Source organism: Vicia villosa, unplaced genomic scaffold (genome assembly GCF_029867415.1).
Source record: "Vicia villosa cultivar HV-30 ecotype Madison, WI unplaced genomic scaffold, Vvil1.0 ctg.000238F_1_1_3, whole genome shotgun sequence".
In the NCBI taxonomy this organism is placed as follows: Eukaryota; Viridiplantae; Streptophyta; class Magnoliopsida; order Fabales; family Fabaceae; genus Vicia; species Vicia villosa.
Window position 1 is genome coordinate 217,699 of NW_026705093.1, and position 72,089 is coordinate 289,787.

The 72,089-nt window shown below is 35.4% G+C and overlaps 1 protein-coding gene across 1 annotated transcript; it reads right to left on the reverse strand.

Annotated features, from left to right (window-relative positions):
• Window positions 1–12,964: 12,964 nt before the first annotated feature.
• On the reverse strand, window positions 12,965–13,559 carry LOC131625802 (non-specific lipid-transfer protein 1-like). Its single transcript, XM_058896634.1, has 2 exons — window positions 13,190–13,559; window positions 12,965–13,099 (listed from the first exon to the last, which is right to left on the reverse strand). The coding sequence occupies exons 1-2, from the start codon at window positions 13,546–13,548 to the stop codon at window positions 13,090–13,092; spliced, it is 369 nt and encodes a 122-aa protein (XP_058752617.1). The 5' UTR covers window positions 13,549–13,559; the 3' UTR covers window positions 12,965–13,089.
• Window positions 13,560–72,089: the final 58,530 nt, after the last annotated feature.

A 72,089-nucleotide genomic window follows, 5' to 3' on the forward strand; every position in this document is an offset into this window, starting at 1 on the left:
AAACAGTACGACAAATATTACGAACGGTACATTATTTGAAAGCGACAGATACGACAAACTTTAAGTATGACGATTAAAGATCCATGCTATAAACAAAAGTATATAGATGTACGAGAGTATAAACATCCCAGGTCCGCATTTTTCAGGACTATGCAGACAGAAAAAGGACATGATCACCACAAAAACAGTGATGACCACAAGAAGAAACGTATCCACCCACTTTGCCATTTTTTTTGCCGGGGAAGAAGAGAAAATTATTAGGAGATAGTATGATAGAAATTTGGGAGATGAGTGAAATTTGATGTGAGCAATTACGAAAAAAATGAGGAGTATCTATAGAGTGAAAAGAGAGAGAGATAGAGACGTTGGGGAATGGAGTGGTACCGTAAAAAGGGAAAATTTGAATAGTAGTAGGATTTGAAAAAAAGTATGGTAGGTTTTGAAAAGAAAGGGGTATAGAATAAAGCTAGGATTTGATTTGAAAGAAAGAGATTTGAAAAGAAAGGAAGATATTTGAAAAGAAAGGAAGATATTTGAAAAGAAAGAAAGAGATTTTGAAAAAATAATATAGTATAAAAATAAAAATTAGTGGGAAATAAAACCAATAATAATTTAGTTGTTACCAGTATAATCTGAAACCCGGACTCCGCGCCTGCAAATTTTAATTATGTACCAACTGCGTCAGCATTATTTATCTGAAAATAAATCTCAAATAAACAGTGTATGAAGTGATGAACAATATTTGGCGTTTATGTAAGAATAAATTTAACAGCGAACCAAAATACTGTATAAAAAATTCTAAAAATTGAGTATTCATAAAATCAGGATATTTATGAAATAAAAATCCAAGATTGTATAAAACTCCAAATTTTTAGACAGAAGTCTGTTGACTTCTCTTTGAAAAAAAAAGACGCGGGCAAATTTTGGGGTATAACAATAATGATCATAACACTTAGAAAATGATGGGATCTCAGAGGTCAAAAATTGGGGTGCAACAGATGCCCCTATTTAAGTTTCTTCTATCCGGAGATGTGAAGATTGGAAATCTTCGTTTCGACGTGATTGAAGAGACTTAAATATATATAAAAACACAATTTTTGAACCTAAGATGCCATGTAATGCTTATGATTATGAATGCATATGATTTCCACGAGACGGAAACAGGACACCACAGGGGAGAAGTAAACAGACTCCGTTGGGGAAAAGGTATGTGTCATCCAGGAATAGAATCGGACTTCACAAAAGAAAGAAACAGTCAACAGAAGCTTTCAAGAGTAAAACGTGAAAGGAACTTTGGACAGGAAATCAACAGAGACGTTTAGAAAGAAAAATCTCTGGAACCCACATCAGAAATGATTCAAGAGTAAAACATGAATGAATTTGGAAAGGAGTATAAATTGACAGAGGCATTCAAGAGTAAAACATGATTGAACATCATCACAGGCAATCAAGACTAAAACATGACTGAATAGTATCAAAAGCAATCAAGAGTAAACCATGATTGGATAACATCATAGGCAATCAAGACTAAAAAATGATTGAATAATATCAAAAGCAATCAAGAGTAAACCATGATTGGATAACATCATAGGCAATCAAGACTAATTCATGATTGAATAGTATCAAAAGCAATCAAGAGTAAACCATGATTGGATAACATCATAGGCAATCAAGACTAAAACATGATTGAACATCAAAAGAAATCAAGAGTAAACCATGATTGGATAACATCAAAGGCCATCAAGAGTAAAACATGATTGAGACACCAACCGAGAGTAAAACACGATCAAATAGCATCGAGAGTAAAACATGATCGGATATAAATAAAGATCAATCAAGAGTAAAGCGTAATTGAATAATATTAAAGGTTAATGCCAAGTGAGTTGGACTTTGATCTCAAGGTAAGATGTTGATAACAACAAGACTTGGAAAAATATAAATGAGCATGAATTTGTTTTTATGCATGATGTTAAATTTTTCTATGCATGATGAATGCTCAATGAAATGTAGTTATTTATGACAACTGAGATTGACTCTTTTGTGAGGCAAGATTGGAGCTTTGATTCCTCAACACGGGAACTCTAAAAAATCCGCTTGGAAAGAAGATGCTTGAACAAACTTCTTGTCACACTGATAAGAGTATCAAACAAATGATCCTTTGAGAAGGACTGATAAACTGTGCTTGGGGATTGCTGAAGAAGATTGCCCCTGATTGAATAATTGTTGCAAGTTAACTGATCATGGCTTCAGTTGAACTATGTTGGGGATGAACTGATCATGGATTCAACTCTTGAAATGAATGTTGGGAAGACTTGCCATAGTATACATCTTGAAGAGGATATTCTGATCAACAAATCTTGATTAAACATATGAACAACAGGATCTTGAAGTAACGTGCCCCTGATAGGATCACTGACCAAGTTTCTCGACTGTTTGAACTTCCTAGAAGATGAGTGCTTACTTGAAAATAAAATGTTCATTCAAGAATGGTAATTTTAATGCAATGCTCAAAACATATTTTTGAAATCAAAGTCACTTTGTAAAGAAAATGGAATCACTGGTCAAAACATAAAGGTTAAGACAATCAACGTGAAAGATAAATCAAAGATATGGTATCAACATAAATGATTGGTAAATCTCTTGGGAGTCAGCTTACGCAACCTTGTTGTAGTATGCTTTCAAAATAAACCTTGCTTCAATTAGGGCTTTTGGAGGTTGTAACGTGGTTAGGTTCATAGTTTAAAAAACAAAAGGTTTAAGGCTCAAAATTTTTGTAACCCACCCCATCTTCGTGATGATCTCCAGTCCTAAACTCAGTTAACTCAAACTATGCATTCAGGTTCCAAGAGACTTCTGGAATTTTACTTGTTGTAATGATGATAACTCACAAGCCAAAAGAACTCAGAGATGGCAGTCACTTTTTCCTTTTGATAGTCACAAAATTTTGTGGTTCAGGAATTTATTGACTTATCTCTCCTTTTTTTCTTCTGATATCCCTAACTTTTGCCTGAGCTATTTATTTTTGAACTCACAGTCCGCGGGATGCCTTAATTTTGCCTAAGCCATTTCTTGATTTTGACTTAGCAGGCTTTTCTTTGATTTTATTTTTTGATACTTTTTTTTGAAAGATAGTGACTATCCTGCTTAATGATTATAATGACCCATCATTGGCTTTTGATTGGCATCTCCGACACTTCTTTGATGTATGTGGAGGAAAGCTTGTGAATGAAACACTTGTAGAAAGGTGTATTGAATGATTCTCTTAAAATAGAATGCACAACCAAATTAACTGGGAACTACCCTGCCCCGGGTTAAAATGTGGGTTATTTCGTACAGAAAGAAACACTAACTTCTAGGCTCAAAGGGGTGAACGAGGGATTATCATCCTTATATCTCCAGTGTTTAGGAATTGAAGGAATGCCTGTACATCGTCAACAAAGTTTTATTTGAAAGCATACTAATGCGACTTGGATATTTCGTTTTCATCATCCTCCCTCCAATCTTTGCATAAAACACAAGTTTGATAGAGAAAGCAAAATAGAAAAAAAAGTTTTGTAAAAGAAGCATAAACATAGACATAGTAGATGAAAATGAATTCAAACATACGATGCTCATTTCATTAAAACTAACATTCAGGAATAAACAAAGTTTAAAACCAAACAATACAACTGAGGAAATGCAAACAGTAGGGAAACATGGCCTAGTGAATAATCAATGACGAGGATGAGTTGTCCTGTCTTGATACACTGGATTTAGGGAGATAATTGTCTCTGACCCGTTTTCAGCCATTCTGATTCGGCAAAGGATTAGTGACAACATTGGGACCAACATTCTTAAAAGATAACATCTTTGATCTAATCAAATCTTGAACTCCGGCCTTCAAAGGGAAACATCTTTCTAAATCATGGCCCGCTGCCCCTTGATGGAAAGGACAATGAAGATCAGACCTAAAACCTTCTGGAAGCGGATTCCGAGGAGGAGGCATAGATCTTGTTGTGATCAACCCTTTATGAACCAATGCAGGATACAATTCAGTATAAGTCATAGGGATGGGGTCAAAGTCAACCCTATTACGAATCTGGTTTTAGTTAGCAACCTCAGGTCGAGGAGCTTGAACTCGCACAGGAGCAACAACAGCCACATAAGGTTGATCACCATTATGAGGTCTATGACGAGATCTTCTGTCTTCCGACACAGCATTCGTCTCATTTTTCTTCTGGAAGTTTCCATAAGGCTTCCTCGCCCCACTAGAGGATTCAACAACATGCGTAACTTTCCCATTCTTGATTCCTTGTTCAAGTCTCTGACCAATGGTTACCAAGTCTGTGAAGTTGGAAGATACACAACCGATCATCTTCTCCCAGAAGAAAGGTGAGAGAGTATCCATAAACATGCCTGTTAGTTCCTTTTCAACTAAAGGTGGCTCTACTTGAGAAGCAAGCTCTCTCCATTGTTGAGCATAATCCTTGAAAGACTCTTTCTCTTTCTGGGACATGCTTTGTAGTTGTCGGCGATCAGGTGCCATGTCCAAATTATACTTATATTGCTTCATGAAAGCATCAATTAGGTCTTGAAAACAATGAATACGACTCCTCTCGAGTCCCATATACCATTTCAGCGAAACTCCACTCAAACTATCTTGAAAACAATGGATGAGCAGTTTGTCATTTTGAGTATAAGCAGCCATTTTGCGATAGTACGTGATCAAATGGCTTTTTGGACAGGTGTTTCCTTTGTATTTCTCAAATTTAGGAGTCTTGAATTTTGCAGGCATGACGACATCAGAAACCAAACACATATTCTTAGCAGCAACCCCAAAGTAATTATTGCCTTCCATGGCTCTCAATCGCTTTTCCAAAGTCTGATACTGTTCTTTAACATCTTCAATATCTCCAGCATCCCCTTGGCTTCCATTCTGGGAATTGGCAGCTTGGTATTCAAATAAAGGATTCTCATAAGCATGTTGAGCAACAGTATGCACAATGGGCTGAGATTCAATCATGATAGGAGCACGAATAACTGGGTTTGAAGTTTGACCAATCACAGGTCGTGATGATTGACCAATACCAGAAGTCTTCTCATAGGGAGGAGTAAAATCAGGTGGCAAACCAAACTCAGGCCATGTAGAAGGTGGTTGTTGAGTGGGTTGAGGGTCAACATCAGCACTTGGGACTTCAACAATGACAGTCTTCTGAGGCGGTTCCCCTCTAGCAATCAAAACTTGCAGCATTTCAGTGAGCTTGGTCATACTTGACTTCATATCCTCTATTTCCATTCTGACCTCTACGTTATGTTGCTCTTGATACTCCATTCTTAATCTGATGTTGGCTCTAGTTTCGTACTTGTGTGGAGGAATCAACTTGACGGTAGACAGACAACTCTGAGGATGGAGACAGACAAGGATAAGTTTCATGGGTAACTTGGATGTATGTATGCAAATGGATGTATGTATGCATGATGCATGAATGCCACATATACAGACATGGTAACACAAACATGGTGCATATAAGATAGGTTCAAAAGTTCAACGTCACGAGCATGAGGTCAAAGAACCAAACATGGGATAGTACTAGGGGTTAATCACCTGCACAACATGTTCTACTGATACGTCAGAGTCCACATTCTTCTTTCGGATATTACCGGCTTGCACAACTGAACTTGTGAGCCAATAATATTCTTAAGAAAAACTCGTCTGCGTGTGATTCTCCGCATGACAACTAATCCAAGTCTACACCTGAATAATTTCTGCATCACAACCTAATAAGGCCAAGATGGGATAATGCGTTCTACGGTCAACTCAGCTTCTACAGTTCAATGAAAGCAATAATGTTTTCGCAACTGAACTTGCTAAACATATACTACCAGCAAGGAACCTCCACTGAGCGGAAGGATTCTCATGACAGCTTGTTAAGGACTGAACTCCTTGTATGCCATACATGACTTTACCTCCACCTAATTCTTATGTGTACTTAATCCGGGTTAGGATTTGTCCATAATGTATCTCAAATGACGGAACGACACATATATCATGAAATAACAAATATGTACAAAATAAACAAGTATAAACAACTATTAAAGTGATCTAAAACTCTAAGGTAACCCCTCTTTTAAAAAGCTTTTTCAAGTCCCCAGTAGAGTTGCCAGTTCTGTAACTCGGTTTTTTTCGCGAACTGACTCCTTGCTCTTTTTTTTATTTTTTTTATTTTTTGCAAGAGTCGCCACCGACTTTTATTTTGTCCAATATTTAGGAAAGGCATAAAAGAATAGAAAAAAGACCTTTTGACAGATTTTGGGTTCGGGGGGTTGGTTATACAAAGGGAAGGTTTTAAGCACCCTTTGTATCCATGGTTATCCATGGACTCTTAATTGCTTAGCTCACTTTTGTTTAAATGCTTTATTGATTTGAAAATAGAAGAAGTGAAGATGGACAATAGGTCACATAGGTCTCTGAAGAGTTTCACCGGGAATAATGCCCTTCAAATACCAGATGAAAGTTTTTGGAAATAGATGAGAAGTTTTGAAAACACGTTGTTTGTAAATGAAAGGTGTTTGAGCAAGCAATTAGGAGTTACCTACTCTCAATTTATAAGATCTTTCCTATGCATTTAATACTTTTCTTAAATGATGGTATGATTAAAAAAAAAGTAATAAGAGGGAAACCATATAGGTGCAAGTGTGCAAAGTGCTTTTTTTTTTCTTAAGTTTTATCTTGATTATTAATGTTTTAGCTCAAAGGTAAAAATATGGTCCAAGTGGACAAAAGGAAGATGACGGAAACATAAACAATGCGTCCAAATGGACAAAGAAAAAATAGCGGAAGCATAAATAATATGTCCAAATGGACAAAGAGAAAATAGCGGAAACATAAATAATATGTCCAAATGGACAAAGAAAAATAGCGGAAACATAAATAATATGTCCAAATGGACAAAGAAAAAATAGCGGAAACATAAATAATATGTCCAAATGGACAAAGAGAAAATGACATAAACATAAATAATACGTCCAAATGGACAAAGAGAAAATAACAGAAACATAAATAATACGTCCAAATGGACAAAGAGAAAATAACAGAAACATAAATAATACGTCCAAATGGACAAAGAGAAAATAACATAAACATAAATAATACTAATGATAAAATAAAGCATAAAACAAGAAATATAAAGAACAATATAATAAAATGCGGAAAATAAAGTCAATTGTTAGTATGTTAGCACGCAAATCATCTTGAAGCTAGTCAAGTATATCCACGATGTTAGTGAAGATCGATGGTGAGTGAATGATGATCTCGGATTTAAAGTTAACTGCATACAATCTCGGATCATAGCGACTACACGATAAATTTCTAAAAATCTTAAATCAACTGCATACAATCTCTGCCATATTTGATCTTTTATTCCAATTCGGGACAAAGAGAAAGATAAGAAATAATATCAAATAATATACAAAAATAAACCTGAAATTGTGAAAAATTTACACAATAATAAGAGAGATATTTTGAAAGTATAATTAGGTTAAGAGAAAATAAAATGAGAAAATCTTAAATCTAAAACAAATTAAACCTAATTCGTTTTTTTTGTGATTTTTTTTTTGGAATTGATTTTAAGTTAATTAACAAGCTAATTAAACAAATAATTATACAAATAATTAAACTTAACAAGAAAAATAAATCTAGTTATGTATAAAATTAGTATATAATATATAAACCTAATTTAACAAAATAAAATATTTTTTTTTCGAATTTTTTGATAGGTTAGAAATAATTTTAAAAAGCAAATATATACATAATTACTAATTAATTAAGCAAAATAAATTAACTATGAATAAAAATAAAATATTTTTATGTCAAATATTAGATTATAAAAATATAAACCTAAATCTAAAAGGAAAATACTTTTGGAGTTTTTTGATTGGTTGAAAATAATTAAAAAGCAATATTTACATAATTACTAATTAATTAAGCAAAATAAATTAATTATGAAAAGAAATAAAATATTTTTATGTTAAAAATTAAATAAACATTTTATCAACTTAAAACTAAAATTCAAACATTATTTTTTGAGAAATTGAAAATATGCATAAATATGGAGTTTTTAATTCATGAACTCCTAACACTACTACATATTAAAAACTACATTGTACTTACTCTATGATGTCCCAAGAGTGGAATAGAGTGATTGAAATTGATTGAAGGTGGCTATTTGAATGAGCCTTGATTTTTTACAAGTTTCTTGAAACTTTTGAAAAATATAAAATGCTTAAACTATGGCTTTGGTGTTTGTTGTTGTTCTTTCCCTTTGGCTCCTCCTCTTGAATGAAAAAAATGAAGCTCTATTTATAGGCCAAGAATTCTAAATTTGAAGGCTTGCAAGTTGGAAATGCAATGATTGATTTTGTGGAAAAAATATGGAATATTCCCATTATGCTAGGTTAAAAGTTTAACCATGGTTTAAGCACTCAATTATTATTCTCTTCAATCTTGCAATTTTATCTTTAAGAATCTTGAATGGTCATTGCTTGCATCACATGAAGCTTCCTTGCATTATCCTTGAATTATCTTTGAATTATCTCTTTTTAATTGAATTTTAAATAAATAAAATTCAATAAAAAATGAAATAAAATGTCATGAATCATGGATATATTTTGAATTCCCTTAGCCATATTAATATCAAGATTGAATCACAGAAGAATTGGCCTTTTTGAAAAAAAATCAAGTTTTGGTCATTACTTGTTTCATGCATTTTTCCAAAAATGGTGAACTTCATCAAGGCATATCTCCCTCAATTTTGATCCTATGAAAGTGTTCTTGTACTTTTTGGAAAGCCCAAGATGTCCTCTACAAGCCACTTTGGAAGCTTTTTTGCATTTGGAGAAGTTATCTTGATGATATGGGCTTTGACAAAAAACTGCTTTTTGTTGACTTTCAAAATGACCTGTAATGTTTTGGCTTATATCTCTTATGCGGAAGCATTTATTGACCTTGGTCCCAACATCAAAGTTGTAGAGAATTTAATTTCCTTGAGAATGAGATTTGGTTGGAATTTTTCTGATAAATTATGAGAGAGTTATGGCTGGTCAAAGTTCAGTTTACTTTTAGGTAAAAAACTCTAATTTTGAAACTTAGAGTTTTGTCGATTTCTGAACTTTTCTTGATGAATTATGATCAACCATTGATCACATGATGAATCTTTTGCCAAAATATGGATGTTGACAAAAAAATTGCATTTTTGACTGTCTGTTGACTTTTTGGTCAAACTGGTCGTCTGTTGACTGTTTGAGCTGTTGACTGTGCGTTCGAGCGAATCAAAGTTTGAAAATTTGTCTGGTGGTACTTTGAGACATATGGAGATCCATGAAATCCATTTGAGGTCTCAAAAACTCGTTCTCCTGAAAAAAAAACAAAAACCCTAGTTAGGGACTGTTTGTGTAGGAGACAGTTAGGCGTACCTGATTTTTATGCAGTGTTGAGTCTCTGTTGATCACGTGATTATCAGAAGACTTCTAGAACAAAAATCTTGGAAATTTGAAGTGCGAAAGATTGATTTGACTGATGGTACAAACACGGAGAATTGCGTTGATAGCGGGTTTGACTGGTAACTGGCTGTCCGGGTATTAACATAACAGTTAAAGTGAAAACTTAACAGTTAAAGTTAATTTTTCTCCTTGTTTTTGTTCTGTTAATGGTGAAAAATTATTTACATGGTTTTTTAGAAAAACAAAAATATAAAAATATATACTGTACGCGAATGAAATTATCGATAATAACATTGAAAATTATTCGCCAATCTCAAACGATTTTTTTACAAGACCCGCTAGACCCTCCGCCACCAACACAAAAAGGAATGGAGATAGAGGATCGCCTTGTCTCAAACCCTTCTCCACCACAAATTCTTTCGTCGGGCTACCATTAACCAAAACGGACATGGAACTTCGAAAAATTAACATCTCCATCCATCTCCGCCAAACAACTCCAAACCCCATTCTTACCATCATGTACCTAAGGAAATCCCAAGAGACTCTATCATAATCCTTTTCAAAATAAACCTTAAATAACAAACAACCTCGACCTTCTTGCTTAGAAAAGTCTACCACTTCGTTGGCCACCAACACTCCATCTAAAAGTTGTCTTCCCGGCACGAAAGCACTTTGGCACGACGAGATAATCGAATGCAAAAAAAATTTCAATCTCCCTGCCAAAAGTTTTGAGATGGCCTTGTACATACTACCAACCAAACAAATGGGCCTATAATCATCCAACCCTACCGGATTAGGAGATTTAGGAACCAAAGTCAAAAAAGAAGAATTAAAAGCCTTTGATAAAGCTCCACCCCGATGGACGTGATTAAAGAACCGCACAAAATCCTCCTTTAGAAAGAACCAACATTTTTTTATGAACAAAAAAGAAAAACCATCGGGACCCGGACTCTTGTCACTCCCACAACTCCAAATAGCCTCCTTGATTTCATCGCCTTCAAAAGGCCTCTCAAGGGAAGAACGATCTTCGGCATTAATACTCTTGAAAGGAATACCGTCTAAATTCATTATATCCGATTCCAACTCAACAAACTTAGAAGCAAAATGATTCCGAACCTCCTCCTTAACCTCCTCAACCTTTTCAACCAACCCACCGGAACAAGCAATAGGACCTATATGATTATGTCTTCTTTTCTCTCTAACAACGTTATGAAAGAAACGAGAATTGGAATCCCCATCATTCAACCATTTAAGCCTAGATTTTGAACAAGCATGTTTTCCTTAACCCTAAGATTCAACCACAACCTCTTATTCGCATCGTTCCTATCTTTCAAAGTTTCAAGAAAAGCTTCTTCCACCACTTCCTCCAAAAAATCGTCTCCCTTATTAACCTCATTCACACATTCCTCCACTTCCAAATCGATCTTGCCAAAAACCGATACATTCCACCATCTAAGTCTCTCTTTTAACTTCTTTAATTTTTCTCTAAGAACAAAATCACCTCTACCTTCTACCACCATCTCCTTCCATTCCGATTCCACAAAAGGGATAAAAGACTCCAAAGAAAACCATTCGTTGCTGAACTTGAACGGTTTGGGACCCCAATTTGAATTATCCTTCACCAACCACACCGGGCAATGATCCGATATATCTCTACAACCAACAAATTGACCTACCAACCCCCACCTATTAACCACAACATTAGACACCAAAAATCGATCAATTTTACTCATAGCCCTTCCATCGCCACTAAACCAAGAAAACTTCTTTCCTTTGCAAGGAATATCCACCAAACCACTATCATCAATGAATTTACCGAATAACTCCGAACCATTAGAAGACCCACTCTCCCTCCTACCTTTTCTTTCATTGGTATTTTTAGTTGAGTTGAAATCCCCTCCGATAATCCACTCCCCATCGCTATATGAATCCTTCAAAAGCAAAATTTTAGCCCACAATTCTTTCTTCTTAACAAGAAAGCAAGATGAATACACATTTAAAATATAGTAGAAATAACCCTTCTTCTACTAGACATTTTTTAGCTCCTAAAGGCGACACCACAATACCGAAGAAACCTGCCTTCTCAATGCTCTTTTAAATGCCGTGACCGGAACCGAGAAATCGTAAAACCCCTATCCAGGCCTTTGAAAATCTTCCTCTAACCTCCTCAGAAGAGACATGAACCACCGATTTCATTTGAGCCACATGCCCTTCCCTTGAGTTTGCTTTATTCAAAACCTCTACGAACGATCTCCCGTCAACTTTTGCCCCCCCAAACTCTGTTGTGCGTAACGCTCCCAGCCCCACGAAGCTGAAAACCCTGATGGCTATTACCCTGGAAAGAAGACTTCGCTCCGCCACCTGCCTGCCTCTCAAACCTTGGGACATTCGCAAGTATTTTCTTCCACTCAAAAGCTACATTGTCCAGCTTTACCTCCAACCACCGAGCGTCCTCCACTTCCATAAATCTCGCAAAACCGAAACGCTTGCCTATCTTATTTCTCCTTGGTGCGATTGCAACCTCCACCGCGTTCCCAATGGAGCCGAACAGAACAAATAAATCTTCTGCCTTGCAGCTCTCAGTGAACTCCGAAATGTAGAAAGAAACAACTTCTCCGACGATCTTCTTCCTAGCCGGAAACACGTCCCAGTGGGAGACCCAGTTCCGAAAATGACTACGAGAAACTGTGTTCCATCCTCCCTCCCGGTGGACGCCTCCACCCTCCACCAGGGCCACCAGAAACCCTAACAGTTTAGAGAGAAGCGGGAGATTTCAAAAAACTAAGAGAGAGAAAGTATGTAGAAATAACTCACTTTTACGTGACTGTATTCCATAAATTGGTTATTTAGTATATTGATTCAGGCATCCCCATAGTTAACCTTGTCTGATAATGGATTAGGTTTTTTTTTTGCTCTTCTTGGTTTTTTGTATTGCTTGTGGGGATGATGATGTTTTGCACATTAGGAGAGAAGTTTGCCAATAGATTTATTATTTTGGTTTTTGAAATTAATTGACTTTGATTTTTGTTTTTAGTTGATGTAAGTGGTTGATTATGATTGCCGGATGAGGGGTTCAAAATAGGGATTGGTGTAAGTCTTATTGCGGTTTGGATGCTAGTACCAATATGTTCCATTGCATCAATGGGGGATATTCTTCATGGTTCTAGGAGTCAGATTTTGACACTATGTTTCTCCATCAGAAAGAGGTCAGATTTTGACCATTGCTATGATTCTCCATGAGTGAGAGAGAGAAAGTCAGGTTTTGACCATTGCTATGATTCTCCACGAGTGAGAGAGAGAGGGGTCAGGTTTTGACCGTTGCTGTGATTCTCCATGTGAGAGAGATACATATGGAGAGCTGACACTCCCCACCCAGTGTATATAAGTATGCGTTGGCAAGTATATCCCATAAGAAGAAGAAAAAATTATGAGAAAATGGAAGCAAAATATGAATGGCAAGTAAATTATTCCATTCTAATTTATTAAATTTCTTAAAACTTATCCAACATAGAAAAGTTATTACAATTTTTATATTTTCTTATCGCTAGATAAGAAGGTGTCTAGTTTAGTCTTAAAGATTTCTTTACAATCGACATTCCCCATGTTATAGAATCACTGGACCCTGCACAAAAATGAAAAAAGATATATGAATATGACAGAAACTGAACATATATGTGTTACTCGAGACTAAACAAGAAAACTCATTACTTACGAGTTGCAATCGACGCTAGGATCAAAAGGAACAGAAAGGTTAATGTTACAAAGTTGCGGCAGTTGTTTTGATCTATCAGCTTTAACTCCAAATCTTGAAGCAGCAGGTTTGAGACAATTGCAAACATCTTTTCGAATCTGAGGGGTGTTAGCCTTTTGGTTCAGATTACTTAAACCAGTACAACAGTTACCAGGTGGTGTAGGAGGACCAGTTCCTTGCAAAAATGGAAGACATGGCAACAATGACAAAAGAGCTTCAGGGCATGCTATGTCATCGATTTGGCGTGCAAGTAATGGTGTTAATAGCATACCTAAAACCATCAAAAATATTGAAACAGAAATACATTTCTTTCCTGCCATCTTAATTTTAAAATGTGTGTATATGTGATAAACTATGAATTTTAGAATGATTCTGTGTCACCAAGTATGCTTTAATTTATAGACAATATTTGTTAACCATTAATGGTAAATCATTAGTGTATTGCTTTTAATATTTTATTGGTAACGTTTTATAAGATTTATTATTTCATTTAAATTATCTTGTATAAAAGGAAAACCAATGCTAACCAGTGACTCATTAATTACATCATAAATCTATTAATACTCATTAAAAAAAAGTTTTATTAAAAGTGTTATTTAAGAACAAAAAAATTAAATTTTCAAAACCACATTATTACTTTCTATTTTCATTTACGGTTACTTATTCAAAAAACGCTACTTTTTCTTTTTATATTTTATTTACAAAATGATAAAATTACTTATTCAAAAAACACTACCTTTTCTTTTTATATTTTATTTACAAAATGATAAAATGGATAAAATATTTTCTTTCCTTATTTTTTATTTTTATTTTATCAAAACATTTGTATATTTAAATTGAATATGAATTTTAATTTGATTTATTTATTTATAATTTTATTTTTTTGTAATATTTTATTGTTAATTTTATGAGTTTTTACATTTTTTGTTTTATTTATTTTGTTTCTAGAAAATCAAGTTCTCAAATTAAAATAATAATAATATTAAAATGAGGGTACAATATCATGTACTTTCTCGTGTAATAATTATGTTGTGTATGAAAGAGAAAGTGAGTAAATAAGTTAATTTAAATCAATTTAATAATTAGACATAATTAGTTATCATTTTTAAAAGAATAAAAATATGATAAAGCTCATTTAATACTCCTTATCATTATCAAATATATACTAATTAAGAGGTAGTGATTGACGCTGGACTTGATAGGTCGAACCACGGTTCGATTTTCGCGATTATTATAAAGATGTAAAGGTAGTGAATTCAAACTATTAAATTTGAATAAGGAAAAATTTATTATATATAACGATCGGTTTACGATTTACTCAATGATACATATTTACTTTTTAGAGGGCAAATTATATATATATATATATATATATATATATATATATATATATATATATATATAGGGGCGTTTAATTATTATACAAATGCACTGCATGCAACATTATAAAAATTAGGGTATTCACAGTACAATTTATAAATTATTATTTTTATTAAAAAAAAAAGATTGCTAATAGTAATAAATTATTTATATATATATATATATATATATATATATATATATATATATATATATATATATATATATATATAGAGGAGAGATCAAATTACACCCGAAGAGTTACACCACGAGTTACACTTGTTCAATAACTACATCTCGAAATAATATTTTTTAAATTCAACCGTTGGATTGAAACATAATATCATATAGATCATACCTATCAAGTTTGAGCTTAATCTATAATGATTTACTATATCATCAAGATATCCAAAGATTAACGTCAAAATGAGCTTTCATATAACGTTAATTTTGATGTTATTCAATGACATAGTAAATCATTATAGATTAAGCTCAAATTTTATAGGAATGATCTATATGATATTATGTTTCAATCCAACGGTTGAATTTAAAAAATATTATTTCGAGATGTAGTTATTGAACGAGTGTAACTCGTGGTGTAACTCTTCGGGTGTAATTTGATCCCTCCTCATATATATATATATATATATATATATATATATATATATATATATATTAAAAATTAACATTATAAAATTAGAATAATCCATTACAGTTGAAACAAACAAAATAATTAAAGAAAATAGATTAAACTAAAATATTATTAAAAAGGTATGTTCAAATAATAAATTAACACAACATATCTGTTGATAAAAATTAAATACATATAATAACATATATGCATGTTTGAATCAGTTTTGTTTAAATCAGTTTTGAAAAATTAATTCAAAAAATAATCGGAATCGAATAACTTTTACAAAATGCATCTAAACACTTCCAAAATATTTTAATTTTTGTATTTATTGATTTTTTAGACTGATTTACAATTTTTATTTAGATCGGTTTTAATCTGAACATCCTACTAAAAACTATAATATATTGTTGTGTATATTTAATAGTTGCAGACTATGAAGTCCAAACTCTGACACGGACGCGGACACGAGAACACCAGTAATCTAAAAAGTATAGGGTACACACACAACTATATATATTTTATAAATGAATAAAATAATACATTTTATAAAGAGTCTAAAATGAGAACTAAAGTTTATGTTTATTTAAACTTACTACTTTTAATAAAAAAATACTTAAATTAAATACTTTTAATTAAGAAAAATTATATAAAATAAAATGATACAAATCAAATCATAGTCACTCCACATTGAGAAAGTCAGTCTCTAAGTGTGGCTCATCTAAAAGACAAGTGTTATATATATATATATATATATATATATATATATATATATATATATATATATATATATATATATATATATATATATATATATATATATATATATATATATATATATATATATATATATATATATATATATATATATATATATATATATATATAGGGATAGGATCAAATGACACCAAGGTGTCAAAGTTTAATTTAACACCAAATCTCAACCGTTAAAATAATTGATCAAACGGTGATAGAAAATGTAATAAAATAATAATAAATAAATATTTAGCATATTTTTCTCCTAAAAAATAGGCTATTTACTATCACCGTTTGATCAATTATTTTAACGGTTGAGATTTGGTGTCAAATTAAACTTTGACACCTTGGTGTCATTTGATCCTATCCCATATATATATATATATATATATATATATATATATATATATATATATATATATATATATATATATATATATATATATATATGAGGAGGAATTAAATTACACCCGAAGAGTTACACCACAAGTTACACTCGTTCAATAACTACATTTCGAATTAATATTTTTTAAATTCAACCGTTGGATTGAAACATAATATCATATAGATCATACCTATAAAGTTTGAGCTTAATCTATAATGATTTACTATACGATCAAGATATCCAAAGATTAACGTCAAAATGAGTTTTCATATAACGTTAATTTTGATGTAATTCAATGACATAGTAAATCATTATAGATTAAGCTCAAACTTTATAGGTATGATCTATATGATATTATGTTTCAATCCAACGGTTGAATTTAAAAAATATTAATTCAAAATGTAGTTATTGAATGAGTGTAATTCGTGGTGTAACTCTTCGGGTGTAATTTGATCCCTCCTCTATCTCTATATATATATATATATATATATATATATATATATATATATATATATATATATATATATATATATATATATATATATATATATATATATATATATATATATATATATATATATATATATATATATATATATATATATATATATATATAACATTTCTCTAATTACATGAAACATAAACAAATAAACAAAGCCAATTTACAAATAATAACATGAGTGAAGTGTCATTGCCGACATATGTAATTAACAAAATGAAACATAAACATAAATAATTAATAAAGATAGAAAATGAATGAGTATCAGAAGAGAAAGAGTGACTATGATATGAGTATCAGCAGGGGCAACGATGGAATACCGGTGTGCAGCGAAGCGGCGTGCAACGAAGATGAAAACAAACAAAGATGATGAAAACAAAAAGAAAAGATGAAAAAAATAAGGAATACGATATGTTTTATAGCGGGGAAGTGGAATTTGAAAGATAATTTTTTTTATTCTGAGAACTTGAGAGGTTGAAGGATGGCACGAGGTATGGGGAGTCATGCTACAAATAGAAGGACAGTGGTGCTGAAGATGATGATGGTGTAACCAGAAATAGTGTTCCTTCCAAGGTGATGTGGTACCTACCGATAATTCAAAGATTCAAGAGACGGTTGGATAATGTAAATGACACAAAGAATACTATATGGCATGCATATGAAAGAGTGTGATGAAAAAATTCGTCATGTAGCCGATTCATTGCAATGAAAGAAAAATGATTCGTTGTTTCCATATTTTACCCTTGAGTCAAGGAACCTTAGGCTTGAACTTGTCATCGACAAATGAACATGTTTAGTAATTTGAGTAATAACCATACTTCATATCGTGTTATTCTCATAATTTACAATTTATCTCAATGGTTGTGCATGAAGCACAAATATGATGTTATCAATGATGATTTTGGGTTCAAAACAACCAGAGAACAACATAGATGTTATTTTAACGCCGTTGATTGAAAATTTAAGAGTTTTGTGGGAGGAAGGTGTTGATGTTGATGATGTGTATATGGGTGATAACTTTAAGATGTGTGACATGATGTTTTTCATAATCAATTACTTTCTTGCATATAGTAATTTGTTTGGAAACAAAGCGCGTCTTATATGTGAAGACGATACATGCTCCCACTAATTACAAAATGGAAAAATAGATTGTTTACGTTGTACATACAAAATTCCTAAAAACCTAATGTTCTATACTGTAGATTGTAGAAGACTTTTAATGGAGAGCATGCGTTTGATATCGCTCCAAAAGTCCTTAACTAATAAGGAAGTTTATATAAAAGGGCCCAAAAAAATTGTTATCCATTAATGGTAAATCATTAGTGTCTTGATTGTTTTTAATATTTTGTTGATAACTTTTTATAAGATTTATTATTTCATTTAAATAAAAGCTTATTACAAAGACAACGAATTCAAGCTTTTTCTAATAATTCTCTTGTTCCAGTGCGTCTCTCTGTGTGTCTGAAATCTCGGTGGTTGAATTATATATATGTATTACTCAATATATGCATTTTATTGTATCTCATATTTTTTAGGAAGGAAATGTTTGTGCCGACAACCCCGCTACCATTGATTAATTCTTTAGGGTAGGTACCAAGCGATTAAGAAGTTTTCGTTTAGTCCCTGTATTTTCTTGACCTTCTGTCCTTTGTTTAAAAAAAAATCAAACTATTAAATTTTCTATCAATATATAACAATTAAATTTTTTTCCAAAAGTAATATAGGTTTATTTGAAACGAGTTGCCACATCATATGAACTCTAGGCAAAAAAAACTATATTATCTGTTTGCATTATAAATAGAAACAGACAAATAGGAATAGATAGTATTAATAATTATATTATTTTTTCAAGTTTAGTATTTACTCAAAGTTATATGGTCTTCATGGAATCATATAATTTGTAATGGTAAAAAGTGTTATTATCAGTTAAAAAAATATATGGTATAAATAATCAACTGATTTAATTTTCAAAGTTTCAAGAAAATAAATGTAAATTATCATTCATTCAAATATTTTTTTTAATGGTAAAATCTCTTATAACCATTACAAAATATATGGTGTAAATAATCAGGTTATTATATTACACAATAATTTTAGTATATAGTGAATAAAAAAATAATTTATTAATAATTAAATATGTTTTTAACTATCATAAAGATATCAGTGGTAAGATTTGATAATAATAATAATGTGTTATTTGAAAAGATACCAAGTTAAAGTTAAAAATAATGTGTTCTGATCCATCATTTTTCTGGATCTTTTTATATAAACGTGTTTTATGTGATAAATTTCTATTAATTATAATTATTGTCTTTCTTTTTTTGATAAATTTTTGTTATTAATAATAATTATTATTTTAGTTTTTGTGATAATTATCTTGTTAATAATAACAAATTAATAAATATATTTTATAATTTATTTTATTATTCTCAAAATATAACCACGCATTGATTGCAAACCAAAAATACTTATTGAGTTTTTTACGTGGCTATGTTGCGAAGAAAGTGAAAATAATGTAATTTAATTATAATTGACTTTTAAAATTTGTTTTGACATATGAAATAAAAAACTAATAAATTTGTATTAATAAAAATTATTTTCATTTAATGTGTTATTTTTATAAATGGAAATAAACGTTAAAGAAGACAAAGAAATAAAAATATGATTTTTAATATTCTAATATTTTTATTAACGAATTGCTGTAAGAAAATAAATTACGAAAAAAATTATTAATATGTAAATTCTTTTAAACATAGAATTACCCAATAAATTTTGAGTGCCAATTAATTATTTTAATTCAATTTTAATTTATTTTATAAAATTTGTATTAACAAAACATAATAAATATTTAAAGATAATTATTATAGTTAGTACACACAAAATTTTAACCGCGCTTGAAAATAAATTTAGTCACATTAAATAAAAATGTAAAAAATATTATATAATAATTATATATTTATCAATTTTATTTACTTGTGATGTTCTTTTAAAAATATATATATTTATTACATTATCAATAATAAATTTATATTAGTAAAAAATTATGTTAAAAGATGCAAAGTTACAAGTTTGAATTGCTAAATTATATAATTATGATAACATTTATTCTACATGAAATTATGCAAGTATTTGATTTTTATTAAAAAACACAAAATAGTTATGATAGGTGAATACACAAATTTGTTATTTAAAACACAAATATGTCATTCTTTTTAAGTTTGCAACCTAACCAAAAGAATGTTAATTAATGTTCAAATTTTAGTTTTTTAAAGTCGATTTTGCTACTAACTTCAATTAGTTATTTGTTCTAACTAAATAATCTTATATATGTTTTAGTTTTGAACAAAGTACAACATATTATATATGATCTAACATTTATATAATCCCAATGGGGGCATTGCTCCCTAAAGTCTAAAACATGCAAAAATTCATGCTCAACCCATTAATGTGTGCGTTCCTAAAAAGTGGTTGGACATACATAATTTCGGGTTGTGAGCCCAAAACATTTGTGGATAATGATACATAATAACTATTACTTAAATTTTTATTGGTTTTTTATTTTTAATTAAGAAATATATTTTTTTGTTGAGTTTAAATTGTTATAAAAAATAATAATTAATTACCTTTAATATTATTTCAACTGATTGACCTATCTAAATTTACTATAACCAAGACACAAGTTTCTTATTTGGTTTTTTTTATTATTTAATTTATTTTTTGATTATTTTAATTTTGTAACATAGAGTTTTAAGCCGACTAAGTGTAAAATAAAATAAAAGAAATTAATTTAATTTATACAATTCATTTGTATTGAATGATTCATTTATTTAATACAACATTAAATAGTTTTTATTTTTAATTTATATTATTCATTTGAATTGCATAAATTTTACTTAATATATTTTATTATAAATTAAATGTTTATGAGAAAGATGAATAAATTAATTGACTCACTCAAATAAAACTAAAAACGGGGTTTAAGTTATGTCAGCAAGAATCTATATATATTTTTTATAAAACAATTCTATTAAATTTATTAACCATCAAACATAGACCCTACGAAATATGCGAAGGTGGAGAAAAACACAAGAAAGGGGGGATTGAATTGTGTTCTTTATCAATTAAAATTCTCTTTCTTTTTAACGTCTTTTCTTTCTTTTGTTTTATCATCTACTGGATTATGCTTTTGGTGTTGCGGAAGCATGTGAAAGTAGAACTACATAAGCGATGAGATGTTCATTTTAACTTCTGTGTGTCATCAGAACTTTTGACTGGTCTCAGTACAGTTCTGAAGAACTTTTGCTTGAATGTTCTAAGTTAAAACGAATAGTACAGAAAGTAAAAGACACATTCATTTTTATCCTGGTTCACCTTCTGAATAAGACTACCTCCAGTCAACCTTCTTCAGGTGATTTGCCTCTCAACAGAGGTCTTAATCCACTATAACCAAATCATGATTACAACTGCACGATCCTCTGTCGTGACTAACAATCCTGCACAGCAAACTGTTGTGACTAACCCTGCACAAGCTACCCGCGAGTGACTAACCCCTAGACGACTGAACCGTTCAGTGATCCCATCTGGATATAACGTTCATCAATCTAGTAACCTGCACAACAACACGTTGCGACTTACTCCCTGCACAGCTACCTGCTGTGACTGATTGCAATGGACTGTTCAGTGATCTCCACGAGATATAACATCCATTGACTCCTGACCTTCACTTGGTCTCCAAGAGATTTCCACAATGACCGAAACCAATTGCCTTCTCAAGCTTCTGACCTTAACTGGTCGCTCAAGGCATCTTCTGGAGATTAAATGAGTGCTTCTTGTACAAGCAGATTTCTCCTATTATTAAGTACATTTGTTTATGACACACTGACTAGAAGTCACTTATGGCGCCTAAACATCCTATCAGAAGTTTCTAAGATATAACACACTATGAGCAACAACTCTATGTGTTTTACATTTAAATACAAGAGTCAAATATCTTTCAGTCTTCTTCAACATCAGGATGAGATCTTCTTCTTCTGTAAGCAGATTAAGAGTAACAGCTCTTGTATGATTGCTTCTTCTTGATGATCTTCTCTGGCTTGAAATCCCTTCTTGTAAGACCATCCTTTTCATAAGCAGATATGGAGCAGCAGCTCCCATGTTGATTGCTTCTTGCTTGTAGATCTTCATCTTTTTCTTGAATACTAATCATGAGGCTCGTTACAGTTGATAGCATATTGATTAACTTTAGTAAACATGAAACACTCTTCTAGCAAAAACTCAGTGTATTCAGTTTCTTTAGTCATCCAATATGAACAAAATTAGTCCCGATCAAGTATTGGTGGATTTCTTCTTACTCCAATGGAGGATACTGCTTAACAGCAGAGATTTCTTCTTCACTTGTTTTAAGCATGTGATTTGTGTATGACAACATATTGGGTTATCACATACTGAATATGTGTTGCCACTTGTGGAACTTCTGAAGCAGGTTTTTCATAGTTCTTTTATGCTGTCATGCTTCAGCTTCTCACTACAGATTTTCTCCTAAGATATTTCTTGTTCTTCACTATGTAGATGTATCCTGGATACATACTTTGATGCTCATTCTGGATGCATACTAAGATGCATACCCAGACGCATTCTTTGAAGTCTGAAATTTGATCTATTTATAGATCTTGGTATGTTACCGTTGGAATCTAGCCGTTGAGATTTGTTTGAATGTTGCTTTGAATGCTTCATCTAGATTGAGCCTTTTGTGACATAAGTTGTTCTTGGAAGAACCTTATCCTGATGTCAGTCAGAGGCGTGCTACTCTGGTTTTTCTTTTCCAATATGCTGCATGTAGCTTGCTTCTTCTTTTGACCTTGGGAGTTGTTCCTTTTAAATGTTGTAACTGTTTTGCATGTGATGATGTTGCTAACGGCTCTCCCTTTGATTTTAAGCTCTTTGTATTTTATTCAATTTGTATGCTGAGTTGTAGTCTATCTTCTAGTTCACAGGTGACTTTTGTTGTTGTTTGCATTTTGTATGTCACTGCGTTGTGGCTTCAGAACTTGTAACTTCAGAATTTTTGATCTTTCTACTTACGTGATCTTCTGATGTTGTAATGGATCTTCATGTATATTGATATTCCTTTGAAGCTTCTGATTGTACTTTCTGATTATGTGCTTGTTGTATGTAAACGTTGGTGTTTCTGTTTAACTCTTTGAAGATTTTCTTGTTGAATTCTAGCTCCTTGTGATACTGTTGTAGTTGCATGTTCTTCAGAGTGGACTTGTTTTATATTGTTTCTTCTTTACTTTTGATTTGCTGATCTTGGCTTGTTTGACATTTTCTTAATCAAAACATTTGATGAATGATGTTTTGGCTTTGTCAATCTTCTGGATGTTTGATTTTATATCTGAGCCAGTTTTCGATGTAGTCGTTGTACTCTTTTTCTGATGATTCCTGTATAAGGTTTGTATTATAATGTCTGCACACTAAATGACACCATTAGTAATAAAATTGTTTCTCACAAAATATATGCTTATTATCATCAAAACTAGATTCTGAACATAGATTCTCAATCTTGTTCCAACAATCTCCCCCTTTTTGATGATGACAAAAACGATGTATTTTGATGGAACAATTTTATGAGAGGATAATAATTAAGCAAGTAAACTTCATCTCATGTTCATGTTTAGTCAAACAGTTTATTTTTTAACAACCTTATTCATTAAAACCTATTTATTCTTTCTCCCCCTTTTTGTTATCATCAAAAAGCTTTTAAGAGGGTTGGATGGGATTCTCCCCCTGATTTGTATAGTCCTTTAGGGATAGGCTGGGATGATTTAAGTTAAGCATAGTCTCCCCCTGAATTAAGTATTCCTATTTGTTTCTTCAGAAGATTGATATATGTTTAACATTGTATGCGTACATGCATCTTCTTAGAAGTTCTTTCACCTAGTTCCCACTGAATTTTGTAGTCTTTGTATAATCAGTTGATTTAGTTCATATGTATCTGTAATATGAGGAACTGACTTTATTTGAAATTTTGCGGTAAGCAAGAGTCGCCACCGACTTTTATTTTATCCAAATTAATGAAAGGCTAAAAGAACAGAAAAAATCTTTTTTAAAAGAAAACTGAGTACGGGGGGTAATTTATACAAAGGGAAGGTGTAAGGCATCCTTTATATCCATGGTTATCCATGGGCTCTTAATTGCTTAGCTCACTTGTTTGTTTGTTTGAAAGGATTTTGAATAAGGACTTTAGCTTGTAAATAAGCGTAGCCTTTTTGAATTTGATTTTGAAGAAGAGGTGCGAAAAGTAATTTTGAATTTTAGAGCAAGCAATCAGTAGCAACTATCCTAAGTTTGAAAGATCGTTCTTTTAGCTTTTCGGGCGAAAGGGTCTATCCATACCATGAGAGGGTAGGAAGTCTTTCAATTGGATGTGAAGGGTCATCGAGAATAATCATTCGCCACAAGACTGTCCTTACCATAAAGAGGGCAGGTAGTCTAAGGGAAGGATATAATAATCATTAAAATTTTTTAGGCATCATGCAAGGATACCTTAGCAATAGGGGCAATCATTCTTTATAAGGCAACCTCGAGGGAGTTCCAATAACTTTAAAGGCAACATTGCTTTAGGTATTCTCGGAATCGAGGGACTTGACTATTTAGTATACTTAGAGGCAACAAGGCAACAGTAATAAGGCAACAAGGCAACCAGAGGGATTACCCTAAAGGTGTGTGGGTGCACAATCGTGTGGTTAACTTCGATGATATTTATCTTGTAAAAATTAGTGATTCTATATTAATTTGCAGGCTTGCACTCCCTAGGATTACTAACCACGCAGTTTAAAAATGCAGAAATTAAAGGCAGAAAAAATAAAAGTTCCTACGCTATTACAATAAACACCTGCGGGGGTGGGGGAATTAAAGCAGAAAATAAGAGAGATGAATAATTAATTTAATTATCTTTATCTTGAGCCTTGATCTTCCTCGAACCCTTGATCAGCTCTGGAAATTAAGAGAAAAATAAATAAGGGTGAGTGTAGGAGAGATTCATTGACAGTTGAAGCAAATCCTAATTTAAGTCATAAGGCAAAATAACAGTAAAATGATATTTAAATAAGAAAAGGATGAGAACTTAGCTTTTCGATTGGTATAGCGCGTGGCTGAAAGATCTTAATTAATCCTGAAAATTGGGCACAAAGAAAAGGCATGTTAGTGCATTAAAGACTCAACAATTATAACGTGACAGATCAAAAATCAAAATGGTAACAATTTAGGCAAACAAAAAAAGGGCATGGCAAAAGGCAAACCCTGAATGGGACAAAAGTTAACCAGGGTTAAGGGGCAACACCTACCAGTAACTATTAGGGTTTATAAATGAATCGAAGTTAACAAACCTAAAAAATAATTATTGGTTTTCAACCTAATTAACTAATTGATTAAAAAAAATCTTTATGGTTAGAAACAATTATTTTTAATGTTATGAGAAAAATCGAGCCCTCGATTAAATAAAATAGATGGTTATATTTTTATTAAATAAAATAAAAGGTTTAAATAAAATAGCTTAAATAAATAAATAAAACAAAAGAAAAAAACAAGAAAAGAAAGAAAAGAATAAATAATAAAACAAGACTTATGCAATAAAAAATAAAAGGAAACTCAGCTCTGATAAGGTGTGGACGTCTCCTGGAGGTGTATCATGGAGTGCGCCTCTAGCAGCCTTCAGATCTGGCGTCTTGTACATCTTACGGTCAGTTCGTGATGGTGTATCATGGTAACGCGCGAAGCTGATAGCATCAGATCTTGTAACAAGCTAATTCAAATAAGATGGTAAAAATAACCTAAGGTGCCAGGGATCAAGCCCCTGCTCCAAAGGTTGTGAGTCTCTCTGCTTTGCCAACTGCGCTATGCTTGCCCGCTATCATTGGGTTAGTCAACAATAGATAAATATGCAAACGGCCATTAAATGGAGAAATTCAAAGATAAGTCAAAGTGGGGTCTGTAACACCCCAAATCTACCCGATAAATTATACGGAAAATCAGAGTATAAATTCCAAACAAGTTCATTTGAGGTATCACATATTCGTCATTTCAAAAATAGTTACGGTTTATTTGCCTTCACATAGATACATAGCATAGAAATTTAAAATGATAATCAAATCATTACTAAAAATCACTTTGTTTAAATTCAATAATTAACTCGCAGCGAAATCAACAAACTTCATAAATATTCAATTCAAGTCGTAGCATCATTGCACGGTAACTTTAAGTTACAATTTAAACCAAAACCATATAAAAATTCAGCAAAAGAAATAATAATTAAAACAATCATTTTATTCCCCCGAGTGCTATGTATCAGAGCAAGACACCAACTCGACTAACAGCAACTAAAGACTTCATAAAATCACTTCAAAACTTCCACCGCTATCTTGAGTACCTGTCCGTTTCCCACGGTAAGGGAAACACCATTCAGAAGGGGTGAGATATCGAAAAATATAAACAAAAGTATGATAATTAATATGTTAGAATTAAATCATACAAAATTATTACTTTACAACTTTCAGACGGCAGCTATAACAACAATTTAAAACTGTACAGTTATAATAACAAAATCAACAACATAATAATAATAACAATAGTTATAACAACTATTTTTTTATCTTCCAGACGGTACCTGTCACAACAAGTCATTAGCATAACAACTTATAATTACGACTTCACATTATCACAATTCACTTCACATCGTCATATTCAACAACAACTCAAGTCACATCACGTCACAATTAAATCACACTCATGCCACATATAATGAGACTCTACAATTGCACATGCATGTGGTACCCAGGGCTTCAGCCCCCATCGCCAATTTCCAGTTAACAGAGGCATCAAGGCATAAGCCTTCGTCACTAATTTGCCAATCCAGGCTGTCGCCAAAAATGCATATGTATATGAATGCAACAAACACACACAACAAACAACATCATCATCACAAAGGCATACGCCTATATCGTTGCTATACCAATAAATAGAGGTATACATCGTCACTGAAACATCCTTCAACTTCGCATAAAACAACAACAATTATCACCACAACAACAACTAATTTCATCGAATCAACACGACAGAATCACAACAAATAATCTATGGAAAAATTCATACACCTTAATCCCACATACAATCATCATATTCCTGGTTATATAATTTGAACCCCACCCTTACCTTGGTAAATATGGACTCTTTCACCATAGCTCTAAGCTTTTCTCCAAAAGAAATCCTTTCTAACATCAACTAGAGACACACCTAAACACCAGTTCGGTAATCAGCTTATCAGATGAACTTAAAACCCTCAAAATCAAAATCTCTCCGGTCTGAACTTACCTCTATGAGTCAGTAACGTTGTGTCCGAGTACCATAACGATCCAACGGTTGGATTGAGAGATATGCCCGATTTGCCAAGGTGACTCTATGCAGAAACTTGCTGCGAAAATTAAGGCTTCCTCCATAATTTTCGTCTTCTCTCAAGTGCTCCTCCCTTCTTTCTCTTCTCTTTTCTATTTTTCCTTTCTCCCCTAAAATAAGTTATGAGACTCCAACTCTAAAACCCTAATTTTCTCCTCTTACTATCTCTTTTCTCTTAATGGGCTTAACCCATAATCCATCTATTACGTTTCTACTACTAAGGCCCAATTAACTATATCTCTCATACAACTTAATTAACCCAAATAACACAAACACACATACAATTAAATATTTCAAATAATTATTATATCACATAATAACTAAATAAATAAGTAATTATTAAAAATAACAAATAGTATAATTACTAATATAATTAATAAAAATATTAAGAAAATCGGGATGTTATAACTCTCCCCCACTTAGAATATTTTCGTCCTCGAAAATCTATACGACATCACTATACTTAACACATTCTTCACATCCAATCCTTCGATCAAACGACAACCCGGTCACGGTTTAAATCTAGTACTTATACCATCAATCTTCTAATACGATTGCAACATAATCCTTACTAACTTGCCAACCATTTTAGCAATATCTTGAAACATCTTACAACGTAGCAATAGCTACCACTTGCTTACATCTGGTTATACAATCTCACTTCATCATCCTCAGCAACCTACTTCACACCAAACGCATACGCAATTCTTATTTTCATATTCAGGTGTCCTCGCTACCGAAGCACCAACAACTTATAACCGAATCATAATCGAGAAGCACAGCTTCTCCCCCACTTAGTTCCAAACCAACTCCTGCAACAAGCAATAAAAAACAAAAAGTACCGACAGTGTTGTACACACTTGTCGCGTACTAAGAGATAAACAACAATTAGACGACTCTGGTCGGACGGACCGACCTGCTCTGATAGCACTAATGTAACACCCCAAATCTACCCGATAAATTATACGAAAAATCAGAGTATAAATTCCAAACTAGTTCATTTGAGGTATCACATATTCGTCATTTCAAAAATAGTTACGGCTTATTTGCCTTCACATAGATACATAGCATAGAAATTTAAAATGATAATCAAATCATTACTAAAAATCACTTTGTTTAAATTCAATAATTAACTCGCAGCGGAATCAACAAACTTCATAAATATTCAATTCAAGTCGTAGCATCATTGCACGGTAACTTTAAGTTACAATTTAAACCAAAACCATATAAAAATTCAGCAAAAGAAATAATAATTAAAACAATCATTTTATTCCCCCGAGTGCTACATATCAGAGCAAGACACCAACTCGACTAACAGCAACTAAAGACTTCATAAAATCACTTCAAAACTTCCACCGCTATCTTGAGTACCTGTCTGTTTCCCACGGTAAGGGAAACATCATTCAGAAGGGGTGAGATATCAAAAAATATAAACAAAAGTATGATAATTAATATGTTAGAATTAAATCATACAAAATTATCACTTTACAACTTTGAGACGACAGCTATAACAACAATTTAAAACTGTACAGTTATAATAACAAAATCAACAACATAATAATAATAATAGTTATAACAACTATTTTTTTATCTTCCAGACGGTACCTGTCACAACAAGTCATTAGCATAACAACTTATAATTACGACTTCACATTATCACAATTCACTTCACATCGTCATATTCAACAACAACTCAAGTCACATCACGTCACAATTAAATCACACTTATGCCACATATAATGAAACTCTACAATTGCACATGCATGTGGTACCTAGGGCTTCAGCCCCCATCGCCAATTGCCAGTTAACAGAGGCATCAAGGCATAAGCCTTCGTCACTAATTTGCCAATCCAGGCCGTCGCCAAAAATGCATATGTAAATGAATGCAACAGACACACACAACAAACAACATCATCATCACAAAGGGATACGCCTATATTGTCGCTATACCAATAAATAGAGGTATACATCGTCACTGAAACATCCCTCAACTCAGTGGCGGAGCCAGAAATTTTATGCAGCCTGGGCAAAAATTTTACACCATTGATTATTCATATGTTTTAATTTTCACACCTTATTTTTACTAATTTTGTCCCTAATTTTACCCCTGATTTGTCTAAAAATCGACTATTAAATTGGGGGGAGTACAAAGAAAATAGGGGTTGAGCCCGGGCGCCTGCCCGGGCTAGCTGGGCCTTGGCTCCGCCCCTGCTTCAACTTCGCATAAAACAACAACAATTATCACCACAACAACAACTAACTTCATCGAATCAACACGACAGAATCACAACAAATAATCTATAGAAAAATTCATACACCTTAATCCCACATACAATCATCATATTCCTGGTTATATAATTCGAACCCCACCCTTACCTTGGTAAATATGGACTCTTTCACCATAGCTCTAAGCTTTTCTCCAAAAGAAATCCTTTCTAACATCAACCAGAGACACACCTAAACACCAGTTCGGTAATCAGCTTATCAGATGAACTTAAAACCCTCAAAATCAAAATCGCTCCGGTCAGAACTTACCTCTATGAGTCAGGAACGTTGTGTCCGAGTACCATAACGATCCAACGGTTGGATTGAGAGATATGCCCGATTTGCCAAGGTGGCTCTATGCTGAAACTTGCTGCGAAAATTAAGGCTTCCTCCATAATTTTCGTCTTCTCTCAAGTGCTCCTCCCTTCTTTCTCTTCTCTTTTCTATTTTTCCTTTCTCCCCTAAAATAAGTTATGAGACTCCAACTCTAAAACCCTAATTTTCTCCTCTTACTATCTCTTTTCTCTTAATGGGCTTAACCCATAATCCAACTATTACGTTTCTACTACTAAGGCCCAATTAACTATATCTCTCATACAATTTAATTAACCCAAATAACACAAACACACATACAATTAAATATTTCAAATAATTATTATATCACATAATAACTAAATAAATAAATAATTATTAAAAATAACAAATAGTATAATTACTAATATAATTAATAAAAATATTAATAAAATCGGGATGTTACAACTCTCCCCCACTTAGAATATTTTCGTCCTCGAAAATCTATACGACATCACTATACTTAACACATTCTTCATGTAACACCCCAATTCTACCCAAGCATATAGGTACAAATATCAGAGTGTAAAAACTTAAATTCATAAAAACAATTAGGGCGTTACACTTAAGTAACCACATTGCCAAACATAACATACTCGTAAAAGATGCGTAACACAAATAATCAAAGAGGAAGGATTCTCATAAACACTTGACAGTATTTATATATATATATATATATATATATATATATATATATATATATATCGATAAACATAATATCCACCGTATTCCTCCAAAATACATCGTACGAGAAGGTATCCAAAATACATAATATGAATACATCCAAAGGATCAAATATACATCAAAAGGATCCTATAAGCATCATCTACAAAATAAGTGTTCGATCCCCCCTAGGTGTTACGTATCACGAGCTGACGACACCAAAACGGACGACTACTAAGAGATCACCTACACTTGCGGATCACCTGCACATTACCCACGAGTAGGTAACATTAAGGCAGAAGGGTGAGAATATAATTTATAATGAAAAGCATGATAAATATAGTAATGCCAACATGTATCATCAAGAATCATACAACAAAGTAATCCACTAAGTCAACCACAATCAATATATATAGTAATGCGACACATGAGTGATAACATGATTTATAAAGACAGACGATGATGAATGAGACTCGACTATGCATATGCATGTGGTACCAAATCCGGAGTAAACTCCTCCTTGTCATTATGACAAATACACCTTTCCGAGCATTATGCTGGGACTTTATTCCACTCAGGAAGCCCGCAGGCTGTCGTCACCGAGCATGTAGCTCCCACTGATGACCTCTTGCCACTCAGGCTAATATACCGTTACCGAGCATTAAGCTCCTACTGGTAACCAATGCCCGCAGGGCACCTGTTAATAGCATTCTGCCATTAACGTAATGAAATGTCATGCTGTGCATACAAACGACTCGATTACATAACAACAACAACAATAATATAACTCGGTCACATATCCACATCACACCGATTATATTAATCCACACGGATACATCACCAAAATTGCCACTCAGGCGTTCATATTCACACAGCACGCATATACCGTCAAAACATACTTGATTAGCAAATATCATTTCACAAAATACATTTGCGAAAAATCATTCAACCACCAACACACTCCTCTTTATCATAAAGCATACTCAAGGGTTCCCATAATACTTCAAACGGCGCGTAGAAACGACCTACGGTTCAAAAGATACAACGAAACGAAGTTTGGAAAATCTATATTTCGCACAGTCCGCTCGAGCTCCGCTCAGCGGACCCAGACAAAAAATTATTTAGACAAAAATGCAGCAACTCCGCTCAGCGGACCTTCACAGAGATTTTTGTAGATGTTGTTGATTGGCTGTAATTTTTGGTAAAACTAATTGTGGTTCTATCATGTCAAAAACAGTGTCATGACATGCTTTATGTGGTTGTGAAGTCCTTCAGTATGCAGGTTTTTACCTGATGTCAAGACCGATGTCATGACATCCGAAGCTGCTGTGTTTTATTTTGTTCTCGGTATGACTGTATGATCTAATAAGATCTTCTGTGCTATATTTGGTAATAATGGATTCTGATCTGTATCAAGGACGTCTTGGATGATTACTATTATGAGTTCCTTGTGTAATGGAGATTTGTTTTAATTAGGGCAAAAACTATTTTGTGGATCCAAGGCCCAGTTGCTGTATTGTCTGAAGGCTATTTAATCCTTGCAGGTGCTGCTGTTGCCGTCAGGGGTTTTTGATTGAGAAACTGTTAGAACTCTTTTTGATCTGGTTTTCTCGTTGTAGGTTTCTTGTAAGCCAAACAATCATCATGATGATTGTCTTGGTCTAGGTGTTTTTGTTTTGAGTTGTAAGAAGTACTCAAAGCTTTTAAGCAAGAGTACTATTGTACTTGATCAAAGCTTTTAAGCAAGATCAAGTTGTGTTTTTGAAGAGTGTCTTCTTTTTCTTTGGTTAGTTTATCATCACTGCTGTGATTGAGGGGGAGTGAGTAGGATCTCTGGTCTAAGTTGTTTAGATTGAAGTTGCATTGGGTAGATATTAAGTGAAAGGCGTAATATTGAGTTGTATTACCTTGAATTGATATTACTTATAGTGGACTTCCTCCCTGGCTTGGTAGCCCCCAGATGTAGGTGTGTTTGCACCGAACTGGGTTAACAATTTTCCTGTGTTGTTTTCTGTTTACACTTTGTTCATTTGTTTAAAAACATTCAGATAGTGATGTTGTGACATCCTGTAAGACATCGCGTGTCTGAGTCCAGAATTTCAATTGGCATCAGAGCAGGCACCCTGCCTGTTTTTACTGGGTGAGATCTAGGGAAAGTATTTTCTGGTTCGATGGACAAAGAAGGTGGTGGATTTATAATGAGACCACCCATTCTGGATGGCTCTAATTATGATTATTGGAAACCTCTCATGGTGGCTTTTCTTAAATCCGTGAACAGCAAAGCATGGAGAGCTGTGAACAAAGGATGGGAACATCCTGTTATTACTGATAAAGATGGCAACAAAACTCTTAAACCAGAGGAAGATTGGGACAAAGATGAAGAGGCATTGGCGCTTGGCAACTCTAAAGCTCTAAATGCTTTATTCAATGGAATTGACAAAAATATATTCAGACTGGTTCACCAGTGTGAACTAGCCAAAGATGTCTGGGATATCCTAAAGACTACTCATGAGGGCACCTCCAAAGTGAAGATGTCAAGACTTCAACTGCTAACTACAAAATTTGAAAATCTAAGGATGAGGGATGATGAAAGTATTAAGGATTTTCATATGAATTTACTCGATATTGCTAATACCTCAGGAGCTTTGGGAGAAAAAATGTCTGATGAAAAGTTGGTGAGGAAAATCCTTAGATCCCTACCTAAGAGATTTGATATGAAAGTTACAGCTATAGAAGAGGCACAGGACATCAGCAAAATGAAGGTAGAAGAGTTAATTGGATCTCTTCAAACCTTTGAGATGGGAATCAGTGAAAATTCTGAAAAGAAGAACAAGAGCATAACCTTTGTGTCCAACTCTCAAGAGGAAGTAGAGGAAAGTAGAGAAGAGAATCTATCTGAATCTATAGCTATGCTTGGCAAACAATTCAACAAAATTATAAGAAGAATGGATCAGAAGCCAAGACCTAATGTCAAGAACATCTCATCTGACATCAGTAGATCTTATGACTCTGGCAGAGGAGTTAAACTAGAAGAAAAGTACAACCACAACAAAGGGATCCAATGTCATGGATGTGAAGGGTATGGACATATTAGAGCTGAATGCCCTACTTATCTCAAGAAACAAAAGAAAGGATTGTCAGTCTCCTGGTCTGATGAAGATTCTGAGAGTGATTTTGAAGAAGAATCAGCCAAACATGTCACAGCCCTTACTGGAGTGTGCAATTCTGATGAAGATGCTAGTGAAGATGAGCTAACCTTTGAAGAACTGGCAATTTCATACAGAAAGCTGTGTATCAGAAGTGCTGAAGTATGTCAACAAGGTGAAAAGCAGAAGAAATACATAGCCCAGTTGGAAGCTGATAACAAAGAGCTTAATGAAACTATATCTGAACTGAATGGTGAAATTATCCTGTTACAATCCAAACTTGATCAGATGTCAAAATCAGTAAAAATGTTGAACAGTGGCACGGATATGTTGGAGGAGATCTTGCAGGTTGGAAAAAGTTCAAGAGATATGTCTGGTATAGGATTTGTTGGTGCAAAGAGATATGTCCAAGATAGTAGCAGAACTAAACCTGAGGCTGAGATGTCGAAGCCGATGTCAAAACATGTGACTCAACATCACGAGAGAGGTGAAATGAAGAGAAAGTTTCATAGATGGAGATGTCATTACTGTGGAAGATTTGGACACATTAAGCCTTTCTGCTTCAGACTATATGGATATCCAGATCAAGCTCCTTCTTACAAACCTAAGCAGGTCATGCCCATCCAGAAGCAACAATGGAAACCTAAAAGTATGGCTTTAATAGCCCATACATCTCCTAGAGTTCCAGCCAAAGAAGACTGGTATTTTGATAGTGGATGTTCCAGACACATGACTGGAATCAAAAATCTGCTTGTTGATATCAAGAGACATTCTACTAGTTATGTAACCTTTGGTGATGGAGCTAAAGGAGAAATCAAAGGAGTTGGAAAACTAGATTGTACAGGAGTGCCAAACTTAGAAGGTGTTTTGTTAGTCAAAGGCCTGACTGACAATCTCATAAGCATCAGTCAACTCTGTGACCAAGGATACCAAGTCAACTTCACTAAAGCTGAGTGTGTGGTTACTAATGAAGAAAAGGAAGTAGTAATGAGGGGTGTCAGATCCAAAAATAACTGCTACTTGTGGGTGCCTCATGAATCCAGCTATTCTACTATATGCTTTAAAGAAGAAGAAACAAAGCTATGGCACCAAAAACTTGGTCACCTTTATCTAAGAGACTGGGCAGGCAGTGCTGATGACAGAAAAAGTACTTCAGGAGGATGTTCCTTCTTGGGAAGTAGCTGTTCTCAACTTGTTTGGATGAAACAAATGTTAACAGAGTACAATGTCACACAAGATGCCATGACATTATATTGTAACAACTTAAGTGTCATCAACATTTCAAAGAATCCCATTCAGCACAGCAGGACCAAGCATATTGATATTAGACACCTCTACATTAGAGATCTTGTTGAGGACAAAATAATTGACTTGGAACATGTTGCTACAGACCTTCAACCTACTGACATCTTTACAAAAGCCTTAGAGACAAATCAATTTGGAAATCTAAGAAACAAATTAGGCATTTGTTTTTGTGAAGGATTATAGCAATTAATTGGGGGTGGGGCCAGCATTATTTCTCTCTCCAAATCTTGGATATCATTACACATTAAAGTGCATTTTCCCCCCCTTTTGCAAGTTACCCAAACGGTTTTCATTCCTCCAAAACCTCTCTTCCACACTCACGCTATCTCTTTGTGTTTCTGCATTCATCACTCTTTACCCAGCCTCTCATTTTCTCTCACCATGTCTCAGAGTCCTTCCTCAAAGAAATCTTCTTCTATCTCTGAAACAGCATCAGGCTCTAGGGCACCAAATGTTGTGAGCGATCAAGATGTTGTGCTGGATGTTGTGCCTTTGAACACTGTTCCTCCTTCTGATTCTGATCGCAGTCAACCAAGAAAGATGTATGCAAGAAAATCAACCGGAGGATCTGTCCCAGAAACGTTTTTTGTCCAGGGTAGAGAGGGCTCTTCCTATGTTCATAATGCGATTGCAAATATGGTCACCAGAATCTTGAATGAAGGGCACAAAGTTGAAGGAATTTCTGTTCCTCTAGCCCAAATGCCTGCTTCCGATGTTGATCAAGGTGTGCAAGATGATGAGACCCCTGTTGCTAAAGATGTTGAGACAGCTGTTGATAATGATGAGACATCTGTTGAGAAAAATGATGAGATTCCTGTTACTAAAGATGTTGAGACATCTGTTAATGAGACCCCTGTTGCCAAAGATGTTGAAACATCTGAAGCTATCAATGTTGAAGCATCTGATTCCAAAGATGATGAGACTCTTGCTCCTGAGAAAGATGAAGAGGTTCCTGCTGTTCCTGCTAAGAAAGATGAAAACCCTAATGTGCATGATGTGGTGGATCTAGATGAACTTGATGATCCTATTGATATTGCTGATGATGACCTCATCTCCAGCATCTCCAACAGGGTCAAGGCTCGTAAGGGAAAACAAGTCTGTGAACAACATTCTCTCAAGCCACAGGTTACTCCTCTGAAGACTGTTACTAAAGATAAGATGAAGAAAGTTCCTACTGGACCCTCAAAATCTGGAAGCAAAGTTAGTGTGAAGAAGAGGAAGGAAAGAAGCATTTCTGACTCTGAAGCTGATGTCCCAAGTGATGTCCCTGACATCCCCTCCAAGAAGAAGATTGCTGTTACTAAATCTGCTACAAAGGTTCGTGATGTTCCTTTGGATAACATATATCTGCACTATGCCTCTAATGCAATCCAGTGGAAGTTTGTGTATCAAAGAAGGCTAGCCCTTGAAAGAGAGTTAGCAAATGATGCTCTGGAGAATCAAGAGGTAATGCAGCTCATCAAAACTGCAGGTTTGATTAAGACTGTTTCTCAATTCTCTAAATGTTATGAAATGCTTGTGAAAGAGTTTATTGTCAATTTATCTCAAGACTGTGCTGATGGTAGAACAGATGATTTTCATAAAGTTTATGTTAGAAGAAAATGCATAGAGTTCTCCCCTGCTGTTATCAATCACTATCTAGGTAGAAATGCTGAAGCTCAACCTGAGCTTGAAGTAACTGATAATGAGGTCTGCAACACCATCACTGGGGGTAAGGTTAAAAAGTGGCCCATCAAAAGCAAACTGTCTGCTAGTCTCTTGACTGTTAAGTATGCTCTGCTGCATAAAATTGGCTCTGCCAACTGGGTGCCCACAAATCACACCTCCACCATTGCTGTTGGCTTAGGTAGATTCATTTATGCTATAGGGACGAAGACTGTGTTTGACTATGGGACCTATATTTTTGACCAGACTATGAGACATGCAGGTACCTCTGCCACTAAGCTTCCTATTGCCTTTCCATCCCTAATATGTGGAATCATCCTGAAGCAATACCCTGGCATCTTGAAAGCTAAAGATTCTGTCTGCAAAAGGGAAAGTGCTTTGACTTTTCACTACAAGCTGCTTCAAAGGACTGATGCCTCAACATCTGCTGGGACATCTCAAACTAGCAAGTCTGTGACCAAAGCCTCTCTTATAGCTGAGCTGAAGGAGACCTGCAAAGAGCTGGAAAATAGGAAGATGAAGCTTGAGCAGCTTATACAAAGTCTTGAGCAGTCTGCTGATAGTGATGATGATCATGCTGCTGGTGGTGATGGTGAGAAGATGGATGCTGATATGGATGCTGATAGTGAGGATGAATATAAGTCTAGTAGTTCCAGTGATGAAGAGATGAGTGAGGAGGATGATGATGATACTGCTGGCTCTGAAGATTAAATCCTCATCTGATGTTTGGCTCCTTTTGTGGCTAAAAAGGGGGAGTAATGTGTGTTTGTTGTTTTGATGCTGTAGGATCTGGGTTGATTGTAATGGTTGTAGTGATTGTCTTGATTGTTCTGTTGATTTTTTTTTGGTTTTCTTCTTGGACAGTGTTTCTTTTTGGTTCCCTTTATTTGGGTGTTCTCTGGTTCTCCCTGACAATGACAAGTGGTTTCTGTAACAATTGATTAAGTAGTTGGTTTTTGGTGATTAAGTAGTTGGTTTTTGGTGATTAAGTAGTTGGTTCTTTTTACAGAATTTATTTTTCTGTTATTGGCTGCTGTATGCTCTGATTCTTGAACTTTTGCATCTATTATTGTTTTAGCCAAAAATTCGCCAAAGGGGGAGTTTGTAGATGTTGTTGATTGGCTGTAATTTTTGGTAAAACTAATTGTGGTTCTATCATGTCAAAAACAGTGTCATGACATGCTTTATGTGGTTGTGAAGTCCTTCAGTATGCAGGTTTTTACCTGATGTCAAGACCGATGTCATGACATCCGAAGCTGCTGTGTTTTATTTTGTTCTCGGTATGACTGTATGATCTAATAAGATCTTCTATGCTATATTTGGTAATAATGGATTCTGATCTGTATCAAGGACATCTTGGATGATTACTATTATGAGTTCCTTGTGTAATGGAGATTTGTTTTAATTAGGGCAAAAACTATTTTGTGGATCCAAGGCCCAGTTGCTGTATTGTCTGAAGGCTATTTAATCCTTGCAGGTGCTGCTGTTGCCGTCAGGGGTTTTTGATTGAGAAACTGTTAGAACTCTTTTTGATCTGGTTTTCTCGTTGTAGGTTTCTTGTAAGCCAAACAATCATCATGATGATTGTCTTGGTCTAGGTGTTTTTGTTTTGAGTTGTAAGAAGTACTCAAAGCTTTTAAGCAAGAGTACTATTGTACTTGATCAAAGCTTTTAAGCAAGATCAAGTTGTGTTTTTGAAGAGTGTCTTCTTTTTCTTTGGTTAGTTTATCATCACTGCTGTGATTGAGGGGGAGTGAGTAGGATCTCTGGTCTAAGTTGTTTAGATTGAAGTTGCATTGGGTAGATATTAAGTGAAAGGCGTAATATTGAGTTGTATTACCTTGAATTGATATTACTTATAGTGGACTTCCTCCCTGGCTTGGTAGCCCCCAGATGTAGGTGTGTTTGCACCGAACTGGGTTAACAATTTTCCTGTGTTGTTTTCTGTTTACACTTTGTTCATTTGTTTAAAAACATTCAGATAGTGATGTTGTGACATCCTGTAAGACATCGCGTGTCTGAGTCCAGAATTTCAATTTTTCTGCAAAAGAACCTCCGCTCAGCGGACCTCAGGCCGCTCAGCGGACCTGCGTAAACCTAGAAAAATCAGTTCTGCAACAGACCTGCAAAATCCCACCCAATCATCTTAAAACCTCAAATAAGCTTCCCTACACATCCTACACAACCCATACATGCCATATATTCATTCTAACAATCAATGATCCATGGTTCACTCACTAAATGTCAATAACCTAATAATTCCTTCATGAGCAAGAAAACATAGAGAAATGAAAAACAAACATGATCAATGAGGATATCTATCCTCATACTACACATACACATCACAAAATCATGTTTATAACTTCAAAACTCACCAAAACACCCAATCCACCATTGTTGGTCAAATTTAGGAAAGAGCAAGAACAAGAACAAAACAAAACAAACAAACTATAAGAATCATACAATCAAGATAAACTAGATTCACCCCCTTACCTTGGTTAGATTATTGGTTCTAGCTTGGTTTGGATTTCTACAATTCTCTTCTTCTCTTTTTTTTTCTCTTCTTTCTCTTCTCTTCACAAGTTTTCTTTCTTTTTCTCCAAAATATCTCTTTCTCTCTCTATAACTCTTTCTATTTCTCTACTTCTCATTTTCACCCACTCAACTCTCATAAATTTCAATTTTGGCCCAAATGTTACTAAACATTAATTCTAACCAATTAACACCCAAAACATAATAATTACACACATGGAAAGTAATAATTAAAATATTAGCATAATTAATATTTACCGACTGACTCGACTTAAAAACGGTAAAATTTAGGAAAATGTAGCAAACATCACAATTAATCAGAAAAACACATTTACGGGCGTTACAACCCTCCCCCACTTAAGAGATTTTCGTCCTCGAAAATAAAAATTACCTGCTACAAACAACTCAGGATAGGAGTCTCACATCTTACTCTCCAACTCCCAGGTCAAACTCTCACCTGCCGCACTTAGCCATACGACTTTCACCAAGGCGATCTCCTTGCCTCGCAGAGTCTTAGTCTCACGACCCTCAATACGTACCGGCATCGTCTCAACCGTCAGGTTCTCACTCACTTGCACATCATCCATCTGAATCACATGGGATGGATCCTCAACTGAGACACATGGAATACATCGTGCAGATTAGCAAGACTTGGCGGTAACGTCACCCGATACGCAACTTTGCCAACTCGCTCCGATATCTGATAAGGACCAATAAAACGCGGAGTAAGCTTCCTCGATTTCAAAGCTCGCCCAACACCCGTTAAAGGCGTAACTCTTAAGAATACATGATCACCAGCTTGGAATTCCAAATCTTTCCTGCGCTTGTCATGATAACTCTTTTGCCTACTCTGTGAACTTCTCATCTTCTCACGAATAAATTTCACCTTTTCTGTAGTCTCTCTTACCATTTCAGGTCCGAGTACCACACTCTCCGCCGATTCAAACCAACATAATGGAGTTCTACACTTACGACCATATATCGCTTCAAAAGGTGCCATTCCGATACTAGAATGAAAACTGTTGTTGTAAGTGAACTCTATCAGCGGAAGATGAGTATCCCACGAACCTCCCTTCTCAAGAACACATGCCCTCAACAAGTCTTCTAACGATTGAATAGTCCTTTCGGTCTGACCGTCCGTCTGAGGATGATAAGCCGAACTCATCCTCAACTTAGAACCTAGATCCTCTTGTAAACCTCTCCAAAAATCTGATGTGAACCTTGGATCTCTATCCGACACAATACTCAACGGTATACCATGTAGTTTCACAATCACCTTGATATAAATCTCAGCCAACTTTGCAACTGGAAAAGTGATGTTAATAGGAATAAAGTGAGCCGACTTTGTCAACCTATCAACAATCACCCAAACTGCATCAAAACCTCTCACAGTTTTCGGTAAGCTCGTCACAAAGTCCATAGAAATACTATCCCATTTCCACTCTGGAATATCCAACGGTTGCAACAACCCTGCAGGACGCTGATGTTCCACTTTTGACTTCTGACATACCAAACACGCATACACAAACTGAGCCACATCTCTTTTCAAACCAGACCACCAAAAGATCTTCTTCAAATCCTGATACATCTTATTGGCTCCCGGATGAATACTCAAACTGCTCCTGTGACCTTCCTCTAAAATCATCTTCTTCAGCTCGGAATCATCAGGTACACAAATTCGACCACGGAATCTCAAAACACCCTGACCATCCACTCTGAAGTCGCCATCATCACTTTGATTTGCCACCATAAACAAATCAACAAGTTTCACATCCATCTTCTGTCTCTCGCTAACGGTCGACAGAAAATCATTCGTCACTTTCAACATACCCATCTTCACACTACCTGGCGTCAATTCACATACTAAACTAAGATCACGAAACTGCTCCAAAAGTTTCCACTCCTCCGCCATCATCGCGGACATATGCAAAGATTTCCGACTCAAAGCATCGGCAACCACATTAGCTTTACCAGGATGGTAATTCAAGCTAAAGTCATAGTCCTTCAGGAATTCCAACCACCTACGTTGTCTCATGTTCAATTCTTTCTAATCAAATAAGTATTTCAAACTCTTATGATCATTAAAGACCTCGAACCTTGCACCGTAGAGATAATGCCTCCAAATCTTTAATACAAAAACAACCGCAGCTAACTCTAAATCATGAGTGGGATAATTCTTCTCATGAATCCTTAACTGCCTCGAAGCGTAAGCCACCACCTTACCTTCCTGCATCAAAACACCACCTAACCCCATATGTGATGCATCACAATACACCACAAACGGTTCCTTAGGATCAGGTAAAACCAAAACCGGAGCTGAAGTCAACCTCCTCTTCAACTCTTCAAAATTCCTTTCACAAACTATGTCCCAAATAAACGCCTTACCCTTGCAAGTAAGCTGAGTTAACGGAAGTGCCAACTTCGAAAAGCCTTCTATGAATCTTCGATAATAACGCGCCAAACCTAAGAAGCTTCTGATCTCAGTAACCAATCTCGGAACCCCCCATTGTAGCACTGCATCTACCTTGGATGGATCCACTGCAATCCCGTTACCTGAAATCACATGACCAAGAAAACTCACCTCTGATAACCAGAACTCGCACTTGGATAACTTAGCATACAGCTGCTTCTCCTTCAAAACCCGTAGCACAACACGCAAATGCTCCTCATGCTCTTCCGGAGACTTAGAATAAATCAAGATGTCATCTATGAAGACCACAACAAACTTATCCAACTGATCATGGAATAGGCGATTCATATACTCCATAAACACACCAGGTGCATTAGAAACCCCGAACGACATCACCAAAAACTCATAATGCCCGTACCGAGTCCTAAACGCAGTCTTCTGAATATCTTCCTCCTTCACCCGAATCTGATGGTAACCAGATCTTAAATCAATCTTGCTAAACACACTGGCACCCACCAACTGATCCATCAAGTCGTCAATCCTAGGAAGCGGATACTTATTCTTAATTGTCACCTTGTTCAACTGGCGATAATCAATACACAACCTCATGCTTCCATCCTTCTTCTTTACCAACAAAACTGGAGCCCCCATGGTGAAACACTAGGCCTCACAAAATGTTTTGCTAGCAACTCTTCCAATTGTTTCTTCAATTCCACTAACTCTGATGCCGACATTCTATATGGCGCCATAGACACAGGCCTCGTACCAGGAACTAGATCTATGGAAAACTCCACCTCTCTCTTTGGCGGCACATCAGAAAAGTTTTCAGGAAACACTTCAGGAAATTCTCGCATTACTGGAAAATCCCCAAATGCAGCTCGACCCTCCACAATCAACGATGCAAACACACCAAACAATTGTGCCCCATCTGCTAACAGCTGATTCAACTCCTTGGTAGATAAGACCCCAAATTCCGCATCCTTCTCAAGAAATGGAAATCTCACCAACTTATGATAACAATCGATGTGGACACGATTATTCATCAACCAATCCATTCCCATAACCGCGTCTAACTCGTTCATCGGCAAACAAATCAAATCAACAGTAAAATCCTTACCGAAGATTGATACCTGACAATTCTTACAAACTAAAGAAGTAGTCACCGACCCCATTGCTGGTAAATCGATAACCATCTCACCACCCAAATCAGATAGAACAAGACCTAATCTTTTAACACAATCATCGACTATAAAACAATGGGAAGCACCTGTATCAATAATAGCAATTAAAGAAATGCCATTAATAAAACAAGTACCTCTGATCAGTCGATCACCCTTATCCGCCTGAGTTCCAGCCAACGCAAACACCTTCCCACCAGCCTGAACTTTCTTCTTCTGACATTGACCGCTCATGTGTCCCTCTTCACCACAATTAAAACACACAACTCCCTTGGACGCACAGTCGGATGATATATGTCCTACCCTCCCACACTTGTAACACTTCCTCGCGTCACCAATGCAGACATCACTTTTGTGACCCGACTTACCACACTTAAAACATACAATCCTAGCATGAGCATCTCCCCCACTAAACCTTGGTCCATAATTCATCTTTTGCTTACCCTTCCCTCCATCATACGGCTTCCCACGATTCTGCGGACCTTTGTTCCTCTTTTCATTAATCACCTTATGATGAGCATTATTATCCTCATCATAAATCCTACAACTGTCCACCAAATCTGGAAACACCCGAATCTTCTGATACCCTACCGCCTTCTTGATATCAGAACGCAACCCATTCCGGAACTTAATGCATTTAGAAAATTCTGCTCCCTCACCAACAAAGTGCGGGTAGAATTTCACAAGTTCATTAAACTTTGCCGCATATTCAGACACAGACATGCTGCCTTGAACCAACGCCAGAAACTCAGTCTCTTTCTTTCCACGGACATCCTCCGGGTAATACTTCCTCAAAAACTCCCTCTTAAACACCGTCCATGAAATCTCTTCACCGGTTGCTTCTAACCTTGCCAAAGTCTCCAGCCACCAATCATCAGCCTCCACAGCTAACTGATGAGTGCCATACCTGACTTTCTGCTCTTGCGTGCAATCCATCACACGAAAGATCCTCTCTATCTCCTTCATCCAAGTCAAGGCTCCCTCGGGGTCATGCGTTCCTTTAAACACAGGAGGATTCTCCCTCTGGAAAGTCGCTAAACTCCGAGACCTTGCATTCTCATCCGTATGCATAGCTTCAGCCATAGCTTGCAATGCAGCAGCAATAGCAGCGTCATTACGTCCAGCCATCTCTAAACTTCACAATAACACCAAGAGAAGTAAGCCCAAAGAATAACACAAGAATTATTAGACCAAACGACACGACACTTGGTCGGACAAGACCAACCCGCTTTGATACCACTAATGTAACACCCCAATTCTACCCAAGCATATAGGTACAAATATCAGAGTGTAAAAAATTAAATTCATAAAAACAATTAGGGCGTTACACTTAAGTAACCACATTGCCAAACATAACATACTTGTAAAAGATGCGTAACACAAATAATCAAAGAGGAAGGATTCTCATAAACACTTGACAGTATTCATATATATATATATATATATATATATATATATATATATATATATATATATATATATATATATCGATAAACATAATATCCACCGTATTCCTCCAAAATACATCGTACGAGAAGGTATCCAAAATTCATAATATGAATACATCCAAAGGATCAAATATACATCAAAAGGATCCTATAAGCATCATCTACAAAATAAGTATTCGATCCCCCCATAGGTGTTACGTATCACGAGTTGACGACACCAAAACGGACGACTACTAAGAGATCACCTACACTTGCGGATCACCTGCACATTACCCACGAGTAGGTAACATTAAGGCAGAAGGGTGAGAATATAATTTATAATGAAAAGCATGATAAATATAGTAATGCCAACAAGAATCATACAACAAAGTAATCCACTAAGTCAACCACAATCAATATATATAGTAATGCGACACATGAGTGATAACATAATTTATAAAGACAAACGATGATGAATGAGACTCGACTATGCATATGCATGTGGTACCAAATACGGAGTAAACTCCTCCTTGTCATTATGACAAATACACCTTTCCGAGCATTATGCTGGGACTTTATTCCACTCAGGAAGCCCGCAGGCTGTCGTCACCGAGCATGTAGCTCCCACTGATGACCTCTTGCCACTCAGGCTAATATACCGTTACCGAGCATTAAGCTCCTACTGGTAACCAATGCCCGCAGGCCACCTGTTAATAGCATTCTGCCATTAACGTAATGAAATGTCATGCTATGCATACAAACGACTCGATTACATAACAACAACAACAATAATATAACTCGGTCACATATCCACATCACACCGATTATATTAATCCACACGGATACATCACCAAAATTGCCACTCAGGCGTTCATATTCACACAGCACGCATATACCGTCAAAACATACTTGATTAGCAAATATCATTTCACAAAATACATTTGCGAAAAATCATTCAACCACCAACACACTCCTCTTTATCATAAAGCATACTCAAGGGTTCCCATAATACTTCAAACGGCGCGTAGAAACGACCTACGGTTCAAAAAATACAACGAAACGAAGTTTGGAAAATCTATATTTCGCACAGTCCGCTTGAGCTCCGCTCAGCGGACCCAGACAGAAAATTATTTAGACAAAAATGCAGAAACTCCGCTCAGCGGACCTTCACAGAGATTTTTCTGCAAAAGAACCTCCGCTCAGCGGACCCCAGGCCGCTCAACGGACCTGCGTAAACCTAGAAAAATCAGTTCTGCAACAGACCTGCAAAATCCCACCCAATCATCTCAAAACCTCAAATAAGCTTCCCTACACATCCTACACAACCCATACATGCCATATATTCATTCTAACAATCAATGATCCATGGTTCACTCACTAAATGTCAATAACCTAATAATTCCTTCATGAGCAAGAAAACATAGAGAAATGAAAAACAAACATGATCAATGAGGATATCTATCATCATACTACACATACACATCACAAAATCATGTTTATAACTTCAAAACTCACCAAAACACCCAATCCACCATTGTTGGTCAAATTTAGGAAAGAGCAAGAACAAGAACAAAACAAAACAAACAAACTATAAGAATCATACAATCAAGATAAACTAGAATCACCCCCTTACCTTGGTTAGATTATTGGTTCTAGCTTGGTTTGGATTTCTACAATTCTCTTCTTCTCTTTGTTTTTCTCTTCTTTCTCTTCTCTTCACAAGTTTTCTTTCTTTTTCTCCAAAATATCTCTTTTTCTCTCTATAACTCTTTCTATTTCTCTACTTCTCATTTTCACCCACTCAACTCTCATAAATTCCAATTTTGGCCCAAATGTTACTAAACATTAATTCTAACCAATTAACACCCAAAACATAATAATTACACACATGGAAAGTAATAATTAAAATATTAGCATAATTAATATTTACCGACTGACTCGACTCAAAAACGGTAAAATTTAGGAAAATGTAGCAAACATCACAATTAATCAGAAAAACACATTTACGGGCGTTACACTTCACATCCAATCCTTCGATCAAACGACAACCCGGTCGCGGTTTAAATCTAGTACTTATACCATCAATCTTCTAATACGATTGCAACATAATCCTTACTAACTTGCCAACCATTTTAGCAATATCTTGAAACATCTTACAACGTAGCAATAGCTACCACTTGCTTACATCTGGTTATACAATCTCACTTCATCATCCTCAGCAACCTACTCCACACCAAACGCATACGCAATTCTTATTTTCATATTCAGGTGTCCTCGCTACCGAAGCACCAACAACTTATAACCGAATCATAATCGAGAAGCACAACTTCTCCCCCACTTAGTTCCAAACCAACTCCTGCAACAAGCAATAAAAAACCAAAAGTACCGACAATTTTGTACACACTTGTCGTATACTAAGGGATAAACAATAATTAGACGACTCTGGTCAGACGGACCGACCTGCTCTGATACCACTAATGTAACACCCCAAATCTACCCGATAAATTATACGGAAAATCAGAGTATAAATTCCAAACAAGTTCATTTGAGGTATCACATATTCGTCATTTCAAAAATAGTTACAACTTATTTGCCTTCACATAGATACATAGCACAGAAATTTAAAATGATAATCAAATCATTACTAAAAATCACTTTGTTTAAATTCAATAATTAACTCGCAGCGGAATCAACAAACTTTATAAATATTCAATTCAAGTCGTAGCATCATTGCACGGTAACTTTAAGTTACAATTTAAACCAAAACCATATAAAAATTCAGCAAAAGAAATAATAATTAAAACAATCATTTTATTCCCCCGAGTGCTACGTATCAGAGCAAGACACCAACTCGACTAACAGCAACTAAAGACTTCATAAAATCACTTCAAAACTTCCACCGCTATCTTGAGTACCTGTCCGTTTCCCACAGTAAGGGAAACATCATTCAGAAGGGGTGAGATATCGAAAAATAATAAACAAAAGTATGATAATTAATATGTTAGAATTAAATCATACAAAATTATCACTTTACAACTTTCAGACGACAGCTATAACAACAATTTAAAACTAACAAAATCAACAACATAATAATAATAATAGTTATAACAACTATTTTTTTTATCTTCCAGACGGTACCTGTCACAACAAGTCATTAGCATAACAACTTATAATTACGACTTCACATTATCACAATTCACTTCACATCGTCATATTCAACAACAACTCAAGTCACATCACGTCACAATTAAATCACACTCATGCCACATATAATGAGACTCTACAATTGCACATGCATGTGGTACCCAGGGCTTCAGCCCCCATCGCCAATTGCCAGTTAACAGAGGCATCAAGGCATAAGCCTTCGTCACTAATTTGCCAATCCAGGCCGTCGCCAAAAATGCATATGTATATGAATGCAACAAACACACACAACAAACAACATCATCATCACAAAGGGATACGCCTATATTGTCGCTATACCAATAAATAGAGGTATACATCGTCACTGAAACATCCTTCAACTTCGCATAAAACAACAACAATTATCACCATAACAACAACTAATTTCATCGAATCAACACGACAGAATCACAACAAATAATCTATGGAAAAATTCATACACCTTAATCCCACATACAATCATCATATTCCTGGTTATATAATTCGAACCCCACCCTTACCTTGGTAAATATGGACTCTTTCACCATAGCTCTAAGCTTTTCTCCAAAAGAAATCCTTTCTAACATCAAGTAGAGACACACCTAAACACCAGTTCGGTAATCAGCTTATCAGATGAACTTAAAACCCTCAAAATCAAAATCGCTCCGGTCAGAACTTACCTCTATGAGTCAGGAACGTTGTGTCCGAGTACCATAACGATCCAACGGTTAGATTGAGAGATATGCCCGATTTGCAAGGTGACTCTATGCTGAAACTTGCTGCGAAAATTAAGGCTTCCTCCATAATTTTCGTCTTCTCTCAAGTGCTCCTCCCTTCTTTCTCTTCTCTTTTCTATTTTTCCTTTCTCCCCTAAAATAAGTTATGAGGCTCAAACTCTAAAACCCTAATTTTCTCCTCTTACTATCTCTTTTCTCTTAATGGGCTTAACCCATAATCCATCTATTACGTTTCTACTACTAAGGCCCAATTAACTATATCTCTCATACAACTTAATTAACCCAAATAACACAAACACACATACAATTAAATATTTCAAATAATTATTATATCACATAATAACTAAATAAATAAATAATTATTAAAAATAACAAATAGTATAATTACTAATATAATTAATAAAAATATTAATAAAATCGGGATGTTACAACTCTCCCCCACTTAGAATATTTTCGTCCTCGAAAATCTATACGACATCACTATACTTAACACATCCTTCACATCCAATCCTTCGATCAAACGACAACCCGGTCACGGTTTAAATCTAGTACTTATACCATCAATCTTCTAATACGATTGCAACATAATCCTTACTAACTTGCCAACCATTTTAGCAATATCTTGAAACATCTTACAACGTAGCAATAGCTAGCACTTGCTTACATCTGGTTATACAATCTCCCTTCATCATCCTCAGCAACCTACTCCACACCAAACGCATACGCAATTCTTATTTTCATATTCAAGTGTCCTCGCTACCGAAGCACCAACAACTTATAACCGAATCATAATCGAGAAGCACAGCTTCTCCCCCACTTAGTTCCAAACCAACTCCTGCAACAAGCAATAAAAACAAAAAGTACCGACAATTTTGTACACACTTGTCGCGTACTAAGGGATAAACAATAATTAGACGACTCTGGTCGGACGGACCGACCTGCTCTGATACCACTAATGTAACACCCCAAATCTACCCGATAAATTATACGGAAAATCAGAGTATAAATTCCAAACAAGTTCATTTGAGGTATCACATATTCGTCATTTCAAAAATAGTTACAACTTATTTGCCTTCACATAGATACATAGCACAGAAATTTAAAATGATAATCAAATCATTACTAGAAATCACTTTGTTTAAATTCAATAATTAACTCGCAGCGGAATCAACAAACTTCATAAATATTCAATTCAAGTCGTAGAATCATTGCACGGTAACTTTAAGTTACAATTTAAACCAAAACCATCTAAAAATTCAGCAAAAGAAATAATAATTAAAACAATCATTTTATTCCCCCGAGTGCTACGTATCAGAGCAAGACACCAACTCGACTAACAGCAACTAAAGACTTCATAAAATCACTTCAAAACTTCCACCGCTATCTTGAGTACCTGTCCGTTTCCCACGGTAAGGGAAACATCATTCAGAAGGGGTGAGATATCGAAAAATATAAACAAAAGTATGATAATTAATATGTTAGAATTAAATCATACAAAATTATCACTTTACAACTTTCAGACGACAGCTATAACAACAATTTAAAACTGTACAGTTATAATAACAAAATCAACAACATAATAATAATAATAGTTATAACAACTATTTTTTTAACTTCCAGACGGTACCTGTCACAACAAGTCATTAGCATAACAACTTATAATTACGACTTCACATTATCACAATTCACTTCACATCGTCATATTCAACAACAACTCAAGTCACATCACGTCACAATTAAATCACACTCATGCCACATATAATGAGACTCTACAATTGCACATGCATGTGGTACCCAGGGCTTCAGCCCCCATCGCCAATTGCCAGTTAACAGAGGCATCAAGGCATAAGCCTTCGTCACTAATTTGCCAATCCAGGTCGTCGCCAAAAATGCATATGTATATGAATGCAACAAACACACACAACAAACAACATCATCATCACAAAGGGATACGCCTATATTGTCGCTATACCAATAAATAGAGGTATACATCGTCACTGAAACATCCTTCAACTTCGCATAAAACAACAACAATTATCACCATAACAACAACTAATTTCATCGAATCAACACGACAGAATCACAACAAATAATCTATGGAAAAATTCATACACCTTAATCCCACATACAATCATCATATTCCTGGTTATATAATTCGAACCCCACCCTTACCTTGGTAAATATGGACTCTTTCACCATAGCTCTAAGCTTTTCTCCAAAAGAAATCCTTTCTAACATCAAGTAGAGACACACCTAAACACCAGTTCGGTAATCAGCTTATCAGATGAACTTAAAACCCCCAAAATCAAAATCGCTCCGGTCAGAACTTACCTCTATGAGTCAGGAACGTTGTGTCCGAGTACCATAACGATCCAACGGTTGGATTGAGAGATATGCCCGATTTTCCAAGGTGACTCTATGCTGAAACTTGCTGCGAAAATTAAGGCTTCCTCCATAATTTTCGTCTTCTCTCAAGTGCTCCTCCCTTCTTTCTCTTCTCTTTTCTATTTTTCCTTTCTCCCCTAAAATAAGTTATGAGTCTCAAACTCTAAAACCCTAATTTTCTCCTCTTACTATCTCTTTTCTCTTAATGGGCTTAACCCATAATCCATCTATTACGTTTCTACTACTAAGGCCCAATTAACTATATCTCTCATACAACTTAATTAACCCAAATAACACAAACACACATACAATTAAATATTTCAAATAATTATTATATCACATAATAACTAAATAAATAAATAATTATTAAAAATAACAAATAGTATAATTACTAATATAATTAATAAAAACATTAATAAAATCGGGATGTTACAACTCTCCCCCACTTAGAATATTTTCGTCCTCGAAAATCTATACGACATCACTATACTTAACACATCCTTCACATCCAATCCTTCGATCAAACGACAACCCGGTCACGGTTTAAATCTAGTACTTATACCATCAATCTTCTAATACGATTGCAACATAATCCTTACTAACTTGCCAACCATTTTAGCAATATCTTGAAACATCTTACAACGTAGCAATAGCTACCACTTGCTTACATCTGGTTATACAATCTCACTTCATCATCCTCAGCAACCTACTCCACACCAAACGCATACGCAATTCTTATTTTCATATTCAAGTGTCCTCGCTACCGAAGCACCAACAACTTATAACCGAATCATAATCGAGAAGCACAGCTTCTCCCCCACTTAGTTCCAAACCAACTCCTGCAACAAGCAATAAAAAACAAAAAGTACCGACAATTTTGTACACACTTGTCGCGTACTAAGGGATAAACAATAATTAGACGACTCTGGTCGGACGGACCGACCTGCTCTGATACCACTAATGTAACACCCCAAATCTACCCGATAAATTATACGGAAAATCAGAGTATAAATTCCAAACAAGTTCATTTGAGGTATCACATATTCGTCATTTCAAAAATAGTTACAACTTATTTGCCTTCACATAGATACATAGCACAGAAATTTAAAATGATAATCAAATCATTACTAGAAATCACTTTGTTTAAATTCAATAATTAACTCGCAGCGGAATCAACAAACTTCATAAATATTCAATTCAAGTCGTAGAATCATTGCACGGTAACTTTAAGTTACAATTTAAACCAAAACCATCTAAAAATTCAGCAAAAGAAATAATAATTAAAACAATCATTTTATTCCCCCGAGTGCTACGTATCAGAGCAAGACACCAACTCGACTAACAGCAACTAAAGACTTCATAAAATCACTTCAAAACTTCCACCGCTATCTTGAGTACCTGTCCGTTTCCCACGGTAAGGGAAACATCATTCAGAAGGGGTGAGATATCGAAAAATATAAACAAAAGTATGATAATTAATATGTTAGAATTAAATCATACAAAATTATCACTTTACAACTTTCAGACGACAGCTATAACAACAATTTAAAACTGTACAGTTATAATAACAAAATCAACAACATAATAATAATAATAGTTATAACAACTATTTTTTTAACTTCCAGACGGTACCTGTCACAACAAGTCATTAGCATAACAACTTATAATTACGACTTCACATTATCACAATTCACTTCACATCGTCATATTCAACAACAACTCAAGTCACATCACGTCACAATTAAATCACACTCATGCCACATATAATGAGACTCTACAATTGCACATGCATGTGGTACCCAGGGCTTCAGCCCCCATCGCCAATTGCCAGTTAACAGAGGCATCAAGGCATAAGCCTTCGTCACTAATTTGCCAATCCAGGTCGTCGCCAAAAATGCATATGTATATGAATGCAACAAACACACACAACAAACAACATCATCATCACAAAGGGATACGCCTATATTGTCGCTATACCAATAAATAGAGGTATACATCGTCACTGAAACATCCTTCAACTTCGCATAAAACAACAACAATTATCACCATAACAACAACTAATTTCATCGAATCAACACGACAGAATCACAACAAATAATCTATGGAAAAATTCATACACCTTAATCCCACATACAATCATCATATTCCTGGTTATATAATTCGAACCCCACCCTTACCTTGGTAAATATGGACTCTTTCACCATAGCTCTAAGCTTTTCTCCAAAAGAAATCCTTTCTAACATCAAGTAGAGACACACCTAAACACCAGTTCGGTAATCAGCTTATCAGATGAACTTAAAACCCCCAAAATCAAAATCGCTCCGGTCAGAACTTACCTCTATGAGTCAGGAACGTTGTGTCCGAGTACCATAACGATCCAACGGTTGGATTGAGAGATATGCCCGATTTTCCAAGGTGACTCTATGCTGAAACTTGCTGCGAAAATTAAGGCTTCCTCCATAATTTTCGTCTTCTCTCAAGTGCTCCTCCCTTCTTTCTCTTCTCTTTTCTATTTTTCCTTTCTCCCCTAAAATAAGTTATGAGTCTCAAACTCTAAAACCCTAATTTTCTCCTCTTACTATCTCTTTTCTCTTAATGGGCTTAACCCATAATCCATCTATTACGTTTCTACTACTAAGGCCCAATTAACTATATCTCTCATACAACTTAATTAACCCAAATAACACAAACACACATACAATTAAATATTTCAAATAATTATTATATCACATAATAACTAAATAAATAAATAATTATTAAAAATAACAAATAGTATAATTACTAATATAATTAATAAAAACATTAATAAAATCGGGATGTTACAACTCTCCCCCACTTAGAATATTTTCGTCCTCGAAAATCTATACGACATCACTATACTTAACACATCCTTCACATCCAATCCTTCGATCAAACGACAACCCGGTCACGGTTTAAATCTAGTACTTATACCATCAATCTTCTAATACGATTGCAACATAATCCTTACTAACTTGCCAACCATTTTAGCAATATCTTGAAACATCTTACAACGTAGCAATAGCTACCACTTGCTTACATCTGGTTATACAATCTCACTTCATCATCCTCAGCAACCTACTCCACACCAAACGCATACGCAATTCTTATTTTCATATTCAAGTGTCCTCGCTACCGAAGCACCAACAACTTATAACCGAATCATAATCGAGAAGCACAGCTTCTCCCCCACTTAGTTCCAAACCAACTCCTGCAACAAGCAATAAAAAACAAAAAGTACCGACAATTTTGTACACACTTGTCGCGTACTAAGGGATAAACAATAATTAGACGACTCTGGTCGGACGGACCGACCTGCTCTGATACCACTAATGTAACACCCCAAATCTACCCGATAAATTATACGGAAAATCAGAGTATAAATTCCAAACAAGTTCATTTGAGGTATCACATATTCGTCATTTCAAAAATAGTTACAACTTATTTGCCTTCACATAGATACATAGCACAGAAATTTAAAATGATAATCAAATCATTACTAGAAATCACTTTGTTTAAATTCAATAATTAACTCGCAGCGGAATCAACAAACTTCATAAATATTCAATTCAAGTCGTAGAATCATTGCACGGTAACTTTAAGTTACAATTTAAACCAAAACCATCTAAAAATTCAGCAAAAGAAATAATAATTAAAACAATCATTTTATTCCCCCGAGTGCTACGTATCAGAGCAAGACACCAACTCGACTAACAGCAACTAAAGACTTCATAAAATCACTTCAAAACTTCCACCGCTATCTTGAGTACCTGTCCGTTTCCCACGGTAAGGGAAACATCATTCAGAAGGGGTGAGATATCGAAAAATATAAACAAAAGTATGATAATTAATATGTTAGAATTAAATCATACAAAATTATCACTTTACAACTTTCAGACGACAGCTATAACAACAATTTAAAACTGTACAGTTATAATAACAAAATCAACAACATAATAATAATAATAGTTATAACAACTATTTTTTTAACTTCCAGACGGTACCTGTCACAACAAGTCATTAGCATAACAACTTATAATTACGACTTCACATTATCACAATTCACTTCACATCGTCATATTCAACAACAACTCAAGTCACATCACGTCACAATTAAATCACACTCATGCCACATATAATGAGACTCTACAATTGCACATGCATGTGGTACCCAGGGCTTCAGCCCCCATCGCCAATTGCCAGTTAACAGAGGCATCAAGGCATAAGCCTTCGTCACTAATTTGCCAATCCAGGTCGTCGCCAAAAATGCATATGTATATGAATGCAACAAACACACACAACAAACAACATCATCATCACAAAGGGATACGCCTATATTGTCGCTATACCAATAAATAGAGGTATACATCGTCACTGAAACATCCTTCAACTTCGCATAAAACAACAACAATTATCACCATAACAACAACTAATTTCATCGAATCAACACGACAGAATCACAACAAATAATCTATGGAAAAATTCATACACCTTAATCCCACATACAATCATCATATTCCTGGTTATATAATTCGAACCCCACCCTTACCTTGGTAAATATGGACTCTTTCACCATAGCTCTAAGCTTTTCTCCAAAAGAAATCCTTTCTAACATCAAGTAGAGACACACCTAAACACCAGTTCGGTAATCAGCTTATCAGATGAACTTAAAACCCCCAAAATCAAAATCGCTCCGGTCAGAACTTACCTCTATGAGTCAGGAACGTTGTGTCCGAGTACCATAACGATCCAACGGTTGGATTGAGAGATATGCCCGATTTTCCAAGGTGACTCTATGCTGAAACTTGCTGCGAAAATTAAGGCTTCCTCCATAATTTTCGTCTTCTCTCAAGTGCTCCTCCCTTCTTTCTCTTCTCTTTTCTATTTTTCCTTTCTCCCCTAAAATAAGTTATGAGTCTCAAACTCTAAAACCCTAATTTTCTCCTCTTACTATCTCTTTTCTCTTAATGGGCTTAACCCATAATCCATCTATTACGTTTCTACTACTAAGGCCCAATTAACTATATCTCTCATACAACTTAATTAACCCAAATAACACAAACACACATACAATTAAATATTTCAAATAATTATTATATCACATAATAACTAAATAAATAAATAATTATTAAAAATAACAAATAGTATAATTACTAATATAATTAATAAAAACATTAATAAAATCGGGATGTTACAACTCTCCCCCACTTAGAATATTTTCGTCCTCGAAAATCTATACGACATCACTATACTTAACACATCCTTCACATCCAATCCTTCGATCAAACGACAACCCGGTCACGGTTTAAATCTAGTACTTATACCATCAATCTTCTAATACGATTGCAACATAATCCTTACTAACTTGCCAACCATTTTAGCAATATCTTGAAACATCTTACAACGTAGCAATAGCTACCACTTGCTTACATCTGGTTATACAATCTCACTTCATCATCCTCAGCAACCTACTCCACACCAAACGCATACGCAATTCTTATTTTCATATTCAGGTGTCCTCGCTACCGAAGCACCAACAACTTATAACCGAATCATAATCGAGAAGCACAACTTCTCCCCCACTTAGTTCCAAACCAACTCCTGCAACAAGTAATAAAAAACCAAAAGTACCGACAATTTTGTACACACTTGTCGCGTACTAAGGGATAAACAATAATTAGACGACTCTGGTCGGACGGACCGACCTGCTCTGATACCACTAATGTAACACCCCAAATCTACCCGATAAATTATACGGAAAATCAGAGTATAAATTCCAAACAAGTTCATTTGAGGTATCACATATTCGTCATTTCAAAAATAGTTACAACTTATTTGCCTTCACATAGATACATAGCACAGAAATTTAAAATGATAATCAAATCATTACTAGAAATCACTTTGTTTAAATTCAATAATTAACTCGCAGCGGAATCAACAAACTTCATAAATATTCAATTCAAGTCGTAGAATCATTGCACGGTAACTTTAAGTTACAATTTAAACCAAAACCATCTAAAAATTCAGCAAAAGAAATAATAATTAAAACAATCATTTTATTCCCCCGAGTGCTACGTATCAGAGCAAGACACCAACTCGACTAACAGCAACTAAAGACTTCATAAAATCACTTCAAAACTTCCACCGCTATCTTGAGTACCTGTCCGTTTCCCACGGTAAGGGAAACATCATTCAGAAGGGGTGAGATATTGAAAAATATAAACAAAAGTATGATAATTAATATTTTAGAATTAAATCATACAAAATTATCACTTTACAACTTTCAGACGACAGCTATAACAACAATTTAAAACTGTACAGTTATAATAACAAAATCAACAACATAATAATAATAGTTATAACAACTATTTTTTTAACTTCCAGACGGTACCTGTCACAACAAGTCATTAGCATAACAACTTATAATTACGACTTCACATTATCACAATTCACTTCACATCGTCATATTCAACAACAACTCAAGTCACATCACGTCACAATTAAATCACACTCATGCCACATATAATGAGACTCTACAATTGCACATGCATGTGGTACCCAGGGCTTCAGCCCCCATCGCCAATTGCCAGTTAACAGAGGCATCAAGGCATAAGCCTTCGTCACTAATTTGCCAATCCAGGCCGTCGCCAAAAATGCATATGTATATGAATGCAACAAACACACACAACAAACAACATCATCATCACAAAGGGATACGCCTATATTGTCGCTATACCAATAAATAGAGGTATACATCGTCACTGAAACATCCTTCAACTTCGCATAAAACAACAACAATTATCACCATAACAACAACTAATTTCATCGAATCAACACGACAGAATCACAACAAATAATCTATGGAAAAATTCATACACCTTAATCCCACATACAATCATCATATTCCTGGTTATATAATTCGAACCCCACCCTTACCTTTGTAAATATGGACTCTTTCACCATAGCTCTAAGCTTTTCTCCAAAAGAAATCCTTTCTAACATCAAGTAGAGACACACCTAAACACCAGTTCGGTAATCAGCTTATCAGATGAACTTAAAACCCTCAAAATCAAAATCGCTCCGGTCAGAACTTACCTCTATGAGTCAGGAACGTTGTGTCCGAGTACCATAACGATCCAACGGTTGGATTGAGAGATATGCCCGATTTGCCAAGGTGACTCTATGCTGAAACTTGCTGCGAAAATTAAGGCTTCCTCCATAATTTTCGTCTTCTCTCAAGTGCTCCTCCCTTCTTTCTCTTCTCTTTTCTATTTTTCCTTTCTCCCCTAAAATAAGTTATGAGGCTCCAACTCTAAAACCCTAATTTTCTCCTCTTACTATCTCTTTTCTCTTAATGGGCTTAACCCATAATCCATCTATTACGTTTCTACTACTAAGGCCCAATTAACTATATCTCTCATACAACTTAATTAACCCAAATACACAAACACACATACAATTAAATATTTCAAATAATTATTATATCACATAATAACTAAATAAATAAATAATTATTAAAAATAACAAATAGTATAATTACTAATATAATTAATAAAAAGATTAATAAAATCGGGATGTTACACGGTCCCTTATTTCACGATCCACCAATCAGCGACAGAGAGAAGGAGTAGACCTTTTGACCCTCCAACCGCAACGTCACACGCGTGGGACAAAGGGCCCACTCACTGTTCATCATCTTCACCTTTTTTGTTTGCTACGAATTTGCTACATATTTGCTGCGAATTCTCCATAGCCAAACCTTCAAATTTAAAACTCGTGAAACACACGGTAAACGGAAACAAAAAGAGTCTAGATCTACTAAACAAGGTCTCCTGAATTCAACGGTGAGGTCGTTTTAGGCTGAAACAGCGTGTAAATGGGAAAACGAAAATGAAGCTCTCTTGTGCCCTAACAATGGCACAAGGCGTTCCAGGCTGTAGTGCTCCACACCAATGGATCAAAGCTTCTCTAATTAACACCGGGGACTCAAACACATGATTAGTTTAACTTAAAACAGTGTAAAACGCAGTTTATAAGAATCATAATGCTTATGATAATGATGAACATGTTAGGCATATTTAGGCACGACATGGCTCATCTATTGATGCAATCTTACCCTTTGGAACCTTGAGAGCAGACTGGAACGATTGAAAAAGGCTCTGAAGCTTGTTGAGAGTGAGTTTGGACGTGCCCTAGTTTATTGATTTTCTGAAGTTTGGAACGTGTGTTTGGAGGCTAGGTTTCTCCAATTTTTTCGTCCTCTGCTTGAACATTATGTTTTAGAATATATATGAATGCAATTAGGTCTCTTTGAATGGGCTTGGACTTGCAATATTTGGAGAGAAAGAAACTTGAGTGAAAAATCATATTTTCCTTCTAAATTTGGATCAAATCTCTTCATGACATATGCTCATATTTTTTTGCCTTTGTGGTGATTATTTGGATCTGAATAAATAAATGGTATATTTTATATGATTTTATTTTATTTCATTTTGATCTTATTTGATTTATATTGAATTTAAATGAATAAATCCAAAATAAATACAATAAAAATCACAAAATAATTATCAAATGATCCTTGGGCCTTAAATGATCTAAAAATCACGTGGATAACCCAAAACTTATGGCCTATTTGCAAGAAAGTCCATTTTGAAACTTATTTGCTTCACATTTTTTACCCAAAATTGTCCAACTTTAACAAGGCATATCTCCCTCAATTTTTAAGATATGAGAGAGTTCTAGGACTTTTTGGAAACCTCAAGATGTCCTCTACAAGCCACTTTGGAAGCTTTTTTCCATTTGAGGATTTTATCTTGATGATATTGGCTTTGACAAAAAACTGCTTTTGGTTGACTTTCAAAAAGGACCTGTAATGTTTTAATCCATATCTCTCAAATGAAGCATTTTTGGCCTTGGCTTGTGAGAGACAAAATTGTAGAGAATTCAATTTCCTTCAAAATGAGCTTTGGATGGGAAATTTCTGATGTTCCATGTGGGAGTTATGGCTGGTCAAAGTTCAGTTGACTTTCTTTAGAAAACCCTAATTTAGAAACTTTTGATTTTGTTGATTTCTGAACATTCCTTGATGAATCATGATCAATCCTTGATCAAATGATGAATGATACTTCAAAATGAGGATGTTGACCAAAAATCGGGAATTTTGACTGTACTTTGACCATAGTTGACTTTTAGGCCAAACTAGTCGACTGTTGACTTTCCGAGCAATTGACTGGGCAATCCTTGGAATTGAAACTTAAACTTGGAAAGAGGATCCTTTGAAGCATATGATAGGCCATGGAGTCCACTTGAGGCATCAGAAATTGATTTCTCCTTGAGAAAAGAGAAAACCCTAGTTGGAGGGTAGTTGCTTAGGAGAGTGGTAATCAGGCTTATTTTTTAGTGCTCGAGCCAAAAATTAATGGGCAAGTTTTGGGGTGTGACAGCTGCCCCTGTTCAATCTTCTTAAACATGAATATGTAGATTGGCCTGTGTGCCTGTCGGAATCTGAACGTGGAAGAGGATTGAACACTAGAATACCAAGAAATTTGCCCTTGCTGAGATAGGGACTTTTTATAGGAGATGGGCTTAAAGATGCCATCCGGATGTTGGTGGAAATTTTTCTGAGATGGGCTTAAAGATGCCATTCAGATGTGGACAAGATATTTTTCTGAAGCAGATGCTCTTCAGCGTGAGTCATATGCATTGATTGTGTCTTAAGGAGAGATTCATCAAAATGAAGTAATGTCTTATAGAAGACTACCTGAAGAGGTTCTTGAATAGGGTAGATCCCTGGCTGATGCAAAAGAGATTAGGCTTTAACCAATGCTCAGGAAGAAATGTCTTGTAGAAGATTAACTGAGAAGCTCCTTGAAAGGGCAAGAGATGTCTTAGAAGAGATTGGATAACTATTTTAAGGAAGATTACCTAAAGAGGTTGAGATATGTCTTAAACGAGACTATCTAGAAAGGCTCCTAGAAAGGATATGATACGTCTTAAACAAGACTACCTAGAAAGGCTCCTAGAAAGGATATGATACGTCTTAAACAAGACTACCTAGAAAGGCTCCTAGAAAGGATATGATACGTCTTAACCAAGACTACCTAGAAAGGCTCCTAGAAAGGATATGAATCATCTTAGAAAATATTACCTAGAAAGGTTCCTAGAAAGGATGATAAACGTCTTAGAGAAGACTACCTAGAAAGGTTCCTGGAAAGGGTGATAAATGTCTTAGAGAAGACTACCTAAAAAGGTTCCTAGAAAGGATATGAAACATCTTAGAAAACATTACCTAGAAAGGTTCCTAGAAAGGATGAGAAGTTCTTTGATTGTTTCTTAATTATCTTTGAAGAAAGACCCGGAATGAAGTGTCATAATTGTATTTGTCTTGAATGAGTGTTGAGATTGAATTGTTGATACGATTATCTTTGCATCGTACTTGAATGATAATATTCTTTCGAGTATGAAGTGACCTGAAAAGGCGAGATTAGTTTTATGCAATGTCATGATGCATGTATTGTGTGATGAGGTTCTCGAAATAAACGAGGGTACTGTATGTTATGCGTGTATTCATGAATGATGCAGGGATGGACTATATAGTCAAAGCATATCGATAACTCTTGTATAGAAAATGCTGATTGAGAAAATAAATCTCTATATGTTGCTGGAGATAATGACAAGAGGCTTGTGAATTCCAGTCTTTCGTTCAATGATATCCAGATGGGAATTTTTTATCTTCGCTTGGGGATGAGAGTAATTTGAGTGATCTGATCCTGATGTATCATAGGGACAAGAGAGGTGAGCAAACTATCCGACCAGATTTCTGAGCGGCAACTTTAATGGAAATAGCGAGTTTGAATAAACTATGCTAGAGAAGAAGATTGTGTCGGAGAACCGGCAATGTCTGAGGTATAAGCTCCGTTGGGGAACCAAGTCTCTGTTAGGAAGAGATCGCTTGAAGATAACTTCTTAAGGATTGCTATGTGGGGATATATTATGAAAACTGCTCTGTGGGGAAGGTTCCCAGAGATTTCAACTTTCTGTTGCCCCATGTCTTTGAGTACTTGCTGTTGGAAAACGCTTTTAACCACATATGGTCTTTCGCTTGCGGGCATGTACCTGCCCCTGAAATCAGTAGCCTGATATGCTTGATACTTGAGTCTGGAATTAGAACTTCAAAGGAGAGACAGATACTGACACCACCTGATACTAGTAGCTAAATAGCATTTGTTGAGATTTGTGACTGATGTGACACGCCCCCAGTGATGGACTAACTTCTCTGATTGTTCAGTGCCTCTGAGAGATTCTATGAATCGTGACCAGCTTTCCCCCAGTAGATGGGATAATACTATGTCATGCCCCTTGTATAAACAAGCTTTTTAGCCGACTGCGTCAGGCGTACGAGACGTCTCTGCAACTTTGTCTATCAGGAGGACTTTTAGTCATTAGTCATATCCCATGCAGGTTCTTCCTCATGTCAAACATTTGAAATTATGTAGACAAAATCATTTTATAATGACACTCATAAAAATGCAATGCATATGTCTGTCTTGAAGTTTAAAAACGTTTTTAGTAAAACAAAAAGATACAAGAAAGCGATATTTGTAAAAACATGATATCAACTCAAGATTTATGGTAAACCTTAAGGAGTCAGGATACCTTTGGTAAAAATATGCTTTCGAACTAACCATGCTTTAGTTAGGACTTTCGAGGGTTGTGACGTGGCCTGGTTCGCGGTTTTAAGAAACAAAGGATAATGGCTCAAAGTTTATTTGTACCCATCCCAATCTTCGTGATGTTCTTCGATACTATGCTCAGTTAACTTTGCATTTAAGTTTTAGCAGGCCTTGAAGTCATACCACTGTCATTTGATGATGGTTAAGGCGTTGTAAGTTTATTTGGACAGGCAGTCATCCTTTTTTTTTGTAATACTTTCTTTTGTCGAGGATTTGTAGTGACCTCTTTTGAAATGTTTTCTTTTGTCGAGGAAAATTCTTTAGCAACCTCCTTCTTAACTTTGATTTTGTTATCCCTAACTTTTGCCTGAACTGTTTATTTTGAGATTACTGTTAGCGGGATGTTTGATTTATTGATAAGTCTCCTTCATAGGTTTTGACTTAACATTTTTTTTCCTTTTTTATGGATATTAACTGTCTGACTTGCGAATTATGGGAATCCATCATCACTTGTGTAAAGCAACTGGTATAATTGAGTTAACTGAGAATCTACCCTGCCCCGGGTTATGATTAAAGGTTTCAATTTGCACATGAAAGAAAAATTCTACTTCTTAGGCTCAAAAGGGGTTGATGAGGGATTAACATCCTTATATCTCCACTGTTTAGGAATTGAAACAATGCCTGTACATCGTCAGCATAGTTCGTTCAAAAGCATACTGTATGAGGTAGCGGTATCGTTTTCGTCATCCTCCCTTAAAAGGTTCACAGCTTTAGCGAGAGTTAAATATAAAAAAGAAAACCAAGTAAAATCAAAGTTTAATATAGAAATAAGAGGAGAAATAAGTCAAGACATACGTATGCAATGCATTAATGATTATGATAAAATAAATAGAGTCTGACATAAGACGAATGTTTAAACAAACAGGAAAGAAATTGCGAATGCGAGTAAATTAATGATCTAAATAGCCATCCTTTAGACTTTGTGTGGCTCCTCTGGTTGGCCAAATTCCATGATCCCTTCTTCAATCAAGTCTTGAATTTTATGTTTCAATGGCCCATAATCTTCTGTATCATGACTAGGACTATTTGAATGGTAAGCACATCTTGCATGATGCTTGTACCCAGGAGCGGGATTAGCAGGAGCTGAGTATGGAGGCAGTAGAGTTATCAGACTCCGATCGAGCAAGTGTTGCAAAGCTTGAGCCAACGGCATGTGTAGTGGGGTAAATGACCTTTTGGGTTTGGATTTCCAAGTATGTTGGCCACGTTGTTGCTTACGTTGTTCTTTCTGTTTGTTGTTATGTTGGAGCCTGACTAGAGACCAGGACTTCCCTAACGGTGTTGGATTCATTTTTCCCATTGTATGGCTTTTTTACAGTACCAGAAGAAGTAGCCACCTGAATTTTTCCGCTTCGGATACCACTTTCAACACGTTCTCCAGTCAGTATGAGGTCGGTGAAACCAGACGAGGAGCTTCCAAGTAAATGGCTGTAGAAAGGACCAGTCAGTGTATTCATGAACATGTCAACTAACTCTCGGTCAGCCAAGGAAGGTTGGACTCTGCCAGCCAAGTCTCTCCATTTCTGAGCATATTCTTTGATGCTTTCATTAGGTCCCATGGACATGCTTTGTAGTTGCATGCGGGTTGGCGCGAGATCAACATTGTATTGGTATTGCTTGTAGAAAGCACTGGCCAAGTCTTCCCATGTATGAATGTTGGTACCCTCTAGTTGATAGTACCACTCGAGTTGGGTTCCAGATAAGCTCTCTTGGAAAAAGTGGATCCACAACTTCTTATCAGCGGTATGAGGCTGAATCTTCCTTACATAAGACTTCAAGTGCAGTTTTAGACAAGAGACCCCATCGTATTTAGCAAAGGTGGGAGTCTTGAACTTTGAGGGATAACAACTCCATAGATGAGTCCTAGTTCCTCAAAATCTAGCCCAGGTACCTTTTGAATTTTCATGGCTTTCATACGTTCTTCCAGCAGCTTGTATTTGTCATCAGGATGTTCATCCTCATGGTAGTAGTCTTCTTCTTCTTCCTCAGAGGGCTTGGCAGAATCGTGGTTACTCTTCGCATCAGTTTTGACACTAGCACCATCGTCTTGTTCATTGTCGTCCTCTTTAGAAACCTTGACTTCTTCAGCCCTCTTGAGTGAACCTCGGAATCTTCTTCCTATGGTAAGGACACCCACAGATCTTCTAGGCCTTTTCTCTTTCTTGGCCAGGAGTGCTTTCAGTTCATCTTTCCCCTTGGACAAGTTCAGGATCAAATCTTGAAACTGGGCATTCTGAGCTTGAAGGTCTTTGACTGATTGCTCGAGATTCATGATGCTGAAATAAATAGCGAGGAGGTGAGAAACATGCGGTAGAAACCTGTGATGCGATGTTTATGAATGCAGATGCAATGTTTTCAAGGATCTTTAGGAATTTAGTTAGCAACTTTTGAAAATGATCTGGTCGCATCTTTGTTTGAAGAACTCTGATTCTTGGGTGTTCTTCTCTGGGAATCGAGCTCACCATATCGAGTGGGTCATCGCCTCTGATTTGGGATACCTCTGAATTAGAAATTATATGGCTAGAGGAAAATAAATCCTCTTGCCCCTTGATAGGTACTGTGTCTTTGAATTGGAAGTCATACGGCTAAAGGAAAATAAATTCTTTTTCCCCTTGATAGGTACGATGTCTTTGATTTGGAAGACAAATGGCCAGAGGAAAGTAAATCCTCTTGCCCCTAGATAGGAATTCCGTCCTTGATAAGAGCATCTGAAATTGTGCGCCATAAATCCCTAAGATCCTTGAATGGGTAGTTAATATGATATGTTATGATGTCATGCACATGTAATGCATTAAGTAAATCATAAGGTAATAAGGACGAAATGTCCTACAAGCAAATCCTGCAAGGAAATAGAAGGGTTAGTAGCACACATAAGCAAGTCACACAAATGTCCTTAGGTTTAAAATCTTGCATGGAGTTTGACTAGGTAACTACCCTTCCCCAAAGGTACTTCTAAGGATAAGGATGATATCAGCAACGGGTTCTACCAATGACCCAGAGTTGTCAGCCCCTTCTAAAGCACCCTCGAACATGGTACATGCATACCACGCAACGATACTTTAGGAAGAAACCTATCTGAGCTGTAGTATTGGGTCGCGACCATAACTTGACATGCACCAAAAATAGCCGTCCCACTACGTTCCTAAAAGTTAAGATAGGTTAAAGGTGACTAAAGGTCCTTGAGCTCCGACGCACCCAAAGATACATGCGTAAACCTCTCTCATGCAAAAGAGGTACACAATAACTAGTGGAGGCCTAACTCAAGTGCGAACTTCATATTGACCAATCCCAAGCATGCACAAGGGAGGTCTCCATGACTATGCCGCTCCTATCTTAAGTGTACTTGAATCCGGGTGTAGGATTCGTCCTTCATTTAATTCTCAAAACAGCCCTGAAAAAGAAAGCAAGCAAAGCAAACAATAGAAAACATTTTAAAGTGAATCCTAAACTTTAAGGTAACCCCTTTTTTAATCGAAAGCATCCCCAGCAGAGTCGCCAGTTCTGTAATACGGTGAACTGACTTTATTTGAAATGTTGCGGTAAGCAAGAGTCGCCACCGACTTTTATTTTATACAAATTAATGAAAGGCTAAAAGAATAGAAAAAACCTTTTTAAAAGAAAACTGAGTACGGGGGGTAATTTATACAAAGGGAAGGTGTAAGGCATCCTTTGTATCCATGGTTATCCATGGGCTCTTAATTGCTTAGCTCACTTGTTTGTTTGTTTGAAAGGATTTTGAATAAGGACTTTAGCTTGTAAATAAGCGTAGCCTTTTTGAATTTGATTTTGAAGAAGAGGTGTGAAAAGTAATTTTGAATTTTAGAGCAAGCAATTAGTAGCAACTACCCTAAGTTTGAAAGATCGTTCTTTTAGCTTTTCGGGCGAAAGGGTATATCCATACCATGAAAGGGTAGGAAGTCTATCAATTGGATGTGAAGGGTCATCGAGAATAATCATTCGCCACAAGACTGTCCCTACCATAAAGAGGGCAGGTAGTCTAAGGGAAGGATATAATAGTCATTAAAAATTTTTAGGCATCATGCGAGGATACCTTAGCAATAGGGGCAATCATTTTTTATAAGGCAACCTCGAGGGAGTTCCAATAACTTTCAAGGCAACATTGCTTTAGGTATCCTCGGAATCGAGGGACTTGACTATTTAGTATACTTAGAGGCAACAAGGCAACAGTAATAAGGAAACAAGGCAACCAGAGGGATTACCCTAAAGGTGTGTGGGTGCACAATCGTGTGGTTAACTTCGATGATATTTATCTTGTAAAAATTAGTGATTCTATATTAATTTGCAGGCTTGCACTCCCTAGGATTACTAACCACGCAGTTTAAAAATGCAGAAATTAAAGGCAGAAAAAATAAAAGTTCCTACGATATTACAATAAACACCTGCGGGGGTGGGGGAATTAAAGCAGAAAATAAGAGAGATGAATAATTAATTTAATTATCTTTATCCTGAGCCTTGATCTTCCTCGAACCCTTGATCAGCTCTGGAAATTAAGAGGAAAATAAATAAGGGTGAGTGTAGGAGAGATTCAGTGACAGTTGAAGCAAATCCTAATTTAAGTCATAAGGCAAAATAGCAGTAAAATGATATTTATATAAGAAAAGGATCAGAACTTAGCTTTTCGATTGGTATAGCGCGTGGCTGAAGGATCTTAATTAATCCTGAAAATTGGGCACAAAGAAAAGGCATGTTAGTGCATTAAAGACTCAACAATTATAACGTGACAGATCAAAAATCAAAATGGTAACAATTTAGGCAAACAAAAAAAGGGCATGGCAAAAGGCAAACCCTGAATGGGACAAAAGTTAACCAGGGTTAAGGGGCAACACCTATCAGTAACTATTAGGGTTTATAAATGAATCGAAGTTAACAAACCTAAAAAAATAATTATTGGTTTTCAACCTAATTAACTAATTGATTAAAAAAAATCTGTATGGTTAGAAACAATTATTTTTAATGTTATGAGAAAAATCGAGCCCTTGATTAAATAAAATAGATGGTTATATTTTTATTAAATAAAATAAAAGGTTTAAATAAAATAGCTTAAATAAATAAAAAAAACAAAAGAAAAAACAAGAAAAGAAAGAAAAGAATAAATGATAAAACAAGACTTATGCAATAAAAAATAAAAGGAAACTCAGCTCTGATCAGGTGTGGAGGTCTCCTGGAGGTGTATCATGGAGTGCGCCTCTAGCAGCCTTCAGATCTGGCGTCTTGTACATCTTACGGTCAGTTCGTGATGGTGTATCATGGTAACGCGCGAAGCTGATAGCATCAGATCTTGTAACAAGCTAATTCAAATAAGATGGTAAAAATAACCTAAGGTGCCAGGGATCGAACCCCTGCTCCAAAGGTTGTGAGTCTCTCTGCTTTGCCAACCGCGCTATGCTTGCTCGCTGTCATTGGGTTAGTCAACAATAGATAAATATGCAAACGGACATTAAATGGAGAAATTCAAAGATAAGTCAAAGTGGGGTCCCTTATTTCACGATCCACCAATCAGCGACAGAGAGAAGGAGTAGACCTTTTGACCCTCCAACCGCAACGTCACACGCGTGGGACAAAGGTCCCACTCACTGTTCACCATCTTCACCATTTTTGTTTGCTACGAATTTGCTACATATTTGTTGCGAATTCTCCATAGCCCAACCTGCAAATTTAAAACTCGCAAAACACACGGTAAACGGAAACAAATAGAGTCCAGATCTACTAAACAAGGTCTCCTGAATTCAACGGTGAGGTCGTTTTGGGCTAAAACGGCGTGTAAATGGGAAAACGAAAACGAAGCTCTCTTGTGCCCTAACAATGGCACAAGGCGTTACAGGCTGTAGTGCTCCACACCAATCGATCAAAGCTTCTCTAATTAACACCGGGGACTCAAACACATGATTAGTTTAACTTAAAACAGTGTAAAACGCAGTTTATAATAATCATAATGCTTATGATAATGATGAACATGTTAGGCATATTTAGGCACGACATGGCTCATCTATTGATGCAATCTTACCCTTTGGAACCTTGAGAGCAGACTGGAACGATTGAAAAAGGCTCTGAAGCTTGTTGAGAGTGAGTTTGGACGTGCCCTAGTTTATTGATTTTCTGAAGTTTGGAACGTGTGTTTGGAGGCTAGGTTTTTCCAATTTTTTCGTCCTCTGCTTGAGCATTATGTTTTAGAATATATATGAATGCAATTAGGTCTCTTTGAATGGGCTTGGACTTGCAATATTTGGAGAGAAAGAAACTTGAGTGAAAAATCATATTTTCCTTCTAAATTTGGATCAAATCTCTTCATGACATATGCTCACATTTTTTTGCCTTTGTGGTGATTATTTGGATCTGAATAAATAAATGGTATATTTTATATGATTTTATTTTATTTCATTTTGATCTTATTTGATTTATATTGAATTTAAATGAATAAATCCAAAATAAATACAATAAAAATCACAAAATAATTATCAAATGATCCTTGGGCCTTAAATGATCTAAAAATCACGTGGATAACCCAAAACTTATGGCCTATTTGCAAGAAAGTCCATTTTGAAACTTATTTGCTTCACATTTTTTACCCAAAATTGTCCAACTTTAACAAGGCATATCTCCCTCAATTTTTAAGATATGAGAGAGTTCTAGGACTTTTTGGAAACCTCAAGATGTCCTCTACAAGCCACCTTGGAAGCTTTTTTCCATTTGAGGATTTTATCTTGATGATATTGGCTTTGACAAAAAACTGCTTTTGGTTGACTTTGAAAAAGGACTTGTAATGTTTTAATCCATATCTCTCAAATGAAGCATTTCTGGCCTTGGCTTGTGAGAGACAAAATTGTAGAGAATTCAATTTCCTTAAAAATGAGCTTTGGATGGGAAATTTTTGATGTTCCATGTGGGAGTTATGGCTGGTCAAAGTTCAGTTGACTTTCTTTAGAAAACCCTAATTTAGAAACTTTTGATTTTGTTGATTTCTGTACTTTCCTTGATGAATCATGATCAATCCTTGATCAAATGATGAATGATACTTCAAAATGAGGATGTTGACCAAAAATCGAGAATTTTGACTGTACTTTGACCATAGTTGACTTTTAGGTCAAACTAGTCGACTGTTGACTTTCTGAGCAATTGACTGGGCAATCCTTGGAATTGAAGCTTGAAACTTGACAAGAGGATCCTTTGAAGCATATGATAGGCCATGGAGTCCACTTGAGGCATCAGAAATTGATTTCTCCTTGAGAAAAGAGAAAACCCTAGTTGGAGGGTAGTTGCTTAGGAGAGTGGTAATCAGGCTTATTTTTCAGTGCTCGAGCCAAAAATTGATGGGAAAATTTTGGGGTTATGACACTATCTTTTCTGTTTCATGATTAAGAGAGTTCAAACAGTTTAAGTATTCAGCAGATAACATAAAGGACAATTCTAAACAATGGAACAGAACATTTCATTGAAATCAAAGATAGTTACAACTGAGAGTAATCAAAGAAAAATTCTTCACATCTATAGCTAGACATGATGTTTCTCTTAGCAAGTGCAGTTTGTCAAAGGTTAGTTAGAATTCCAGCTTTCTCAATTAATTCAGAGATGACTCGCCCATAGGCTATATAGCAAGTCTCCTGAGAAGTTCTGGAGAACATAATAGTTTCCTTCAGGTGAGTGCAGATGATGGTTGACAGGTTTATACTACAACTGTTGCGAAGATAGATGGCAAGATATCTATCTCGTGAGGATAGAATGTTCTGACCTATTACTCGAGGCACGATGTTTGATATTATGAAATCATACCAGATTCTGCTTATGGGTTTTAGTTTCTTTGGGTTGTTATAGAATATTTTGAGGGCGACAGGAACCTTGGAGAAGCCCGAATGATGGATTCTAGCAAGGTGATCAAGAAACTCTAGAGATATTATTAGGCCATGACCAGATGGACACTGAATTGATTTAGTAATGGAGTCCTCTGTAATGACAATTTTGGAGCTGAAAATGTGAGATGTAATGCTTTGCCCATCAATGCTGACAGAAGCATAGAGCTAGAAGTTCTTCACAAGGTTTTGGTAGATGGGTTTGTTGAAGATTTCCTTGTATATGTTCCAGCCTTGATACTCAAAGAGTTTGTGGAGACTGTACTCATCACTTGAGTCACTCAGCTTTGTCTCATTGATGATCACAAGCATGTTCTCATTTCCAAGGAAGGTTCTGACAGCCATGAAGCTAGAGTTTTGCTGGGTTAGAGGAATAATTTTGATGAGTAGGAGCAGTGAGGTTTTGGGTTGAAGGCTGAAGGATTTTATAGAGACGGTTAGGGAGTGAAAAGGTTTCAAGGAGAAATGATTTTCAAGGGATATTGTTAGAACAAGATTTGTTCTGATCAATATTCTTAGTTTTGATGATAACAAGGATATGAATTTTGTGTGAGATAGTGTGGTACTCTAATACACTGCAATTTCCCTTTCAGGAAATATATAAAGAGTATGCACAAATCAGCGCTCAGAAGCTTTGTCTCAGAAGGTTCAGCATGCAACATCAGAACATAGTCTGGCAAGACATCAGAAGATGGTCAAAGCAGAATCAGAACATGGGTCTATGGAAGCATCAGAAGAACTTGAGATCAGAAGCAGAAGCACCGAAGTTCTCATGGTATCACGCTCAGAAGCACTTCAAGGTCAGAAGACAAGAAGATGCTCTGCACCAAGCTGTTTGACTCTGATGATATTCAAACGTTGTATACACAAACATCAGATCAGAAGCAAGTACAAGATGGCAGGCTACGCTGACTGAAAAAAGGAACGTTAGAAGCTATTAAAGGCAACGTTAGTAGACACAGCGTGAACAAGGCTCGAGGTAGTTGACAAAAGAGTGAAACATTAAATGCAATGCTGTACGAAATACGCAAAGCATTAAATGCTCCCAACGGTCATCTTCTCAAGTGCCTATAAATATGAAGTTCTGATGAGAAGCAAGGTTACCAATTCTGAACGAGCTTATTTTGAAAAACTTGCTGAAACGCTGTTCAACTCAAAGCTCAGAAACTTCATCTTCATCAAAGCTCACTACATTGCTGTTGTAATATATTAGTGAGATTAAGCTTAAACATTAAGAGAAATATCACTATTGTGATTATAGCTTTTCAGAAGCATTGTAAAACTCTTATTTGATTACATTAATTTGTAAGTAACTAGAGTGATCAAGTGTTGATCAGGATACTCTAGGAAGTCTTAGCTTGTGTCTAAGCAGTTGTAATTAGAGTGATCACGTGGTGGTCAAGATACTCTAAGAAAGTCTTAGCTTGTGTCTAAGCATTTGTTCCTGGAGTGTTCAGGTTGTGATCAGGATACTCTAGAAGACTTAGTCGTGGGCTAAGTGGAAAACCATTGTAATCTGTTGCGATTAGTGGATTAAATCCTCAGGTGAGGTAAATCACTCCGTGGGGGTGGACTGGAGTAGTTTAGTTAACAACGAACCAGGATAAAAATAACTGTGCAAATTGTTTTTATCGTTCAAGTTTTTAGACTACACTTATTCAAACCCCCCCTTTCTAAGTGTTTTTCTATCCTTCAATTGGCATCAGAGCGCCGGTTCTAAGGTGCAAGCACTTAACCGTGTTTAGAAAAGATTCAAGAAGAGAAAAACGCTTCAGTAAAAGATGGATGGTGAAATTCCAACAGATCCACCTGCACCTACATCTGGCTCTGCTGAGCAAAACAATGGTTATACTAGACCACCAGTATTTGATGGTGAAAACTTTGAATACTGGAAAGATGAACTGGAAAGTTACTTTCTTGGTCTAGATGGTGAACTATGGG

Coding starts and splice junctions, on each gene's coding strand:
- LOC131625802 (XM_058896634.1), bottom strand. CDS start 13,548: ATGGCAGGAAAGAAATGTATTTCTGTTTCAATATTTTTGATGGTTTTA.